At 41.7% G+C, this 71943-nt stretch overlaps 2 protein-coding genes across 4 annotated transcripts; one reads left to right on the top strand and one right to left on the bottom strand.

The window, feature by feature from the left end:
* The first annotated feature begins 25547 nt into the window (after window positions 1–25547).
* Window positions 25548–53165, top strand: rimbp2b (RIMS binding protein 2b). The gene is made up of 21 exons (XM_041042283.1): window positions 25548–25665; window positions 27097–27201; window positions 29195–29245; window positions 32116–32320; window positions 33240–33388; window positions 34124–34203; window positions 34981–35090; window positions 35172–36038; window positions 39279–39430; window positions 39997–40138; window positions 40337–40662; window positions 40947–41096; window positions 41521–41682; window positions 45263–45371; window positions 45916–46041; window positions 47429–47610; window positions 47697–47865; window positions 48444–48547; window positions 49913–49984; window positions 50422–50556; window positions 52968–53165. Exons 2-21 carry the CDS (start codon window positions 27100–27102, stop codon window positions 53163–53165), a joined length of 3591 nt encoding a protein of 1196 aa, XP_040898217.1. The 5' UTR covers window positions 25548–25665; window positions 27097–27099.
* A 2861-nt stretch (window positions 53166–56026) lies between these two features.
* On the bottom strand, window positions 56027–63591 carry piwil1 (piwi-like RNA-mediated gene silencing 1). 3 transcript variants are annotated; one of them, XM_041042358.1, is made up of 20 exons: window positions 63510–63591; window positions 62682–62783; window positions 62240–62368; window positions 61923–62137; window positions 61694–61815; window positions 61395–61475; window positions 60593–60790; window positions 60310–60418; window positions 59911–60037; window positions 59712–59829; window positions 59334–59448; window positions 59040–59227; window positions 58729–58801; window positions 58319–58519; window positions 57580–57683; window positions 57295–57365; window positions 57036–57189; window positions 56648–56773; window positions 56419–56566; window positions 56027–56143 (listed from the first exon to the last, which is right to left on the bottom strand). In XM_041042358.1, the coding sequence occupies exons 1-20, from the start codon at window positions 63589–63591 to the stop codon at window positions 56027–56029; spliced, it is 2580 nt and encodes an 859-aa protein (XP_040898292.1). The 3 variants fall into 3 exon arrangements, with proteins under 3 accessions (XP_040898292.1, XP_040898291.1, XP_040898293.1); XM_041042357.1 differs by having other exon boundaries at window positions 62682–62790; window positions 63523–63591; XM_041042359.1 differs by having other exon boundaries at window positions 59040–59221; window positions 62682–62790; window positions 63523–63591.
* Window positions 63592–71943: the final 8352 nt, after the last annotated feature.

Genomic DNA, 71943 nt, shown 5'->3' with positions numbered 1-71943 from the left:
ATGATGACTCACACTCCAACACACCCTGCAGAAATCTCCTCTCATGCACCCGAGAGAGAGAGAGGGAGGGAGAGGGAGGGAGAGAGAGAGAGAGAGAGAAGGAGAAAGAGAGATGTGCTCTTTTGCGTGACTCTAATACACACAATACCTGTTCATGTGTCCTGCTCTACCTGCTCTGTCTGTCTGTTTACAGAAATACCTGTACTCATCAGCATTCCCTATGGGTCCCAGCAGGGTGGAAATGCAGCTGGTGCTTCTGTGCTGCTAAACCCTTGAGTACATTTTGCATTTATTCGGGCAACCACTTCTCTTATCTACAACCAGGGGGGGTGGGCTTCAGGAGTGCGTTTACATTCATCAGATGAAGTTAATACCCCTAAAAAGGTGACATCAAGCCATGAATCACAAAAAAAGCAAGAATCTGAGGCATTATTTTTAGTGAAGGAGTAGAGGGCTGGGTGGAAAGGTGCCATTTATAGGTTGTCCTCGTGATCCCCTCACCGTAGGCTGCCCTCCAGTAACCAAGCTAACATTGTGTGACATTTGCAGTGATGCTGAAGTCCTGCCTGCACGTGCTGCAGTGCTGTAGGTCCACTGCCCTCAGGACTCTGCTTCTCTGGAAATAGAAAAAGAGCAAAGAGACCGAGCGTGATTAATGGCCATATATGTGCAGCAGAAAACACAACAGGCCTGTCTGCCGCCATTTCCTAACACACGGCCCCACAGGCTGAGAATTACATAACAGATCTGCAAAGATTCTCATGCTGATTCTTAATTGCTTCGGTTTGTTTATTGTTTGTGATTGCGGCTGTGTGGCCTTGTGCGATGCGCGTGTGTCAGGTGGGATCACAGTCACAGTGAGTTGTGAGCGGTTTCAGATTCAGAGTGGTTTGCCCTGCAACGGGTCTCTCTCCTCTTATTTACCATACCCCCTAGTTCAACTCTCAGGACTGTCTTTGTAAGAAATGTTTTATCTATCTCCCCCCTCACGCCAGTCTGGATTTGACTGGCACTCTGTTTTTTTTTTGTTTTTTTTTCTATTAAGAATGTGCTATTTTTAGCATGCTGTGTCAAAACACGGCTGTCTCATCCTGTGTATGTATGTGCTCACTGAAATAACTTCCCTTCCCCAGAAGGCTTGAGTGGTCTCTTCAGCTACATGTGCTGGAGCCCTGTTTGCTGTGCTTCACACTGCATGCAGACCCATTACGCAACCCTGTGCATCAGCCGCGGGGCCACCGGGCCAGAATGGCAGCCAGCTACCAATCACTCTCCCTCTCATCTTCCCTTTCTTTCCTGTTTTCATCTCTCTCTTTGTCTCTCTGTTTTAGCCAGACCCCCTCTCTGTTCCTTTCTTAGTTTTTTAAGGTAACGGAGAATGCATGGTGCACTGATTTGTTTGTATACCAAATTACAGCAGTCTGTGTTTTAGGGAGTTGGTAAAAGCTGCGGATTGCCGCTGGCATGCAGAGTTGTTCTCTCTCTGTGTACTGGAGTGTGAAGGCAGGTCAGTGGGGGCCAGCGGAAGAAGAGAGGATGATCTGTCCTTTGTTGTCAGTGGGCTTCCTGTGTGCTCTGCCTCATCTTAATGCAAAGTAGAGGCTTGTGTTTTGAGAGGGAGTCGGACCTCTGAATGGACATAGTCGGCAATACTACACTAATTGTTTGATCTGGCATATTGCACAGTGCTCTTGGCAGGTTTAACAGAGCCTTGAATGTGCTTTGAATTCATAATGTGCCATCTACTGATGAAGATAGTGTAACATACAGATCTTTGTTATATTGGCATGAAAATTTTATTCTACTGTATCTTGAAATTCACTGTTACCAAGGGAGATTTCATTGTATGTCTGCATGTGGTAGGTTATACAAATACTACAAATGCAAATGAAGTAGTGAAAGAAGTATTTAGTGTTTAAAAGAACAATAACAATTTAAATATACTCCACTATAAATAATAGTCCAGCTTTCAAAAGTGAAAGTACAAATGAATTAGCAGTAAGATGTTGTGTCAAAAGTGGCCTTTATGAAGAGTTGTCACTTTCAGGATGTTAAATTATTGATCCATTATCTGAAAATTCTGGAAACTGATTGTCTGGAATGTGTGGATTAACTTTCAGTACCTGGATAGTTTAACCAGACCCCAGTGTTTGTTTGCACTTCTTAATTAATGAGGCTGTGTTAAACTGTTGGTAAAGACAGCAACAGAGGAGCCTCAGCTAAAGATCTTGGAGCTGGGACTTATTTTTATAACTATCAACAACAACTGAGAAAAAAAAAGATAAATGCCTTTTCAGTGAGAACCACGCACATGTAATGTTAACTGGCTGATGGCTCTAGTTTTATATTTAGTGCAGACTACAGGCTAGGCTACAACCTCTCACACTCTCTCTCACACACATAGTCTATTTTTTTTCTGTTGCTTTATTTTCAACTCATGAAAAATGCCTGTTTGATAAAACCATGTACAACAGTGCAGTCTGCCATTGAAGACTCCACAGAAACTCTTTGGATATGGCTTTACATTCTGCATCGACTTGTATGTAGATGTAAAACCGTTTCTCTTTCGCATCTTTTGCAAAATAGCATCTCTTCAGTTTTGAATAAAAAAAAAAAAACTTTTGCCTTGCCAGCACAAATGCCATGGTAACTGCTGAGAGCAGGACAACATTTGTTCTCAGTGGAAAGATAATCAGTGTGGTCCTGTGTTACACAAAGGGTAGAATACGGCTTTTTTGAAACGTGTATTCATTGATTGAAGCAGCATCAGACACTATATTTTGTATTATTTGTTGCTGTTTGCAAGCATGTATGCGAAAGGATGATGCAGTGTCTGTAGATTTGGACATGCTCGTTGTGTACAGACCTTTAAAACATACGAGCAGTGCTACTGTATGTGGGCTTATGAAAGGTTTTTGTAATGCGTTCCACTGAGTCTAAACTGCTTGGATCAGTACACTGAGGTTGGCTCTGCTCCCTCCCAACCAGCATCACCCAGCCCCTGCTGACTGGAGGCAGCAGAAATTGATGGCGCTACAGTGGAGTCCTTTCTGAGAACCACGCATACACATGCACACACATTTTGTACACCGCTCTAAGTCATGTCTGCTCTGTCTGGCGGTCTTCAGGTGTATATTGTCGCCTTTTGTTGGGGTGGGGGGGTGGGGGGCATGAAATTGTTGTGGCCACACGGCTCCAAATTGGCCAGAGATGAGATTTTTTTTCTGTCTGCTGTTTGTTAAATACAGAAAGGAATAACAACTTTTGTAATTAACCTCACTGTTTATTAAAATTCAGTGCAGTGGAGTGAATTTGGCTTGGGAAAAACAGAAAAGCCCATTATGACTATTATTATGGCAGTAAGACATTAGTCTAGCCTCTGTTTGTCTCCCACTCGTTTGTCTGTTTTGGACCCTTCTGAGTCAGTTTTTCCAAAAGCAAAAAGCAAAATTGGAGTTTGTTTTTGTCCTGCTGAATGCTCAAATTGGAGTTTATAGTGTTAGAAATGGAGAGTCCAATGATTGACAGGTTGGAGTGTTGTTTTTCTGCTGTTTATCCTGTCCCCTGTGTGCAGGAATCAAAGTCCTGACAGCCCCTCTCTGATCCCTGGATGAGGACCAGCGAGCATATTGACAATCGAGCCTTGTGCAGCAGCAGCCATCTACTCCAGGCTGTTGTTTATATGCTAATGCCGGACTCTGTCACTCCCGCTCTGCAGACTCTTTCCGTTACGCTGTCAGTTGTGCACAGTAGGCTTCATATTAATTTTAACCCCTATTCAGTTTGACAAAAATGCCACCTGTGATGATCTTCAGAGCATCTGTGAGTTCATGATACCTGCTAAATTTAGTTTGCCACCAAAGGTCCATTGATTACAAAATTTACTTCACTGTGGCTTCTGAGGATCCATAGGCCAAAACAAAATTAGTTTCACATTTGCAGTCCTCATTTACCCTGGAGTTACAAGGCTCTCTGCTGTAAAATAAGTAATTTGTTTTCAATTTTGCCTCAGCAGGAGCGCCTCCTTGTTTGTTCCAAGCTACTATGTCTGTGACCACAGTGTCTGTGAGTGTACATGAAAATGTGGATGTACTATTCTGATATTCCACCATGTATGTTTACTCCATTAGGTAAATTCCCAGAACATTGTTGCTGTAAAATATAAAATAACTTGAAATACCATATTTTTCATATTAAAATTATTTTTTTGCCATGCTAAGGGGATGGTTCTATGGGAGGCAATGTTGTTCTGTTGGTCAGTTGGTCCACCACTTTGGTTCAGACTGAAATATTTCAACAACTATTCGATGGATTGCCATAAAATTTTGTCCTGACATTCATGGTTCTCAGAAGATGAACCCTGATGACTTGATCTTCTGACATTTCCTATAGCAGCACTATAAGGTTGACTTTTATGATTCTGAGTGAAATGTCCTGATAACTATTAAATGATGACTATTAAAATTAAATTTGGGTCAGATATTCATGCCCCCCTCAGGATGAACTGCGATAACTGTGGTCATACCGTAACCTTTTCTCTGGCAGAAATCCTTCATCCCTTTGTGTCCAGCCTCAGCTGTGCTAATAAGAAAATGTTAGCAAGCTAACACCAAGCATGATGAAAACATCAGCATGTTAGCATTGTTATTGTTAGCATGTTGCCGTGCTAACATTTAGTATTTAGCAGAGCCACTACCATGGCTGTAGACTCTAGTTTAGACAATATAAGAACACTATAATGTATGACCATATAATGCTGTTCAGTTAATGAGTTCATTCTTAAATATCCTTCACATCACAATGAAGTAACTTTGTGTTGCAATGTGTTGCAATACACAACCACCCCCACACACACACACATACATGCAAGCAAGCCCTGGCACTGTTACTTTGTGCATCCGATCTACTTGTTGTCTCTCGTCTGTTTATTTACCTTCTTGCCTGTTCTGTTTTGCTGTGCCGCCTGTACAGATTGCATTTCAAACACGAAGATAATAATAGAGCGGAATCGAATTAGTGTGTATCCATTGCTGGCATTATTTAGTTTCTCAATCTGACCACTTGTATGATCTGGCAGTTGGATGCTGCAGGCAGCGGGGTCCTCTGTTCACTGCTCAGGTAATGACCAGTAATTGAGTGTCCTGTAAATTGGCAGTGATGGTTAGAGAGTGTCCCCCAGATGGGAGGCAAAGGCGTCTGTTTCTGCTGTGATTGTGCCAGACTCCTGTGGGGTGAGAGCCTCACTCTTTATTTCCTCCTGGGCACCACCTGTCTCCTATTACTGGACACAGGATCTCCTCACCCGCACCCTAATGTGAAAACTCCTCATATCAGAGTCTGTCATGTTTTGTTGGGGCCAAAAGCCAAGTTTGACGCCTCATAATAATCAATTCACAGAGAGGCAGCTTTTCTTACTCACACGTTTACAAGCGGATGATCCTCCACACCAGCCCATGTACGACCTTCCTCTCCATTTTCCTCTTTCTCTGGCATTAAAGAACCATTAATGGACACCTCTGCGGGGCCAGGCTGACAGCAGTTCTTGGCAAGCATTAAAGACTGGGCTGAGCGAAGGACATCAAAGACTGGTGCGGAGGTTCATGTGAGAAAAATCAAGGTTCTGCTTAATCTTCACTTAAATTAAACAGGAACAACCCAAAGTGTTAAAGCGTTCTTGCCTGCTCTTGACTGTTAAACAGCTGCATTGTACAAACTATATTTTTGCCAACATCAAGTTTGTGCCCCTTTGACCAAGGATATAAAAGTTAAGGTGTGCTCATTATATTGGTTTTGCAACCCGGAGAGCAAACTTATTGGTCACCAGCTGTTGAGATGTAGTTAATGAATGGAAAGGCAAAGGAGAGCTGTTCCCCGCATCCAGTACAGCTCCTCCCTGCAGAATGGAGCAGCATATGTCTGTGTCTCTGGCACACGATCAAAGCGGGAGATGAGCCACCTCAGCTGGTGACAGCCCCTTTGCCTACAAATGCCTGAGCTCCCACTGTGTGGGGCAGGAGGATGGTTAAATTAGAGACAGCCAGTGTAGAATTAGCCTTAAAGAGTTTATCATTACATTCAGTTGAATTGAGCATTAAAATGTGGCAAAGAAAGGCGATGTAGCATCAGAGCTTGTGCTGGTTAGTGCAAACTATAGATCAGTGTCTGCTGCTCTCATGCTATAGTTCACAATATCAGGTGTTATTGCTGTCTGATACAGTTGTGCATAATAAGTGATGCAGTGAGTGGATGAGGGAGTAACCGTGCTCCTTTGACTCCTCAGTCATTTCATAAATTACAGGTGTAGATGAAATTATTGGACATAATTGTCACAGCTAATTTGTGCCAAAGGTTGCATCGGTTTGGATCTGAAAGATCACTGTATACACCTCATAATTATCCATCTTAGTCTACCTTGACCTTTCATAGGTCAGTGATTTTGCGTTACCAGGGACATCGGGATAACACTGGATCAGAACAAATAGGACAACATGTAATATTTTGTGTTATAATCAGCTTATCTGGTTGGGGCCCAAGCGTGCAGACAAACAGGCAGCCTGGTTCGATGTGAATTAATTTGATCATGGCAGGTTTGCGAGATTCTCTTTTTCCCTTGGCTTCTGACGGAGAGGGGCGCAGATGTGAGAACACAACTCCCCGCAGAAAGGGAGTGAGTGATTCTGGCAAAGTCGTGACAGTATGAAGGGAAAGATGGCTGCTCTTTTTTACTTATGTGGCTGTTTTCTGATATGTCTGGTTGAGCTTATCTCGTCCGTCTAGTAATTCATATTGAATGGTGTGTTTTGGTTTTTTTTGTTTTTTTTTTAAACAATGAAATGCTGTTTAATTTATACTGCATATTTAATTAGACGGAAATTTGACGTTAAATGCCGACAGAGCAACATTACAAAATCATTTAATCATACAATCCAGATCCAGGCACATGTTGCCAGATCAGCTTTGTGGTTTCTTTGTCTGACCTAATCAAATTTTATTTATATTTCATTTTTGTGTGCCACAGGTCATTAATCTTTTGGATAATGACTGCAAAATATATCTTGTGCAGCAATGTACTTTGGATCCATATTATTTTTTTTTACTGATCTAATTTTTTTATATAGTATGCAGACAGCGTTACCTCTAATGATAGTGGAGCGCACATTTTACAGACATTTTAACCAACAGCAAATCAAATCATTTATTAGGATTACAGACAATGAGAAGCAAGAACAGCTTAATGGCTGCAGGTGAGTCATAGGTTCACATTTACAGAAGTGCCCTGATGGCCAAGATCAAATTTAAAGTCATTTTATATTTTGAATAACCTAGTTACAGTCTGTTCAGGCCAAATCGTGCTCTTTGTGACTGTATCTGTGGCCAACAGGCTGCTAAAAAAGAATAAACAGAGGCCTCTACTGTGGCCAATGTGTTAGCTGTGCCCCACAAGCACCTTGATTTCCTGTGTGTGCAATTGCATCGTATTAGTGGGTCTTGGTTCATGGTTCATTTGTTCTCCTGCATTTACTCCCCTGCTCAGTTTCCAATGTTGACACTGCCTCCCGAGGGTTGAACACTCTGTCCAGACTGTTCAGAGAACAGTCCATCATCTCAGCAGCTCATCTACCTGCACGGCTACTGGCCGCTCTAATGAGACTGAGCCAGCCATGATAGTCTGGTGTTGAGATTTCAGTGTTGTGTATCTACACACAGGCCATCTGGGTGCTTCAGCTTCTCCAACAAAATCATGCTACCGCTCTGGTGTAGTGCTTTTCAGTCATTTATTCAGGTAATTCAGGCTGTGATCTTTTGACAGTTAATATTTTGACCTAGAGAATTGAGGTTGAATGCAGCAGGAGCAACACTGAAAATCTAATGAATGCAATCTGAGTCTAGTTCTGCACTCATCCAAAAGTGCTACCTACATCTTTTTTTTGTGAAATAGGGCCCTGGATATTTTTTTGGCTGTCACATAGCATTTGAAATTAGTATTAGTCTCAACAGGATGTCACGGTGCTTATTGTGAATCGGAACAAACAAGACTGATTTTGCAGGGATTGTTCAGAAAAATTGGAATTCAATTTGTAGCTTTTTTTTTTTTTTTGTCGGAAAGAAATTTCAAGGAAAAAGGTGATACACAGCCTGGGAGTAAGCCCTGTCTGAGAGACACTTTGGGGGAAGGTAACACATAGGCAGCACCTGCAACTGACCTTTTTCGTTTTTTTTTTTTTTGTTTTTTTTTTTAGAGCATTTAGCTTGTGTATATCTGAGCGACTAAGCCAGCTGTGATCCTGCAGTTCCATGGATCTTTGCAATCTCTAATAAAACTGACTGACACAGGAATAACAACACACACCTTATCTTTGTTCCTGAAGTTTACGTCCATCTAAAGAAAATAACTTCCTGTCTTCACATGTATCACCTTGTACTTTGTGTATTTTTTTTTTTTTTTTGGTCAAATGAGTTTTCTGTAAACAGTCACAATAAAAGCTGCTGGGGTGATACGTGTTTATGAGAACCATCTTTTGTTACAAGGTGTTTACTGCTTTGCTATGAGAGGTGAAGGCTACTATGTGAACTGAATGACAGTCTGTGGAAGCATGGCCAGCAAATCCAGCTGGGGATGAGTAAGCCTCTGTGTCTGAGTGGGCAACAGCAGTGGGCTTTCAGCATTTGCTTGGTTGCAGCAGTAATCATCAGATGTTCTCTGTGGACCTTTAGTCAGCAAAATGGTTTCAGTTGCCAAAACACAAAAATAAAACCCATTTATTCTCTGTTCATACAGTCATTTTTCCATATAACGGTGCATGATTGAATCCAGCATTGTCATCTACCGCACGGACAAATGAATAAATCTCACAGCCGTACACATACCCTCCTTTATCTCTGTGTGTGAGTCTGTTATGGCTGGATGTGTCATTGTTTAGTTTCCATTAAGGTAAAAGTCTCATCTGACATCTTGGTGTTCATGCAGTGGGATTATCAGATTTACAGTCCTCTCTCTGGAGCCTCTCACACACACTGAGCCTGCTCTTTCAAATTAGCCCCCTGTTCCAGCAGCCTTACATTTTATTATATATCTTATTTTATCCTTTTTACTCTGCTCCTTTCATTAATCCTTTTATCATAGAGGCCTGTGATAGTAGCAGGGTAGTAGTTCTTTGTTTTTCTGTCTGTTGTTTTTCCCTTTTTTTCCCTTAATTATCATTCGTTCCCTTCTCCTCTGCCTTGGTGACAGCGTTCCCCCCCTTCTTCTCTCCCTCTTTCCCTCCCTTTTGCTCTTCATTAGTAGTGTGTGTTACCCTCATAAGACATCAGCAGGCAGGTAGTGTAGCGTTTGGTGGCTCTGAGAGGTCAGACCCTGGTGATAGTGGCAGCTTCATTTCTGATTCTGCAGCATGCCAAGGAGGCTTGTGGCTCTTGGTGGGGAGATAGAGGGAACGTGAAAGGAAAAAGAGAGAGAGAAAGAAGGAGAGCAAGTGGAATCCGGACTAGGTTACTCCTTTTGCTGCTGCTGCTGCATGATGTTTAATATGCCTGATAGAGGACTCTCTGACTCGCTGAGGTCTTATACCCGGGACAAAATGCTGCAGAGCTGAGGAGCTTAGACGGTAAATCCTGCCTCCATCCCATTTTTCATTTCGCCCATTCTCCCTTCTTTTTCATTTGCATTCAAATCTAGGCCTCGCTGCTTTTACATATCTGTCATGATCGTACGTTCATTCACTGGCACTCTGGTTTCTCTTACCTCACTTTTTACCCTTTCCTCTCTCTGCTCTGTGTGTGTGTGTATTGAGGGATGTACTTGTTGACCTCTGGGAGTTATACTTGTTTTTCCTGTAAATCTGTGATTCAGCGGCCTGTCTGCATGTTCCTGTGCATACACACGCATGCACACACGCATGCACACACACACACACACGCACACACATGCACACAGATATACTCTTGCAGGCGGCAGACGAGTACAGTATTAGTGGAGTGCAAGCATCTGTGCCTGCGCACACAGACTTAAGCTGTAGAGGTTATGTAACTTACTCTGCCATTTCAAATGATTTGGAATCACAAGTGCTCGCTGTGTGCTGGACTAGATTACTGTGTGTGGGGCCAGCAGTATGTGCAGTATAGCCATATACTACATGATATACTACATGCTAACTGGAACCTGCATGAGCGTTGGGTAACAGAAGGGAATCCTCTGACAGCACAGCGACCTTCCTTTGGCTGCAGCTGGGCCTCAAGAAACAAACACATAAAAACATAATATATATATATATATATATATATATATATATATATATATATGTGTATGTGTATGTGTATGTGTATGTGTATGTGTATGTGTATGTGTATGTGTATGTGTATCTCTCTCAGGGGGCACCACTGACATTTTGAGAGGCAACAAATTAGCTGTACAGCTACAGCATGTGCCACAGTTAGAGGTGATGTAGTGTTTGTTTCTGAGTGTAACGACTCCCAGTAAAAAGGCAAGTGCTTTTTCTCTTGTGTGGCCATCAGTTTTATTATAATGTGACTCTGTCACTGAGTTGTAGCACACTGTGTGCCTTCATATTTCCTTTTAGAGGACTTGCATTCAGTGTCATAATTAGATGTGAACCTAAAAGGTTCTTTGCAAGAACAGAGGCTGCTTTAAAATCCATCCCGGAGGAAGACTTCCTCCTGTGCATGTCTATCTGTATTTTGATATCTCTATCAGATATGTGATGTTTGCATAGAATCGCCCCCCGCCCCGGTAGAAAACGTTATTTTTCTGGCTTAGCCATTGGCAGGATTATTACCCGTCATTACGCATCATGCATATTCAACACAACAAGGGATGAGAGAGAGAACGAGAGAGAGAGAGAGAGAGAGAGAGAGTAATGAGGTTACCCCTGCTTGCCAGAGATTATACACAGAGCTTTCCTAACTACAAAAGATCAGAAGACTGAACGCTGAGAATAGGATGGGGAAAGCCTCCTGTGTTAATTAGTCATTGCAGATTTAATACTGTAGAATGTGAACCTCATTTCATCAAGATGTTCCTGTGCATTGAATTCACAGAGGAGAGTCAGCAGCAGCAAAAATAGTGGAAGTAAACCGTATATGCACCATATGCTGCTGCTGTGATCCCAGGGGAACTCTCCATGGTGCTGAACACGGCGACGGCCGTGTTCATGGGCTCACAGCTGAGGCTGCTTTCGCTTCTTGTCTTTCTTTGTTAACCTCTTTAGCTTGCTTCAGTTCTAGTGTTGTAAATGATAATTAGTTGTCAAGACAGGATTTTTTTGTATTATAGATGTTGTTTTAAAGATTCTTTGTTAAATTAAAAGGAAAATTGGGAAAGAGCTCTTGCAGCGAATAGCCCCCAGGGCAGGTAAACACTGATAGTGTATCTCTTATATGTTGCTGTTGTCTTTAGTCTGGGCTAGTCTAACAGTATTTAGTGGATGACAGAGAAATGCTAAAAACTGTATTTAATAAATAATACGAAAAGTAAATTAAGGATTAAAATGGTTTAAGTCAAATGAGTGAGACATCTGGGGATACAAGTAATGATTATCAATTTGTCAATGATTTGAAATGTGCAACAAGTTCCCAGAGCCCAAGGTGAAACCCAAACCTACATTTACTTAATATGAATAATATGAAAAACAGCAGCTGCAACCTGATTATGTTTGGCATTTTTATTTAATTAAATTTAACTAATCAAATAATCGATCCTTTCGGCACTGCTGAAACAGCAGCATCCACAACTCCCAACGGATTCACATCACATTAGAACAACTTGTGCTGTTCCTCATTCAGGATCTCCCCACAACATGAAGTCAAATCATTTTGAGACCTTTAATCGCGTGAAAAAATAAATCTGTTGGGATGGTTTTCAAAGATACACTGCCATCTGAAACAGAAGCACACAGTGTTCACCATGAGAACTGCCCTGATCTCACAGACCTGCAGGAACCATGGAGGTAGTATATATCACTGTGGCTGCACCTCTCTCGTGCATGCATTTGCATTAGTGCCACTGAGGCACGAATTCTAGATCCAGCCTAAGGGGATGGTCTTTCTCATCTGTCTTCATCTGCTGTGCAGTAAACGCCTCTTCACTTAAACAGGAGCTCATTACTCACAATGGCAGCCATTTGAATCTTTTATCAGAGGGATTTTTAATTGAACATTGGCAAATGTGCTTCAAACAAATGGGCCCGAGAACAAGCCTAAGAGCTGGGTATTTGCGCGCGTGTGTATGTGTGTGTAGGCAAATGTGTGAGTGAAATACTCATCGTGCATGTCAGTGCCGTGTCGTACCCGTCTGGTTCTGAAAACTGCACACATTAGATACCAACCCACTTGGGAGATGGCAAGCTGTCTGTGGAGGCTTTGTGTGATTCACTCAAAGGAAATCATTCAGAGTCAACATGGTAGTGTGTATTGTGCATATGTATACTTTTTTCTATACATGTCAAATCTTTTTTTTTTTTTTTTTTTTTTTTACACTTTTCATAATTTTACATTTATTTCATCTTTGCATGTACTTGTTTGACAGTATGGTGAATAAAAACAGTGGAGTTTTAGGAGTTTTAAGCCTGAAAAAGCGAAGGAATCATCTCTCAAACTTTTATGTGACAGTATAGTTCCTGTTTATCTGAAACATTAGGAGAATTTTCCCACTTTTCAGCAGAGATACTGAGAACAAGCATCTCTTAATTTTGTGGCTTTTGGTTGTTTTTAATTTAGTGATTTGTGAACAGTCAGTGAAGTCTAAACTCATTATTATCCATTTTTTTTCTCAACCATAATTCTTGTCCTAAATTTAAACAAAAGCATTTACATAATTCTTAAATGTAATTTTAATTCTAACTAATTACCCCTAACCTTACCTTTATCTCAACTGATTACCCTAAAAGGGTATTTAGTCATGAAATCCTCACTTCAGAGGACGTTTTTTTTCCCCACATCTTTCTGTCTCTGTGAGGGTTTTAGTCCTTGAAAGGACAGAAATACTAGAGCACATGCACACAGTTGAGCAGGATCATTGGTAAAACCAGCTCCGACAGATAAGGGGTCAAAGATTTAATCATGCCAACTGTCACTTGCCTGAGGTGAAATGCCACAAGGTCACAAATCATGAAAGGGTCGAAGCTTGTTTCTCCTCCTTCCGCTCTTCCTGTTCTCTGACCTTATTGCTCACAGTTTTATTAAATGTTGTTGACACTCGCAGGTCAAGAGGTGATCCAGCAGATGCAGCAAAGTAAAATATCTTCCATTTGAATGGATTCCAATATGTATGTATATTCAAAGTCAAACCAAGCTGTGAGCGCTGCTGTGATGAACTGCACATTCATGCTTTCTCACATGCAGATGTATTGTGTGCTGTGGGCTGCTGGCGGCTCCGCTGGTGCTTATTTTAGTTTTGTTCAGGGACACATGGTGCCAGGCTACCAAAGTGTGTGTGGTGTGTGTGTGTATGTATGTGTGTGTGTGCGTGTGTGCGTGTGTGCATTGGGAGCACACACTGACACCGATAAAATCCTGTCTAATTCTATACGCTAATCTTGGAACATCCAGCTGCACTTTCACTCCCGTCCATAGCAAGGATGTTCTTCACACACTGATAGAAAACTCAGTGTGCTGATAAACAGAGGATCTGGATCTGGTTGGTGATGTAACACTTTCATATATGTTTTTACTTTAAGAGCGGTGCAGTGGTTGACTGTGCATTAAATGAATGCCCATAAAGAAGAGGTATATTCTCTAATGGGTATACCCTTCACTACTGAATGCATCCAAGCTTGGCAGGAAGTGTTATCTCCCGATTAGAGTGAAGTCACAAAGAGATGTGGCATCTCCGTGGCAGGACTGAACACACAGGCTGCTTTGATGGGGGTATCCCATTTCTAGCTGTCTGCCCCTACTGAGAAGCCGGCGCTGAAGAGTTCTCTGAACAACACTGATATACTAAACAAGTCATCCTCCGTGGAAACTGCGGCAGACTTTAGTCATGTTTACGCTCTAATCGCACATTGTGACGGAAGCTGAACTTCTTTTCATTGTAATTCCAGCGAACGCAGCATTCAGCTGTCAGCTCAGTTAAATGGCTGCTTGATGGAAACATAACAGGCATTCAGAAACCTCAGGAGGGAATATTAGGTGTCAGCTAAGCGCTGGGGGAAACTTTATATTATTACAAACAGACAGAGAATGTAATCCACAGTACATGTGCAAACATATTTACATCTACAAGTTTGATCAGTTTATATGTACATATTCATTTAGACATTTTGAGACACAACAGCAGAGCACAGGTGTAATTAATAACATTACTTAAAGCTGAATTCCACTCTGAACTAATAATGCCAGGATTTTGCTGTTGTGCATACTGGCTTACTGGGACCCTTAAATGGAACAGAGCCATTGTTAAGGATATAACTTACACCTGTGCTTTTCCTGCTATGACAAGTGGAAATGTCAGTCACTCAACAACTAACAGTATGTGAAAATGGGGGAAAAGACAGATTCCAGCCAAGACTACTTAAAGCTGTAATCACAACAGAACATTCAGGTGTGTTCAGGTGCAGCTGAGCGGCTGCTTGATGGACACAGAACAGGCATTAAAAAACTTCAGGAGAACACCAGGTGTCAGCTAGGTACTGATGGAGCCTGACATTATGACTAAAGATACAGTAGCATCCTGTGCATGTCCAAACATACTGAGTTTATATCTAATTAACATGGGAGACAGAATAGACCTTTTAAAAGTAGGCCTGGTGACATGTTAGAGCAGAAAAAGCACAGCTGTAGTCAAAGGTGGAGTTTCTGGAGTTTTCTTGTAAACAAACAAAAGTTACATTTCCACTGAGTGTTACTGTCCAGAAGACATATGAATCCCCGTGTATCCCTGAGGTTCAACAAAACTGCTGAATGTATTTCCTTCTTCATGAAACATTTGCAAAGCCTTTTTTTATTTTAAATCCCAAATTGTTTACATCCATGTTTACGAGTTTACAGTCTTCTTCCTACCTGCTTTTGCATTTCTTGACATGCATGACACAAACATAACAGGAACCCGCTTGTTAATAAGCTGCTCCAGCTCTACTAGAGGTCAGAAACTCCATAGGGAACCTTTAATAACATTAATAATGTCTGCGCTCCAATTAGGAGTTTCAGTTTCAGAGCTCTGCTATTTTACATGCAGCCCAACTACCATGGCTTTACAGAGACCCTTATGTGGAACAGAGCTGTTGCTAATGTCATTATTATTATTTAATGTTATAATGTTATTATTAACACCTGTGCTGTCCAATATTTTGGGTTGTACACTAATGATATTCCCTTCAGCCTTAGCTAGGTTAGCATGCTTAACTAAAATTGTGAACATTATACTTGCTAAATGTTAGAATGATAGCATTGCCATTGTGAGCATGTTAGCATGCTGATGTTGGTATTGAAGTTGAAACATCTGTGTGCCTAAGCTATAAAGTCTCAGTCTTGTTAATTTACAGCTATGACTGGCCAAACTGAGTGAAGGCTTTTAAACTGATTTTTATATGATCTTTTTCATCATATTATTCCTGGAGGACCACACCCTACATCCTCAACATTTGAACCTTAGTATCATTTCAGCCTCTGTGTCTGTTTTCCGACAACAAAAACATTTTGTAATATCTATTAGATAATCTCTGGAAATCTCTGTCTGTCTCTCTGTTGCACACACACATGCATATACACATGAACGCACACACGTACTCACACACCTAAATAGTGCTGAATAATGAAATGCTCCAGCTCCCTCTCTCTCTTCCTCTGTGCCTAGCCTCACTGTGTTCTCTCATGAAGCTTCTGTTCCTGACAAACCGTAGCAGCCGTCCTCTGCTTTTTTTTTTTCCCCTCTCCCCAGGAGATTGAGATCAGCACCAGAAGGAAGGAGTGTGAAGCACTTGAGGCAGAGGTGAAGAAAAAGAATCAAACATGTCAGACTTTGGTAAGTGCTCCGAAAATATACCTTGGCCTCTGAGTGAAAGGACGGAGGCTAAAATTGATTTGTACCTGAGAGCCTCGCCTGCTATCATCACACACAAATGTCCCCGGAGAGAATGAGTGGCAGTCTACTGTAATGATAGCTTGGTTCTCAGGCATTGATGACTGAAACTGAAAAAAATGGAAGCAGTTAGCTGCAAGTCTGTGTGTCTGCGACACACATTGGGAATAAATTTGAGAATGAGAGATACACGTTGCTGCAGTAATTATATTCTCTGTATGATCATGCACAAACACAGATGATTTACAGGTGCTATGATGTGTATAAATACCTGTGTACTTTGCAAGTGATATCCTCAGCTGCAGTTATATTAGTTTCTTTTGTATACACACTAGTTCATAGAGCTCAGTGCCTCAATGGTGTGAAGTATAAATCAGTACACAGTACTGTGTGTGTTTTGCAGGTCTTGGCCAGAGATACATTACACAAGTCTTGTATTTTCATATGATGTTTGGTGCCACTTGAAGAACATTTTCTCACAATGCCCCAGAAATATCATTCAGCCTGCTGGGGTGGCCTTGACTCAGGCCAAAAGGCAAAGAAAAGGAAGAAAAAAAGATGAGGTTCAGAGAACCTGCCTCATCTTGACTCTGAAGCAGTGGATTATTTAAAGGGTTTGTGTCAGCCCCAGTCTTTTTTTGCTCATGATTGTTCAGGGTATGACAACAATCTATGCTTAGTTGAAGTAGTATACTCAGTGGTGTGTTTCTGTTGAAGGTGGGAACGGCTCAGTGTTTAGCAGTATCAAACCCACGTGTTGATGTGGTGTTGTTAATTATCAGAACTGTAGACTGTCCAACAAGCAGCTCCTAGTTAAAGTTATCCTCTGGAGTTTTTGACCACTAATGCTGAGCAGTGTTTTGATGAGTGGGTTCCCTATTTGTAGTTACCCATAAAAGATAGTGATACACCTCAGCAATTAATCAAAGAAGAAAAGAAGACTGAACACTGATCCAAATGATGCATAGCTGATGTATGAATAGCTTGAGCAAGATCTTTTGCCCAGTTCAGGGTAGACTAAAGTGCAGTCCTTAAGACCAAATTTCTACTGATGTTGGTTTGGGTAGTTAAACAAATGTCCCACTTGGGCCACTGTGGCTGTGCTGGCATTTGTTTTAAAAAGAGTGTGTAGGATTTGCCTGGATTTCAGTTTTTAGGTGGTGCTGTTGTTAGGTGGTGTTGGGATGAGGAGAAGTTGCAGCTGGAGCCAGGCTAAATGCTGAGTCCACTGAAGTAACCACTGACCAGCAGTGGAAATTACCCTGTGATGCTGTATTATTTAAGCTGGGAACCATACTGTAGCGGGTCATCAGTCTCTGTCTCTCTCACAGCAGGAGGGCGCAATAGTTGTAAATCACAGCATAAATAAAGCTTAAGTGAGTGGTTCTGGTCAGAGGGGTTTTACTGTTACAGTTACGGGAGCCTCGCTAAGCAGAATGACTAATCGCTTTATATTGCAGTAGATGAAGAGCTCTGCTCAGCTTCTGTTAAAGTTTACTCTGAGAGAATGACATTTTACTGCTGTGATTTTTTTTTCAGTCATTCTCAAAGTGGGGTTCCCAGGGCTTCTGCAGCGCAGAGTTTAATTTTAGTTGAATTCACTGGAATTTTAGAGAATGTGTAGACATTTGTAGACCTATGGTGTGTGGTATGAGATCTGGAAAAACAACAATACAGGTGTATGTCAGTTGAAGTGAAAGTTGAAGCTCAGCACTACATAAAAATGATGCATGTTTGTAACCTGTAGAAGAAGAAGTAAGCACACAGTAGTGTAGATAGCCTGGAGTGAGATTTCCCTATGAAAGGCAGGAGCAGTAGGGATTCAGCGGTAATTTAAATGGCACTGTTTGGTCATAGACCATTTGAATTCATTCCCTTATGCCCGTAAGCCATCTTCTTTAGATGAGCTGCCCGAAATAAACACTCCATCAGGACAGTTTTCTTTGGTGCCCTCCTCTCATGTTCCCTGCCCACAGCAGCACTTCCCTTCTCGCCCATTGTCAGCCTGCTGAGTCCGAGGGAAGCTACCCAAAGGACAAACTGTCCCCAAATGGCGAGCAGAAATGGCAGGCTGGTCTCCACAGACTGCAGCACAGCTCTTATCTCCTCCCGCGCTGAGCTCTGAGAACAGAGACGCAAACACAGACAAGACCAATGAACACTATTGTGAGGGGACAGCGAGTTGACAGTAATGTCACTCCCTGTTTGGTCCAAACTGGCCTACCTCTCTCTCACTCTGTCTCCCCTCTGTTTTTCTCCTTCTCAGTGCTCTCCTTCTCAGGTTAAAGTAAAGAGTGCACGTACAGAATTAGGTGCAACTGTTAGCAACTCATTGCAACTGCTCTGCTTGTTTTTAACAGTGTATTTACCAAACACTAACAGTCTACACAGGGATATACATTGATTTTTTTTTCCCTTACTTCTTAAGTGTTGAAATTCCAGCTGGTATTAATGCCATGTCCCCTCACAGTGAGTTCAGCTGTCGTGTATATAAACACATAGTCTGACTGAGTGCGTGAGTGACAGTAAACACTGGCCGAGCCATCTGGCACCTCCACCTTCCTGAGTATCGGGTGTATAACTACAGACCATCAGCAGAGTGTGCCTCCGCTTGCATTTAAGGCCGGTCACCATGGCGACAAGCATTAGCTGCGCCAGCGTCTCTCAAATATGTAACAGTGCTAATCGAACATCAATACTGAGGCAGACGGCAGGCAGACTCAACAAGTCCGAGGACTGGGAGCTGTGAACTGTGGAGCTGTGCTCTCAAATTCAGCTCAATAGCCAGTGTGAAATGCCGTCTTTGTGGTCAGCTTAGTTTTCATTATGAGCTGTTTGTAAACACAAACACCCTCTGTCAAAAGCGTGATTGGCAGCTCTCATTGCTTGGACACATGGCATGCATTTTATGTGCAAAAGCAAAAACTGTCAGAAATCATTTTGAAGATAGACTCTCATTTCTCTGTATTTTATTTTTTTAATTTGTGTCTATTTATTTTTTTTGGCATTTTACACAGTGCAGTGAATTCCTACATTCATTGGTGCTGTAAATGTTTTGCACCCTGGCTTCGTGCCTGTAATTTGTTTATTCATGTACAGCACAGTGTGTATTGCTGAACAGGGATTCTGGTATGTGGTGTTAAAGTGGTGAGCTGGACCGCAGGTCACTGTGTAAGGGAAACACATTATGTATTTATACACTGTACAGTGCAGCTGAAGTCAGTACAATTCAGCTGCACAGTTTTGTACAATTTATTCATTTTGTTGGGCCGGTTTTAAGGGGAAGTATATGTTTACCTCTTTCATGGTAAAGAAATAAGAACCAGACTGAAAAGGTTTAGCTAATCATTAGTTAATCGTTAGTGCTTACACTAACTGACTTTACAGAACAGGGAGTAAGTGGGTGAAATGTTTGCTTTGCTCATGCGGTAAATGGCAGCGTTGATTCATCTGTCAGGCCTGTCGAAATTGAACACAGAGCTCTGGTACACCCGGCTGAGTCAGACCATGTCTGGACAAAGTACACGACTGCCTCTGCACTGCTTTCAGACACAGGGGCAACCCAGGTACTGTGCCCCAGGCTTAATTATATTGTTTCATAGTGTATTATTCATGAAACTATCCTGGTTTGTCAAGAATGAATAGAACACTCTCCTGTTTATGACTACACAATCATGTGTTTTTATTTTTTTGTCTCTTTCCTAGATAGATAGCACATAGTAGTTTTATATTTATGTTGGCCATTCAGTTCTTTACATGAGTTAAACCTACTGTTTATGTCATTGAGACTTTAACAGGTTATATTCTTTACTGCTATTCAGTCTCTAAAGCACTACAAGTCATTAATCAATGAATTTATGCTGTGTACATTTCAAGTGTTCATCGGTGTTAGTACTCAAAGCAAATCCCAAATAGCTCAAATCTCACCTGAGCAGAAAATCTCAGGTTTCCAGCTGAATACATGTTGGAGGCAGCTCAGTGTAGGTCACAATGCATCCTGCCTGGGATTCTCTCCATCTCTGGGCTCACAGGCTCTCCATAAAAATGTGTCTTGCCAAGGGATTATGACGTACACTGATCTGTTTAAAGCATTAACACGTTGACAATACAGGACAAAGAAACAGCTGATTCTCTGTGTTCAGTACAATTTGGTTTGCACCACTACATGTGTGCTGTCACGTCCAAATTCCGAAAAGGATTCTGAATGAGGATGGCAGTCGTGTTAAAACGCTTAAATCAACAACAATCTCGAAATTTCAGAAGTGTTTCTGTCCATTGTTTTCATCAGTGTATACAGTAAAATGTGAGCTCTCTGTTGTTTTTTTTTTCCACTTGCTGTTTGTCCTTCAGAATGAACACCTGGAGGCTTCGCCAGCCCACATTAGCTCTGAATTGAAGGATCAATGGATATGAATAGGAATGCCAATGCAATCTAGTGCTTGTACGGGAAGCATTAAAATTGACTGGACACAATTGATGCAGGTTGAAATGCCAATAATTTTTTTGGATGTGAGGGAAATGAAATTAATGGAAAAATAGCAGATCTCAGATGTGACTTTGGTTACTGTCTTCAGGCTGTTGTTTACTTATTGCTGTTTGTCCTTCACAGTATTTCTCCTACGTGGTGTGTGTGTGTTCACTTTGTTTATACACTTCAAGTCCATGTCAAAATTTATTATCATCATTAATTTAGTGAATAGTAGCAGTAGGATAAGGGTAAAGTAGTAGTAGTAGTAGTAGTGATAGTAGTAGTAGTATTTGAGCAATTAAGGATATATTATGTTCATTAGAGCTAGATAACGATACAGGAAACGATCAGGATCTTCCAAAATAATTTACTCTCTTTGTTTATACATATAATTTGAGTACAGGCTAGTACAGTATATAATACCAGTAGCTGTCCCATCAGTGTTGAATAGTATATGCTTTAGTAAATGATATATTTAGGTTTCTCTAATTTGCAGTACTATTTATTGTCTTAAATTGTCATTGAATAAGATACAGTGCAACAAACAGCAATGACAGAACATATTCATAACAATAAATGATGCACTATCCAGTTATCGTTTACTTACTGTCACACACACCACGCATTTTTTCTAGTCATAGCAGGAAAAGCTACTCATAATGATAGTAATGATTCCTCTTTTCTATTCAAGGTTCCCAGTAAGCCATGACAGTGAACCAGAATTCAAAATACCTTTAAACCGCAGCGGCTAAATGAATTTAGCAATCATTCATTTTATTATTTACACCTGTGATTTTCCTACTGTGACACCTCAAAATGTCTACGAAGAAAAAAGCCTATTGCCGTGACCAGCGCCTGTTTTTTTTTTTTTTAAATGTTCATTTACCGGAGAACTCATGCTGATTTTATAAAGCTTTGTGAGCTTCTCTGCAGCAAACAAAACTGCTTAACAATTTCTAGTCTGTCAACATGTATACTCTCGCATGCATGTTACCTTTTTTTATGTTTACTCCTGTCTCCATTTGCCCTCTGAAGCAGCTGTCATAAGTAATATATAAGGGAACAGGAACAAGCACACCATCACTAGCCATTAAGAAGCTCTGTATTTACTGTAAATGCATCATGGATGAGCCAGTAGGTTTCTTAGCTCCCTACAAGAACAACACTTGGCCTACATGATGCTCTTGCTGCAGTGAACTGCACATCTCAGAGAATTCTCTAGTTGACACTGCAAATTGCATCCACGCCACGCCTCACGACTGTTGATTGAATGTAATTAAGTTTTCCTCCTCTGCAATGAAAGGATTGTTTTTTACTCCCATCTGTACACACTTGGTAGGACAGAGTGGAGAACAGAGGCTTGTGTGTGTGTGTGTGTGTATGTGTGTTAGGAGGTTATCGGAATGCATGTTCGGTTAACATCCACTCACACAAAGCAGTGAAGAATAAAATGTTCATGTTTTTTTTTTTTTATTACATCTATTCCAGTATGTTAAAGACGTTCATATGAAAGCAAATATTATGACATTGTTGTTCCGCTGTAGTGGCTAAAATGGCAGCTTCTTTTAGTCATGCTCTCTAGAACATACTAGAGAGCCCTCGAGCAGTCTCCTCGGATGAATAATGCATGGGCTATCGCTAACAGAACATTGGGTTTGAGTGCTGTGCTCTACTATAATCATGGTGACTTATTGAGTTTTAAACACTGTTTTCTCTTTGTGTCTTTTGCCTAGGAGAATGAGCTTCAAGATTTCCTCCAGGAGAACAAGCACTTGAACAGTGCGGTGCAGTTGTTCAATAATAGCCACAAGGCATCTGAATATGAGAAGGTAAGAGGCCAAAAGGCCTTAGTTTTGACTTGTTAACTGTACATTGTGCACGTCTGAGTGCTACTACTTCCACACTTGTAATAATTTTAAGTTCATATCTGTCCTATCAGAACATCTAAAACTTATTTTAACCATTCTAGTGGTGTGGCTCTATGGGTGACAGTGTTGGTCTTTTGGTGTGCTAGTCTGGCTGTCCATCTGTCTGTCTGTCTGTCTGTCTGTTGATCAGTCAGCCACTCTGGTCCAGACTGAAATACCTTACTAAACAGATTGCTGTGATATGTTGTACATAATGTCGGCAGAGGATGAATCCCATTGACTGCAGTGATCCTGTGACTTTTCCTCATGTGCCAAAAAGGGGTTTTAAGTGACATGTCTCAGCAGTTATTGGATGGACTGTGGTGAAGTCTCTTAAATTCCCCTCAGGGCGAATTGTTGTAACTGCCTTAACTTTTCATTTAGCACCACCCATCAGGTCAAAGTTTCAGTTTGTTCAGTGATACCTACAATATCACTAATGAGATTTCCACTCATCTCAGTTCTAGTTTTTGTTTGGTGCTAGTTAACGCTAGCTAACGCTCTAAAGTAAGAGAGTGAACTTTATACCTTCACAGAGCTGCTGATGTGGCTGTAAACTCTCAGTGTGGTTCCTTCATGGACCTCCCTGATCTAACATTAACACTCCATTAGATGACTTTCTGGGTCATACTATAATTTAGCCAAAACTGCCCTAGGATGCTGGATAAATGGAGCTGTTTTCCACTGTCCAGCATATCAATGCAAGCAATGAGCTTCCAATTCTATTAAAACATCCTCACCTTCCTTTCGGGCCCAAGACCTCAAAGACCTTCAGAGCTGATAACACAAAGTCAAAGTAGATCAACAAACAAAGCGCACAAGGCCTCTCTCCATGGACAGGGAGGCAATTTCCTGAAGGAGTTGATTGGCAGGTAGTTGCTGTTGGGGTTGAAGAAGGGCAGAATGCTGGTTATTGATGTCTTATCAGGAGTCGGGTGCCTCCTGGAGCAGCTATCCTCAACTGTTATCACAGTGGCGGATATGAGAGCAGCACTCTGCAGGGCAATGCGGATATTAGCCCTCGCTTACACCCCCGTGTTCTGATCCCTATCGTTTCTGAATGAACTAGGAGGGGCTACAAATGGCCCCTCCCTCTATCCATAATGAACTGTTGGCCTACTTGTGCTGAATCCAATATAGTTTTGTTTGATCTGTCTACATTAGGTCTGACAGTCGCTGATAGCTTTTTATTTATTTATTTTTTTTAACTGTAGGGAGACGGGCTGTTCAGAGGCAGACTCACTAGTTTCTGTTTGTGTTTTGCTTTGCTGGTGTTTGCTGAAACGCCCTCCTCGAGGAGTCATTATTCATTCATGGCTGCTCCGAGGAAGGGGCTTTACCACATTACAACTGCAGGAACCAGTTGTCTCACTGCCGATTAGGGGCCTTTAAAAAGCTGATTGAAAAATACTGCCTCTTAAGAAACAGTACAACTGGTCTGTGGGAGACAGATTATGAAGGAAATGTAGCAATAGAAACAGTCACATTTTTCAGACACTGTTCATAATGGAAGTATAGACCTCATTGGTGTTGAATTGATGTACAGTATTAATAAAATGTGCAACTGCTTCATTCCATTGACTGCTTAGTGTGTGGTTAACAATGAGGCATGAATAATTTATTAATGTTTTGGTCTACATCCATTGGAGTCAGTGAATTATGTTGCTCTTGCATTATAATAACATTTAAATGCTTTTATCACCGAAACCAGCCAGCTCCAGTGTCTGGCCTGTAACAATTTCTGCCTGTTTTAAATACTTGGATTGCTTTGGGTGGCATTAAAGGAAATCTTTAAGGATTTTTTTTTTTTTTTTTTTTTTTTTTTTTTTAAATACTATGGTGCTTAAAATCAACACTGAATACCAGAAAAATAGGAACAGCTTTACAACTGAAGTCAAACCAAAGCAAAAACTCTACCTTTATGAAGCATATTATGTTCAGTGGTTGTTGATATTGTATCAGAGAGGCACTGATTGAACTCTGTAGTCAACTGGAGGACTTTGTGGTGGTATTGGACTGGATGATACAGAATGGTGGTCCTGACATTTTCTCCACTTTAGAAAAAAGGAAGCTAGTGGCAAACTGTTAAATGGGGCCACTGCTGCAAGTGTCACAAGTTAATCAGGCTGTGTTTGATTTAGAATACCACCATTTAGTAATATAACACAGCTGGCTATATGAACATAAGTTTTTAGTTTTGCAAACGCTGACTCCGTAACACTTTCTCCTCCATCTTTAATTCTTCGGTGAGAATCAAGGGACATTTTTGCGGTACTGTTCAGCATATGTGTCGTTTTGCTGCATTAACTTTTGCCTGCCACCACCCTGAAGTGATTACACTTTTATTATAGTCTGCAGTTATGCATTTAATTTAAAGCTCTTGAAATAGGTTTTATTATTGGTAACATGGCCTGATTAAATAATGGTGATGGCACAGATTTTTAGCCACCCTTAAAGGCACCTTGTGGTATTTTTGACCACTAGTAGCAATGTTTTGATGAGCTTGTGGCCATTTTGTTTGCATCTCATGCACGTGCACAACACACAGGTGATGCGAGGCTCATTCCTGTTATAGTTTCACAACATTATGCATAATGCAAGAAAAAAGTAGCAAGGAGGATACACAAAGGGTGTTTTGAAGAGAAACATCAAATGTAAACACACTTTATTTACAAGAAAACTGCACAGGGAACCTTTTTTTTCTCTCTATTTAGTAAAAAAAAAAAGGCACCTGCACTTAAATAGTTACAAAACAAAAAACAACAGCTTGTTATCAAGAAAAAGAGAGCTGTAAATGTGCACAGTATCTATCCATTTATCCATTTTCTATGTCTACATTCTCATCTGTGTCATAGGGTGAACATTATATCCGGGTTTTGTCTCATTAAACTTTAGGGTAGAAGGAGAATAGGGGCAGGCCAGGAAATCTGAAAGGGTAGCCTCTTTCACGAGGGAGATAGAGAATGAACTCTCTCATACCTGCAAAGAAAGACACTGGGGCAGTGTGAAAACCAAATATTGAAAATGCAACTGATTAAAACTAACAACCTGGTTTAACCCAAGGAAAACAAACTGCAGTGCAGATGCACTCTCAAACTCAGTCACTTTGCTCCTTGCTTGTCCTGTCTGCACAGGTGAAGTCTGAGTATGCCCAGCTCAAAGAGACCCTTGGTGCTGTGACGCAGGAGAGAGATTTAGCCCTGTGGGAGAGGAACCAGCTCCAAGGCAAACTGGAGAACCTAGAGCAGGTGCTCAAGGTGAGGAAGCTGGCTCCAAGGGCAGACACTGTCTGTCAGTACTGTGTGCGTTTCTAGTTCTAGTAGTCCTTCTATCCTGGGATCCTAATTCAGGTGTTTTTTTTTTTGTTTTTTTTTACGGAGCCTAACCCTTTGCCAGTACCCCTTCTCCTACCTGTGCTACACTGCCTCCATCTGGTTATCTTCCACTATATTGTCTAATGTCCCTGACATGTCTGTTGCCTTCCAGTGTCGTGTTGGGAGTTCTGACCAGGAGCTGTGAAAGAGTAGAAGCTTGGAGCAGTCTGCCCCCCTTTCCTTTCCTATTCCACCCTTTCATGTTGTCCCGCCCTCCCTAACCTTTCCCTTCCTGCCTTCCCCATGTCCCCTCTCCCCCAGCTAGATTTATAAGGTATCACTGCTATGTCCATCTGTCAGGGAGCAGTCCTATTCAATCCCATTCTGAATGCTTTCTGTCCACCTCAGTGGCTGTGCTTATATTTCCCTTTATCCGTGGGCTGCTTACGAGACATACGAATGGTCACCTGGCTATATGACCACAGCACTGTGGAATGTAACTTTTGCATGAGGCAGGACAAAGAGTTTGGCTTTGCGACGACGGGAGGGGGAGGAAGACGAGATAAAGAGACTGGGTCACCCTTCATGATGATAATGTCACCTACAAGTTTGATGACATTACCTATCTTAGACCTTAATTTTTACTGGCATGAAAATGTCATTTGCTTCTTTCACCTTACAGTGTCGCAAGTATTCACATATAGTGGGAGCAGTGATGTGACTGGATGACACGGGCATACTGTATTATGAAGAGCCTAGCATTCAGTCCCTTGTATTGTATGGCTTCTTTTGTTGTTATGGATGACCACAGACAAGTGAGCACGCCATGGAGTTTGCTCACCCTTTTCATGTAACGTAAAACCCTGTAACGATCATGCAAAGACAACATCGCTGAGGACAGCTTTTCAAAGAGTCCCAGTAACCAGACTTCTGACAGGTATTGTGTTACCTAAAGGGGGCAGCAAACCTGACTGTGGATTGATGTTAGTTTTCTTTTTTTTTTTGTGTTCACACAGCAAAGCATCTCTAGTCCTCATCCATAGGCACCTTTGTGCAAATTTGATCTGACCTCTCCCGCGGATCATTTGACATAAACTGTCCTCACATGGCATTCACTGTGGCATAGTTTATGTCTTTCTCGTTGTTAAGGATTTAAAGATCAGTACACTGTTAACCAGCCTCTGTATGTGTGGTGTGTGTGCACATGTAACACCTGTGTTGTCTCTGAGTGTGGAGTAGAAGACTGGAGATGCATTTTGTGTTGGCTCAGTGCCGTTGGATTTTAGTTCCACTAACAGCAGCCCTCTCTATGCTCCCCCCCCTCCCCCACAATCCTCCCCCCTGGCTCTCCACCCCTGCACCCCCTGCGGACAGCATATGCGTGAGGCTGCGGAGCGGAGGCAGCAGCTAGAGTTGGAGCATGAGCAGGCCTTGGCTGTACTCAATGCAAAGCAGCAGGAGATTGACCTTCTTCAGAAGGTAAGGGAACTCGGGGAACATAACACTCACAGCACCAGAGGGTTGGGCTTTCTTGTTTGCCCAGCCTGTGCCTGTGTCATGGGTTAAAGAGCTTTTTGTTGAGCAGCGGTGCGATACATACAGTCCAACAAAGGTGAAAGTCAACTCAAAGACTATGTTACAGAGAGCAGAGCAAAGAATAGTGCACTCTACAGGCTACAGCACTCACTCCTCTCAACATTTTCATCACTGGAACTGCAATACATCCTCTTAGCCCCATCCTTCAGCTGTCTGTCACTCTCCAAACCCTGAGTGCTCAACATTTCTGGAGCACTGCTCTTGTTTGTTACAAGCGAGCAAATCAAACTTTGAAAAGCCAGAGTAGATATGACACTTTTTAGGGGCTTGCTTAAACAAAAAAATGCTGGCCCAGGCCATTTGATGGTTGGTCTTCCTCCTCTGTGCACTGGAGCTGACTGTAATGTCAAAGCAAGCCTAGCAAAGGCTGAGATTGCTGATAGTGTGAACGTGATAAGAATTGTCACCAAGGCCTTCTCTAGAAACAGCGTGTGTACCCCAGTGTTGCTGTTGCTGCAGCGTTGCTCTAACTTCACAGTCAGCCTTTCACAGGCAGAGTTCTCTCATTTCCTCTCTCTTTTTTTCTCTCATTAACAGAAGCTCATTACCGCCTTATCTTCCTTCAAACACTGGCTGCTCTCTGCATTCTCCTAAATTAATTGCCTGCAAAGTAGATTTATGAAATTGTAAAGTCCACAGATGCTCACATATTCATATGGAACACTTGTTTTTCTCAACAGATGTTTCTAGTTCTCGTAAGAAAAATGTCATGTATTATGCTACATTTCTATACAGTTCAGTGCTGCTGTAACACCCAAACCTTATTGCTCTTGAATGCACTGGCCTCTGTAATTCATTATTGATGGAACATAAATTTAAATTTCTTCAAAATTATGTTTGCTTGCACAGAGCCTCGGTTTAGGACACTTTTCTCAGATATAGCTTAAACAACCATTGAAACATTGTTTTAATGACAGTAGGTAACCAGTATATAATGAGAAATAATTGCCCGGGTCAGGGACCTGTATTACAATATACTCTCAGCTGGCAGTTTATTATTCATCTAGCCAAAAGTAATGCGGTCTAATACAACAGCCCTGCAATAAAACCCCCTTCTTCAAAGTTATAATGTTCAGTTTGTGTTGAAACTGTTTTAGAGAGATGTTCATCAGCTTAATGGTCAGTTTGGAGGCTGCAGTTTTTTTCAATGTTGAATTATGCTGTGTTACATGGACAGGTGTTTCTATTATTTTGTCCAGCCCATTTATATCAATGAGAGTAGGCTAAGTGACACTTCTCTAAAACGATTTTGATATAAACTGAACATTATAACCATATAAATCTGGTTTTAGTCGAGTGTGACAAACAGTACCTCGGATTACATCTATAGCTGGTGTTACAGCTGGGGGAGGAACCTTGCTGGAAAATTACATAATGTCTGTATATGGGTCAGTAGTTTTAGACCCCATGGCAAGTTGTATTCACAGGTAAGTGTAGTAAACTCACATGTGAATGCTTCCTTTAATATATTAACATTCTTGCATGCGCATAATTGTTTCATGTTGCATAACTTACTGTTGGACAATTAAATAGGCTTAAAAAACATAAACTATGAAAGGTGAAAATGCTGTAAAAAAAGCCACACTTTCTGTAGCTGCTTGTGGTTAATTGATCTCTGCTAAAATCAGGGCATTGTTAGCGAATGTTAAATGTGAGGAAAAGAAATCAACTGCCAATAGGTTTCATCCTTCATCGCTGCTTCACATAGTGTGGACAGAGATGGCGGCTTTCTTTTCAACCATTTTCACCCTGAGCACCAATGAATGAAAAGGTGTTTCCATTTTGTTTGTAAAGACCTTTCATTGGTGTTTTAAACTGAAACTAAACTTCAGTATAAATGAAAATGAACTGAAACGCCTCACCCTGTGTTTCCTAGGCTCAGGTTGAGGCTAAAAAGGAACATGAAGGCGCTGTCCATCTGTTAGAGGTGAGCGTCTGGACTCTGGGGGGAGGGCGGGGGGATTGACTGTGTGTGTTTCTGTGGTTGCTCCTGGAGGATAAGGGACTAGTCAGCCCTGGGGCAGACCTGTGTATACCTAGAGCCATTTCCTGCGTTTCTTGATTTCATTACTTGAATCTTTGCTTCTTTTTTTTTCTTTTTTTTTTTCTTTTTTTTTTTTTTTTTTCAAATATGAATCCCGGGCTGAGTGTATAGATTTATTTTCACAATGTTGTTAAATTGACTTGTGAGGTACACATTCAACATTTTTTGTGAAGTGAATAAAGTAAGAAAATGTCGCAGTCTTTAATTATCTATCTTTCATTTCATTTTTCTATTAGCCTTGTAATAGGGTGATACGTATGTGTGAGTGTCAAAGCAGCCTGTAATTTCAAGTCTTGTGCTTTCAAGATGTGTATGAGTGATCACATGTGTAATTGTGCTTTATTTCTTTCCAACATCTCTGTTCACTGTACGGGTGTGTGTTTATGCTTATACAGAACCACTTGGACAGCATGCAGGTATTTCAGAGCTGCTTTTATTTATTTACTTGATATTTTTGTAAAACCTTCCTAGTATAGTCAGTGTGGTATACAGTGCCCACATGTTTACTTTGGCCCAGAGTGTATGGTGATGTAACATCACATTGCAAAAGTAATTTTTCGTCATGATCTCAGTCTTGAATTAATGTAAAGCGTAATAAATATGCGAGTGGTAGTCAAAAGTAAAAGGTAACATGAAGCTTACATCAGTTATGAGCTGATTTAATGTGTGGTTATTGCTTTTTGGTTTTCAGAGCAATTCAGAGCTGCTTCAGAGCATCAGATCTTTCTTTGGCTTTAACCACCAATATTTCACATTTCCCATCAAAGCAAACTCATAAGTGGAGGGCTTTCTGACAGCCTGGAACATGACTGACAGCACAAACTGGAGGTCTTTCTGACTTGATCATAAAGAAAAATTCAGCTGCACTCGCTTATCAATTGATGAAAAGATTCAGAAAAATTCAGAATACGGATCGACTTCAATTAAAGATAAATGCCTGGGGCCTCACTGACTGACCTCAATTCCACATCATCAAAGCCCATCAACTCGTTGAGGAATGAAAATTTTAATTTATGGGAAGAGATATGTTTTTAAAGTGTGTATTTAGATGACTGACAAAAAATGACTACAATAAACATATGCAGAAAAGACATTTAAGTAGTAAAATACATTGCAATTAAAAAGTCTTTGGAAGTCAGTTTTCTTAGTGCAGATATTTTAGAATTAAATATTAATCATTATATCTGTACTGTACTGATGCAAACAGTAGGTATTAGCTGTTTGAGCGTATAAGACTGTATTGTTATCAAAGGATCACATTGCCAAATAGCGATGAATGTGATCCGTTTGCCGTTGTAGCATTGCATGTGTGTTATCCAGCATGTTTTAAGAACTGTCTACTTGCCATACAGCTGAGAACTGTATGATGCCATTCAAACAGATACCTCTTAATTTACCAATTCTATTACACAAATGCAGGAATTCCTTTGTCGTCTGTTTGCTAACAGCATGTTATATCCAGCAACAAGCGGTCTGCATGAAATGGACTCAGTGTTTGAACAGAACAGAACAGTTGCAGCAGGTGTTGCTGTGCGTTGGGCAGTGCTAAAAAAAATTCCACGGTAGCTTCAGCGTCCTCCGGAGCATCTCTGGTCCAGATTGCTGTCAGTTTCAGATTGACAAGTGATGAGTGCTGACACACTGCATCGTTCAACTTGAGAAATCATGCTGCAGCACCTGGAATTTCCATTATTCCTGCCCAAACAAAAATGTTCCGTTTGTCAGTGTGAGTCTGTACACTGAAGTTTCCTGCTCTTAAAGTATGGCCGATGATATTTTTTGTTTTTGTTATGGTTTACAAATCCCATGAAAAGACCATTACCAACAATATTTACCAACTTCCCTCACAGCCCGAAGTGCCTTGATTCCAAGTGAAGATGTAGATCTTTAAAAACATGAATTCTGTATAGTCACAAATATATATTTTCATTTTTAAAATTGGCAAAATTTCAACATTTAAACAGCTGTGAAGTGTAGTTTTTAGCATTTGGTGCTCTAGTGAGTATGTAGCAGCAGCACAGCAGGACACTGCACAATATTTGGGATTGACTTAACCTACAGGACCCATAGTCATCATAATTAAGTCACATGTGAGCCAGTGCCACAGTGTGGCTCACTGATGTGTTTTTGATAGTTTTCGGACAGCAGTGGATCCCTAGGCACAGAGTGAAGAGCTGTAACAGGCTTTGGCTACAGAGAGAATACTTGCTCGTATTGTTGATTTCGGTCTTTTCAAGGTATTACCTGACAATAAGTAAAAATATAGAATATCATCAGGCTCATGCTCTAAGACATTGTGCAGTTTGGGTTACACGAACTGCCTTGAAGCAAGAGCCTTTTATTTTCAGTATTGTTAGCATTAATGGTACTGTAGTTGTGCATGTTATTTGTACACTGTACTGTCAGTGGTACTTAAAAAGTCATTTCTTGAAGTTTTTCACTGTAATGACCCACGTTTTAAGTCCTACAGTAAAATTTCATCCCATATTCTATTTGTGTGTAGACAGTAGATGTATAAATATGTATATGCACCTACTGTACATATGTGTGTACTCTAGTATTTTTGTGTGTAAAATGTTCAGTCCTGCATCCTGTGGTTTCCTTCTTTTTCTTTTTCTTTTGCTTCTCCCCTTGTCTGACTGTCTGTCTGTGTGTCTGTCTCTCTGTCTTCCTTTCTCTCTCTGTCTTTCTGTCTTTCCGTCTCTCTGTCTCTCACTCCTCTCTCAATGACTCTCCTCCTTCACCATCATCAGGCCAAAGTCCGCGAGCTGGAGGAAAAATGTCGGACTCAGAGTGAGCAGTTCAACCTCCTGTCAAAAGAGCTGGAGAAGTTCCGGCTCCAGGCTGGGAAGTTTGATATCCTCAGCACTGAACCATTAACTGTATGTGAATCTCCTGGGTCGCCCAACAAATCCCTGTCCCAGCTCCTTAATGGACTGGCTGCCCCCCTAGGGAAAGGTATGTGTAAATTCTTAGTGATCCTTGGTGCTTCAAAAGGAAAAACTTTTTTTTTTAATTTACTCTATTATGTCTTATAGGTCATATATTAGTAGTTAAGTATTTTTACAAATTGATTGTATTGATACATCCCAGGTTCTCCATGGCGTAGGGGTTACATTTATACATTACAAAGGTGCTGTGCAACTGAACAAATGCATCCTGTCATGTGAGATGCAGACAGTAACTCCATACTGTACATATTAGAGTCAGAGTCATAGTGAAGTCAGTTCCCTCACATGAGGTGAAATAAAACTGTAGCTGAAATTAGAAATCTGAATATCCAGGCTTCTGACTTAATCTGCATAAAACAAAACCTGCTAATGAATTAATCAATCATAGTGAGAAATGGCCTCTAGCTGGCAAAACCTGTTCTGTGTTTGTTTTTGACTTGAAAACACGCTAATTACAGTCATATTTATCGCTCAACTCTTGCTATGAAACTGTAATTAATTATGTGTGGTAACAAATGATTGGAACCTGAAGAAAACGGTACAGTGAGAAATCTACCTAAATGATACCTGCTTAACAAAAACATTAGTAAAATTACATCTGTTCAAGTGGAAGAACCTTTAAGTGACTCTAAGCAGGTAAACTGATACCATACTTTGAGCACTCTACTGGGTGCAATCAGATGTCAGAGAATTGCAGAGGGTATTAGTATAATGTAGGTTATTGAATATTTCAATGCTACTATTTCTGTGTTCTGTTCTTCATCTCTTCTTTATCTGTCTCTGTCGCTGAAATGGACAGACAGTAGTTTTGTTCATGGACTCTTTTGTAATATGATTTTTTTTTTTTTTTTTGTCTCAAGTTTGATATTAGTTCACTTATGATGTGATGTGAGGATCTGATGGGAGAAGTTCTGTTTGTTCCGCAGGCAATGAGGCTCCAACAAGCAGATCTTTGATATCTGAGTTCATTCGACCACTCCAGATCAGTGGAGACAAGCCCGAGCTCCTCTCTGTCAAGCCAACATTCCTCACTCGCAGTCGAGCCGGCAGCCCGGCACGGGCTTTCCTCTCTGAGGTATCCGATAATGTCTGTTTGTATCCCATATGACTGCTGTTATATTGCAACTGTCTTCAAGTTACACAAGACAAGATTATGTAAATATCCTAAAAGACAACGTGGGCCTACAATAGTGTAGAAGTCCCAATAATCTAGATTGCTTTATGCTGCTCTGTTTACCCAAATGAAATCCTGTTGTCAGGTATGTGAATTTCCACCAACACCAAGGGACAAAACTAAACTTGTCTCCTTAACAGTATTAAGTGAGCTTAACTCAACAACGTTAGATCCATTACCGCTCTCATACCTTTGTTATCCTTCAGTACGGACAGCACTGTCTAACAGTTTTGGGCAAAAAATGCTGCTTCATTTTAATCTAAGTAATGTGTTTGGTCTGAAGAGAAAATCCACACAGCAGGGTTGCAGGAGGCTTCCTGGTTTTACTCAGGCAGGCAGACTATGTGGGACTGATCATAATATTTTTACTGCACAGGGGTTGGAAACAAAAAAATATCATGTTTATTATGTGCTTTTGAAAAATAAATTAGTTGGGACTGAAAGACTTTCATATTTTGAACATCTTGGCATTTTTATGCTAAATGTTAAAATGAGTTAATTAGCTTCATCTGCTGTAAGATGCTGAATGATCTCATCCACACTTGTGTTCTGATTATGTGGTGAAAGGGGAAACCACAAAGAAGAAATATTTGATGTCGAAAATATGGTTATTTGTACCTTTTTTGCCTTCTCTAGATGGACAAAGAGCTCAGCTCAACAACCAGGTCCAAACCGAGATTCACAGGGAAGGTTCGTCTGTGTATTGCTCGGTACAGGTATGTAGACACAATGCAAAATTACTTCTTCACTTACTACACAGTGTATCTTGTTTCATTTGAAACAGCGAACACAGAGAAAAATGTAACATGTTGCTATTGTTTTAAAGCCTTATATAATTGATTAAGCAGATTAGAATTTAAAGAATTTTCAAGCCTTTTTAATGCTTTGGAAATGTTTTGGGCACATTTTCAAAGTAATATGTCATTAGGCATTTTGTGCTAACATTACAAGACCTCCCAAACCAAAGTGATGCAGTGTAAATGTCCTAAGAGAGCAGGATTGTTAAGAGAGGTGGCCAGAAATCCTTTACTTACCTCTTTACAATAAAATGAACGAGCTGCTCAGTGTAGGTGTAGTAAGTCCTGGACAAATCTCGCTGAGATTATTTGCTTTTTCTCACAGAGCTTTAGGCTGTGGTCTTAAAGATGATTCAGTGTTTCTATCTCTAAAGAAAATTACCTGTCAGCACAAAAATAATTGGAATCCTCATAGCACAGAAATGTGAAATAGGGCCAGAGCTTTCAACCCACACGGTCTTCAGCTCTGTCAAATTTGTAGAAAAACAAAATAAATACATAAAAAAGAAAAACAAACTTCATACTTTTCAAAGCAGCTCTCAGCAAATCATTTTTCCTTGACATACATATTAGAGAATTGCAGAGTTGAACAAAAGCCTGGGGTGGAGAAATTGTAAAAAATAAATGTTATTAGATATTACGCTTTGGTAGCTGAATTGTTCATTTATGGTTTTATTTTTTATTTTTTTGCTGTAGTTACAATCCTTATGATGGGCCTAATGAGCATCCTGAGGCAGAGCTCCCCCTGGTGGCAGGGAAGTACCTCTACATTTACGGGACAATGGATGAGGATGGCTTTTATGAAGGTCTGACCTGCCTTGCTTATTGTTTATTGTTTTGTCCTTAATGTCCCCACAAAAAACAACTGTGTCTTCTTTGTTTCTCAGGAGAGCTGCTGGACGGACAGCGGGGACTCGTCCCATCCAATTTTGTGGATTTTGTCCAAGATGAGGAGACACCCTCTGTCCAGCACAGGGACACAGTGGCTAAAGAACCTGGCTACCTCAACCACAGTAGCCTGGGGCCTCAGAGACTGGGGGTCGGCACAGGAACAGGCATAAGCAGCCTGCTGTCTGACAGTAAACTAGACTGTCTAAGCACCAGCAGCTTGGGCATGGACCTCCTGGGCTCTTCCACCAATGGAACAGGAACCCTGGATGTCAGCATTGACGAGGTCGGTGAAGACATTGTGCCTTATCCCCGCCGCATCAACCTGATTAAACAACTGGCCAAGAGTGTGATTATTGGCTGGGATCCTCCTGTGGTCCCACCAGGCTGGGGCTCCATCAGTGGCTACAATGTCTTGGTGGATAAGGAGGTGCGCATGAGTGTCCCCTACGGGGGCAGGACAAAGTCTCTTATTGAAAAGCTCAATCTTGCCACCAACACCTACCGTATCTCAGTGCAGAGCATCACAGATCGGGGCCCATCGGACGAGCTCCGGTGCACTCTGCTCGTGGGAAAGGATGTGGTGGTGGCACCTTACTACCTGCGGGTGGACAGCATCACACAGGTCTCCGCTGAGCTCTCTTGGATGCCCAGCAACAGCAACTACAGCCACACCATCTTCCTCAATGGTGCAGAGTACGACATGGTCAAGGCGGGAGGCTACAAGTACAAGTTCTTCAACCTGAAGCCCATGACAGTTTACAAGGTGAAGGTTGTGGCGCAGCCGCATCAGGTGCCTTGGCAGCTTCCGATGGATCAGAGGGAGAAGAGGGAAATCTCTGTGGAGTTCTGCACTCAGCCTGCAGGTCAGCCTTCAAAACATTACTCACATTCACACTTTTACTCTTCAGTAAATTCAGGGTACTTATTTCTGTGTTTTGAATGGTTGTACAGCCATAGCAAGACCTACAGGGATCATTTTAGACACTAGCATGGCTTTAGGGATGGCAATGTTGGACCTTTGGTTGGTTGGGCTGACTGAAATATTACCCTGTAAAATGAAGATCCTTGAAGATCCCCTGACTCTTCCTCTAGCACCAGTGTGAGGCTGATATTTGTGATTTTGAGTGTATTATCTCAACAGTTGTTGGATGGATTGCCATCAAATTTGTTGTTCCCCTCAGGGTGAATGCTAAAGACCTTGGTGATCCCCTGACTTCTCAGTTGGTCTGAATATTAATTGGCCCAAAACTTTGGTTTAAGACCAAATCCTCAAAGACTAATGACATTCCCATTATCCCAAGCTATACTTTTGGTTGAGTTCTAATTAGCAAATGTTTGCAAGTTATCACAGTAAACTAAAATAGTGAACATGGTAAACATTATACCTGCTTTCACTTAAACTTGCATTATCAGATTATTCTTTATTGACCACTTGGGGGCAGTATAAAGATTCTGAAATGAACTTATTAGCAAATAATTTCTCATGTACTCATCCAGCAAACTCAAAGCAACATAAGCATACATTTGAAGATGTGTTTTTAGCCACCTAACAAACGTTAGTCCAACATTCACTCCCTTTTTATCTCCTTTTAGCTTTCTTTAATGCCTAACGAAAATGTCTGTCTCTTTAGCAGTAAAATGCTCCACTATGTTTACTAGCCAGTTGCTAATGTTGTGTCTGTGTCTGCTGTTTGGTGCTGAGCAGGTAGTATACTGTCTGCCTACTGTGGCTGGAAACAAGATTGATGAGAGCACTTAGGCTGAGCCAAAGCCTGAGTTTTGCTGGTGTCTGTAAATGCAGTCAGTATGTGAGTTTTGTGTGAGATGTATTTCTGATAAAGGTTTACTACTGTTCTCCTGTTGCCCTCCGATCTGATTGCCATTCTTGCAGTCTAATATTCTGTTCTGTTTCAAAGTCGTCTGATATTTTACAATGAAAGCCATCTGATAATTTACATCCAACACAGCAATCCACTTATTTACTCAGCCACACGCTTCAAGGCCATTACATTTACAAACCTGACAAACATCTCAGCCATTTCCATTTTTCCCCAGCCACTTTTAGATTGCCCTCAAGGATTTGTGTGTGTACTACTGTGATAAGACTGGATAAGACACATGCATGGTGGAAAAACAACAACAAAAAAGAAAAACGCAATAAGAAAACACCGAAGAAGCATTTGCTGAATAGAGCTACATAACACTGAAAACAAGAGTCTCTCAAAGCCAAATTAGTGTAAATAGTGAGCGTAGATCTCTGGGATTTCTTCTCCCATGAGGCTCGTTGATGCTTTGCTGTTGCCAGCATTAGCTTGGGTCTCACAGCCTGGCTGTCTTGCCACAGGAAATTTTTTACAGTGAAAATGTGATAAGAGAGGGTCTCTCCACAGCCGGCTACTTATATGGAACTGTTTTGCGTGTGTACATCATAGTATAGGATCAGCATATTTAGCCAATAGTGGGTGCCGATAAAATATGGTTCAGACATGTCATATTGTTTTTCTATGAGTAAGAGCTCAGGGGGATGGGATTGTGATTATTTAACCGTTGTTGTTCAACCGCCATTGCTGAGGTGCTGAGATAAGATGAAAGCAGTTTAGAAAATTAGAAACAAACAGGACATAACAGAGAGATTATGAAGTCATGTAATGAGTAGGAAAAAAGGTGAAAGGGAGGGAATAAAGGAAGGACACCGAGGTGCTGAGAGAGAAAGAGAGGGGAGGATGGAGAGAGGGTGATGCTGAAGTTTGAATTGACGTTTTCTGTTGGCAGCTGACGAGCTAACATGCTGAGAGTTCATTAAATGATCTATCTATTGAACATGTTAATCAGAGGCGTCTGAAACAGTCTCAGTATCGGTGGCGGACGACTCAATAAGGAGGAGAGGACAGTGTCTGGAGGCACTATATTAGGTTTTCACACTCAGCATGTGCTCTTCAAACAAGTGACTTCATTAGATCTTAGAGATCCAAGATTTTTTATTAATATTAGTCACAGGGAGCAGCCTCTAATTCCCTGCCTGGAAATCAGTGTCTGCTGTTTGTGTCCAGTATCAATGAAAACAGGCTCCACTGAAATATTCATTTAAACACTAAAATCAGTTCTCAGAGGAGCCTGTTGTTTATGACTGCTGTAGTTTAAATATGAGAAGAGGAAACAGCCACTGCTGCTGTTTCAGGACTGTGTGTGTGTGTTGTCTGCTGACAGACAGTGTAGAAATGTGATTAAGATTGCATTTATGTCGATTCTCTGACACACACACACACACGCGCGCGCACACACACACACAGCTGCACATTGCAGCTTGGAGATACTGCTGACTGCATCTGCTCACTCTTTCTCACTGTGTGACTGCAGGGGAGCAGCAGCATTGCACAGATGGGTATGTTGTTTAGTATGCAGGCAGAGCTGACAGATTGTGGAAACAGCAAACTGTGTTTTTTTTTTTTTTGTTTGTTTTTTTTTGATGTCCTATAGAATATTGTGAGTGAGAATCTGGCAACAGGATATTGCTGTACATACACTGATGGACGAATGTTGGCAAACTTGTTTTTCTATCAATGTAACGCCTTCCTCCGATATGCGTATGAATGAATCTCAGGATACACACCATGAACCTGCACAGAAATGAGAATGAATATAAAAAAGATCAGCCTACAAATTACAGTATTTAATATATAATAATAATAAATGTTCCATTTAACTGTCACTGACTCATTGTATCACAGCAAATACCCACTGTTCATTTCAATGGGATTGAGAAGGCTTTTAGAATAATTTTGAATTTAGTTTACATTGTGTTTAGTTTACACAGTTCTTGGTAACAACACAGGGTCAGGATATATTCACTAATTTACACTGGGACACGTAACATGATTTCTCTAGAATGAGCATATCCTCATTTCATACCTCTGTGAAACGGTTACTGAATGTGAGAAGTCCATAGTACTGAAGTCAGCACATTCATTTTTGATCAGGTTGGCAGAAATGGTTCAGCCACTGTTGAGCTGCCTTTTTTCTCTCCTTATCCAATGTGTGTGTGTGTGTGTGTGTGTGTGTGTGTGTGTGTGTGTGTGTGTGTGTGTGTGTGTTGTTCTCCCCAGGGCCCCCTCTCCCTCCCCAGGAGGTGCAGGTCCAGTGTGGTCAGACTCCCGGGGTCCTGCAGGTCAGATGGAAGCCGCCACCGCTGACGCCTTCAGGAACCTCCAACGGGGCCAGTGTGATTGGCTACGCTGTGTGCACAAAGGGGCAAAAGGTACCAAATGTCAGAACAACTCATGTTTTTTTTTTTTAGTCCTACAATATATTTTTTAAAAAAGGTAGCCTTTACCTTCCTCAGTGGTGACTTCTATGTGTAGCGCTCTATTGCCATCTCCTGGAGAAGTGACATAATGCTGATGTCCAGCCCCCAGCGACAAGCATTACTTAAGAAATAAATTCAAAGCAGAGAGCTGTGACAGACGGCATGGTGCTGTGTCACTGTGACATCCCTTTTCCAGAGGGAGCTATTGTTTGTGTCCACTTTAATTTTAAACCAAAATTAAGAAGATGGATAGAGATGACAACAAGCTTGAGGTGGGTGCTATAGTTACAATTTAAACATGGGTGGTCAGTTTATTGTGCTGGACCTCCAACATCTACAAATCTGTGTGCTATGATAATATGGAATAATCTGGCATTTCTCCTCAGCCAACAATAAGAGAACTACAACTGCTTGTAGTTGTGTTTTTATGATGGTGTTTTTACAGAGTAAGTACTTCTGCATGCTGACATTCTGAATTGCCCTTTGGTAAGGACTCTCTGGTTCCTCTGTGAATGCAGATAGCAGAGGTCTTGTACCCCACAGCAGACTATGTGACCGTGGAGTTGAACAGGATTCAGTGTCTGGAGGCCAGGGAAGTCATTGTAAGGACGTTATCAACACAAGGGGACTCCCAGGACTCGCCCGTGGCCATCATCCCGCACAATCTCTTGGGCTCTCCACGCCTCTCTCACCGAACCACTGCACCTCCCCATCCAATGTCTCACCCGCAGTCCCATCCAGTGCACTCACAAACTCATCCTCCCTACCCATCAACATATCCCCCGAATCACCCTCAGCCTCAGATGCAGCCTCTGCCTCGAGCCCAGCCCCACACGCTACCCCATGCACAGCCGCACACGCAGCCCCTCCGTCACCCTCCTCCTCATCCCCAGTCTCATTTCCAGCGACACCCCATGCCCAAGTCCAAGCCGTTAGTAAGTGCCAGAGAGCCAGAAACCAAAGAGCATGAGATGGGCCTGCGGCCAGCCCAGCCCTGGGAGCGCTCCCCCTCTCCGCTGCCTCCCATGCGCGGACCCAACCTAGAGCCGCCGCACTTCCAGCCACGGCGATCGCCCTCTCCTCAGAGGATCCTGCCGCAGCCTCAGGGAGTCCCCATCCCCAACACTATCGCCAAGGCCATGGCCAGGGAAGCTGCCCAGAGAGTGTTTGCCGAGGGTAACCGGGTACGTGGGGGTTTCATTAGACAACAGAATTCATCTCACCATGTGGTAGTATCTAGCACTGAGCCTGGAAATCACATTTTTCAGTTTGCTAGTGGGAATATCTGGTTTCAAGATAGAACTGTTTGTCTCTTGAAAATTTCTATGAAAGTATATTTGCAAAAAGTAGAAAATTAAAATTCACCAATTTTTCACTTCGTTCAATAAAAAAAATATGATTTTAAGTATATTACACTAAATTATTTGGGCATTTCTTTTATCTGAAAGTCTAACATTTCTCTTGTCAGGCTGAGAAAAGGAACATCTTTAGTGAACGAGGGAACGCCTTGCATCCGCTCAACTCTGATGAGGAGGAGGATGGCTACGACTCTCCTCATGCCAGGAGGAGAGGAGCCTCCGTGGATGAATTCCTCAGAGGCTCAGAGCTGGGCAGACAGGTACTTTACAGAAAACAGAAACTGTGCTCAGCCAATCAGTGATTGCGCATCACTTGTTTCTAGGAGGAGCATGGAATCAGTCACCTACATGTAGGCAAAATCAAACCAGTTGGAGCCCTTCTTAATGTATATGTCAGTATCTGTATTGTTTGTTCTTGTAAACAAATATTTACGGGATGTAGAAAAAGTGTTCAACACTATTGTCAGCGTATTGCTATAAATACGTTTTCACCAACACACACAACAATCAGTGCTGTGGTTTTCAGAATCTCTGTAGAGTGCAGACACTTTTCCTCATCTATTTTTTGTAATGATGATTATTGCCACATAATCCAGCATAAAAATGTAAGAATAAATATAAAGTTATGAACTTGTTGGTCTCTACCTAATACTCTTCATCTTTCTCTCTCCCGTTCTCCCTTAGCACCACCATCACCACTACAGCCACAGTGAGGAGTACCACACAGAGAGCAGCCGGGGCTCTGACCTGTCCGACATAATGGAGGAGGACGAGGAAGATCTTTACTCTGAGATGCAACTGGAGGAGGGCCGCAGGCGCAGTATCAACTCTCACAACACTCTTAAGGTACTTACTTCACACCTTCAGTCCGTAGTGGCCCCGGGGGAGGACAGGGGAGGGTGGGGGGGCTACAGGGATTTAGGAGGGGAGGAGGGCGGGGGGGGTCTTGTCACTTGCAGATGTACCTGCTCTCTCACACAGGCTCTACAACCAGGCCCATCGTGGCTTTGCCTGGCTGAGGCCCCCCCCCCCCCCCCCCCGCCTTGCGTTAGCTGAGTCAGTCTCCCCACCCCAGCCTGCTCCTCCACCTCGACCCTCCAGCACTGCTTTATTCATTCAAGGCTGAGCTCATGGGAATGGCTGTGTATACATAACTGTACAGCATGAGAGAGGGGAAGGTTGTAAACTAAAGGCATAATGTTGTTTTTTGATGCTCTTTATACTGTATGAAGGAGTATGACAAGTGTTAAAGTCAAACGTTAGAATGTTAAGTTGAAGTGCAAATATTAATATACTGTACTGTATCAAAGGGTCATGGCATATCAAGTGCATATGGGAATCTCATTTAAGTGAGTACTTAAATGGAAATATTCACTTTTGTTTATGTCTGTCATGTCCTAATGTTTATTTTTTTCTATTGTCAATGTAGATGTTAACATTGTTGGTACATGATCCTGTCTTCATTTGGTCTTTCAGTAGGCATGTGTGGATATAAAGCCAGCCTGCCGTGTTATGAGAGTGAGAGGTACTGTAGTGGCTGATTGGTCCTCTGTATTATAGTAGACTTGCTATCAGTATCAGTTAGCACAGTATCACTGCTAATTTGGTTAAGTTGTCCCTGTTTTTGTCCAGTTTAACTTGTACAGTAATGTGGTGTTCATGAAGAGTATTCACTGGTGTATTAACCCTTTTAAATACACCAATACAGCGTCTCCTTTTTGTCATTGCCGTCTATTTGTAAATCACTGTTGTACATTTTCCATCCGCTTATATGTCCAGTAATGATAAATTTAAATTAGATATTGCTAAGGGAATAATCGTAGATGTATTGTCAAATTTGCTTCTGCCGTTCTTTTCTGTGAGCACATAGCAGGAAGTTCTGTATGTTTCACTATATTTGAAATTGTTGCTAAAGAAGTGTCCTCATGCAGTATGTCCTCACTAGCTGAATGTTCTCCTCACTTAGTTTCATGTTGTTCATTTTTGGCTTTTTTTTTTAAGGTTTATTCATTCATTTCATCCACATTGATGTCTTCATTTATCCCTCAGCAGTGGCACAAACTAAGTGTGTTGCATACCTTTTGTTTTGTTTTATATTTCTAATTTCCCACAAAACAAAATCCCCTTCTCTACATTTTAACCTCTGTGCCCACATTCAGTTCATTAGTTATCACTCCATATTTGAGCCTTCACAGATTCCTGTTCAGAGCATGCCATTTTCTCCTCACGGAATGAGACTGCATGTCTTACTACATTGCCACAAATAACTAATTCTGTCTTTATTTTGTCTTCCCCCCCCATTTGTTCTATTCACATTCTGTGTTGTTTCCTGCCTGTTCTAAAACCTTCGAAAAACTTTTCGACCCCCCCCCCCCCCCCACTCAAAAATCTAAACTGAACCTTTTTGAATTGAACTAACTGAACTGTGAAATTGTGGAACTTTACCTCTCGGTCACGACTGAAGGCATATTACAAGCGTCAGGACTTGGCTGAGGAAAGAGACTGCTGGGACCTCCAGAGGGAGGTGGTGAAGCAGAAGTCGCTCCGCAGCAAGCGTCTCCACAGCATCCCCGAGGTGGCCGAGGAGGAGTCGGACAGCGTGGACAGCATGGGCCAACGCCTGTGCTTCGAAGATGGAGGGCGGCCAGGAACGCCGCACACTCAGAGGAGGATGTACCCCCAAGACACCCACACGCACAACCACGCCCCCCCCAGCAAGTCCTCCCGCCACCTGCAGCGCCAGCGCTCCTCCCCTCGCTTCACTGACAGCCGCTACTGCTACAGTGCAGACGACCGCAGCCTGGGACGCCCCAACCGCCAGAACACCAAGAGTCCTGACAGTGGTTTAGACTGTGGCAGTGAGGAAGAAGGCTCTCTAGGCCGAGGCCATCGAGGGTACTATGCTCATGGGAGCCCATTGCGGGGACCTGTGCGCATCATTCACTGTGAAGGCCCGGTAGAAAGGCGGGCTCTGGCTATGGGCCGTAAAAGAACTCTGACTCGCCAGTGCAGCGTAGAGGAAGAGTTCTCTGACGCTCCAGTGACTGCAGCCAAGTCGGTACACACGGGTGACTTTAGGAACAGGGAGCACTTTGGGCCTGGTCGGGAGGCCGGGTCGCGAAACTACTCCAGGGAAGGGGCCCTGAGCGAGGGCAGGCTGAACGAGCTGGACAGGGTCTATTACAGCCCCCACAGGGAGGCTAGGGCCCAGTCTTTGTCCAGGCTCAACCGGGACCAGCCGCTGGTGTGTGATTCAGACTTTCTGCTGTACTTTCCATCCGCAAGCTGCAGCCATTCTGTTTTCTGAATGTTGTTTGTTTTTCTTTATAATTACCCCCCCCTTCCATTTGGCGTTTTTTCATTTTATGACAAGTTATCACACGGTCATGGTTGGTCTGGTTTGATGTTTTATTTTGTATGAATTACTTTGCTTGTACTCAGAATGTCAGGTGGATTTTAAAGTTTTAAAGTTTTTAATTACCTAAAGGCCATTTAACTAAGTTTTGACTTCTCATGTCTTTGAGGGGAAAGGTTCCATTTAGAGGAAAGTCTCTGTGCAGTGCATGGGAACGAGCTGCTCCTGTCTTTTCTGCCCTTGTCCCCCTGCCCTCTCTGTGCCAGCTTTGGGCTTCATATGTTGCTCTTCATGTCTCGCCTGGCAGAGCTGCAGCCGTAGCGCTCCACCCTGTGCTTGGAGCTTTTGTTTCAGCATCTCCTGCCTCTCATTGCTTCACATACAAAATAAGGCCAGATCAAGACTGTGGCAGCCCGTTGTGATTCATTTAGCCTTCAACCGATACACATCATCTCTTGCTTGTCTCTTTCACTTGTTTCAGCAGAAGATTCTCGTCATGTTCATCATCACTTTCATATATTAAATGTGTGTTGATCGTTGTGATACAAAGCCCCCGGCTGAAAATATAATGGCTTTGCTCATCTAACCACGTCTTTATCCATTTTCAATCACACTCACCCTCTACTTTAGCTCATTTTTCTTCTCATCCACGCTTTCTCTCTCTTCTTTACTCATCATTTCTGTCTTTTTTGCCGTCATTTGCTTCCTTTTCTCATCAAGGAGCTGACATGCACAGAACAAAACAAACCAAACAAATGGTCTTTAGCTAAACATCTGACCCTTTCTAACCCCCAGTCCATGTTGTTGTGTTGGGGGTTGATTTGATTTACTTGTTTTGATGGTTTGTTGGATTTCTTTATTGTTTTATGGATTTTTTTTGTTTTGTTTTTTTACTATTATTTTGCCTCCCTAAGGACAAATGGAAGCCACATCATTTGCTCTTATGGTTTTCAGTTGTTTAAACAGGATTGTGGGATTCTTTTAAATTATTTCAAGTGTTTACTTGTCTTCACCTCGCAGGCAGTTTCTTGTTCTAACATCTCACCTATTGTTTTTTTTTTTACTCTAAAGATCATTGGGAACTCACCATCACACGGAAGCGCTGATCGTCTGGACCACTCAGGGAGGAGGCCGGTTCACATCGGCACCCCCCCTCAGCGACGACCCATCCCATCCATTGGTTAGTGAGGTCACCACATGAGGAGACGCCTCATCTCCACCTGCAGGGCCACTGATGTTTGTGCTGTTTATACCATGTGTCTCCCTTACCCATGTGAGCCGAGCTGTACATCTCTCCCATAGAGCTTAAACAACCACGTAGACCCTTTTTTTGTGGGGTGTCTGCGCACCCTGTAGCTGTCCATCCTCATGAGCTGGATTCGCCAAATGTTCACATGCAGTTTTGCAGGAAAGTTATCCCAGATACACTCCCCATGCCTGTGTGTTTACTGTGGGTTAACATGTTTACATGATCCCCACCCCCACCCCCCAATCTGACCTCCCCGCAACAGTGAAAGCATTGCTGTTTTACACCCAGTGACTCCAGAGTGAAACCTGTTGCCTTGTATACCCCCTCTCCTCCTCCTCCTCCTCCTCCTTCTCCCCCACCTCAGGGCAACCTCATCATCCTACTGTCTCAGCATGAGTGAATGGGCCATGGGGTAGAGCAGAGTGTGTGTGTGGGGGATCTCTGACCGTAACGTTGTGATTGGTGTCTTCTGTAGAGATCACCATGGACAGTAACAGTGAGGGGAGTGAGGGGAACCTCTCACCCGTCAAGGAGGATGTTTACTATGGCAGTGTAGCTCGGCGCAGGATATGGCGATCTATGTCCTCAGAGGATCAATATGGTATGTGATGCAGCTTCTCTCCAAGATGACAATTCACCCTAACAATGCCAGAAAAGGCCAAGAGTCACTCTTGAACACATGCAGTGATATCATGGTTGGTCTTTGTTCTGTGCTGGACAGGCAGCTGCTTCTGTTTAGTTTAGCTTAGCTTAGCTGAATAAAGCTGATGGGGGAAGACCAAGACCGGCCACTTTTTTCCGTTGCTGGAGAATGAAAATCCTTTCCCTGTATGTACTCCTATACCTTCAATCCCAGGAAACCCCAAACCACCCACTCTTCCCATTCACCCTCCATATCCTGGTCACTCTCCCACCACACCACAACTTAGCCTGCCTTCCTCTTCCTTACCTTTTCTGCCACCTCTTCTTTTCCTTCTCCTCCTGCCTTAATGAGCCAGCAGCCCGTCTCCTTTGTTAATTTTGCATGACCTGTTTACAATACAGTGAGAAGGAAAGACAAAATACTGGAAGAGTTAGTGCATTCTTGCCTTGTTGGTATCACTCGGTTGCACCTTCATTTGCTCTGCTGCCATCCAACTCAAACATGTTTTACACGGTTGAAGCACATTTTACATCTTCCAAAAAAGCATATCTCAGTTGCTTAGTTGGTATTGGTTGCTGTATCTCTGAGCCATTATCCAGACTTACAATCTGCCATCGAAACATTTAACATGGTGATCCATGAGAAGCATGGGGAACTGATATCAGGTTCATCCCTTCCCCCTCACTGTCCCTGATATCTGTGTTGCCAGGAACTGCTGGGGCATTTGATGTGTTATCTCCCTTGGGAACGTGCCTCCTTTTCCCCCTTTTTTTTGGCTGCACATTGTTTCCAGACGTGGCCTAAAAGCATGACACGACACCTGCATCTGGTGTAGGAATGTCCCAGCGAAGCATGCATGTCGATCAGCCTCTGTGAGATAAGGCAGTGAAACAGCAATGAACAATAGTGCAGTGTTACTTGTGTCCTCCTGGTGTGCACAGTCCCTCAGTTTCCCTTGCACCCCAGAAACTGCCTGACGTGCGTTTCCTGTCTGTGCTGTGTTGTACTGTGTTCTATGATGTTTGGTGAGTGTCACGCCAGCAAGCAGAGATGTGTGAACGAAGAACCCTGCTGTGCTACCATTGTACCCAGGCCTTTATTGTGAAAACACCCATTTGCTTTTAAGTGCGTGGACGCAACAGAAGTATCGTTCTCAAAGTGAGAGAGATTAAAACGAAAAGTGGAATTATCGCTTTCGATCTCTGGCTCTTTTTTCACACATGAATCTCATCACCTTCTCCCCTGTCAGCTCTAACAAAGAGACATCTTCTGCTCTCATTGCCTCTACAGCCAGCGTGGCTGTATAAGGCTGGTAGTAGCAGCAGAGGCCTCCTCTATGTTTCAGACGGCTATGGCGGTCGCAGGCACGGGAGGGGACGGCGTTCCCCGGATTACTATGAGGAATCAGAGCCTGAGGAGCTGACCCGTGTGTTTGTGGCTCTGTTTGACTATGACCCCCTGTCCATGTCTCCCAACCCTGACGCTGCTGATGAGGAGCTGCCATTCAAGGAGGGCCAGATCATCAAGGTTAGATTCCCAGTTGCAGGTTTGATGGTCTCTGTCCTTTGTTTTCGGGCTGGGCATCTTCCCCTGACACTTTGTTGTTCCTGTAGGTATTTGGGAATAAAGATACGGATGGCTTCTACAGGGCGGAGGTTCGTGATCGAGTGGGTCTGATCCCCTGTAACATGGTCTCTGAGATCCAAACAGAGGATGACGAGATGATGGACCAGCTCCTCAAACAGGGCTTCCTGCCTCTTAACACTCCTGTGGAGAAGTTAGGTGAGGCATTATTTTCCTACAATACCCTCACAACCTCTTTTTTTTTTAAGTTTGTTTCACTTTGGCCTCATACCCTTTGTCTTTCTGGGAAACGTAATGTTCTACTAAATTGTCTTTTTCTGACACATTTCTCCTTTCCTCTACTCTTCCCACTTAATTATGTTTTTCTGCTTTCCTGTGAAGTGAACTGCGACCGTTTCAAAGATGGCCGCTCAATAAATCGCAGGTCCAGAAAGTCCAAGAGAGGTCTGTGTCCAGTGAAATGCTCTTCTGCTCTTTGCTTCATCTTTACTGCTTTTATTTTTTTTTGCATTCCTCACCATCCTTGTCCATCTGTGAACATTTGACTTATTTCTCCTATATTTGCTGTCACTAAGCAATCCCCAGCTACTAACATGGACATAGTGTGAATACCCTGAAAATCCGATGATCACATATTTCAAAGATTGTTGGACTTAAGAGGGTGTTATGTATCGTCTCTGGTCATCGCATCCTTCAACTAAATTTTTCTTTATATTATTACGACTGATTACTCTTTGTATCTTTGTGTCTGTCTTTATTACTTTACCTCTTCACAGAGAGGAACAGGCGGAGCGGGCGTCAACACCCGATGTCAACACGGAGAATGGTAGCTCTGTACGACTACGACCCCAGAGAGAGCTCCCCTAACGTTGATGTAGAGGTACCGTCCTCCCGTAGCTCTTGCTGTCTCTTAACATTGTCTTGACCGTTCTCTATCACCATCATCATGTTAACAAATGTATAAAAGCGGTCAAAGCACAAAACATTTTTCAGGTGCACAGGCAGTGAGATAAGGATACTTTTATTTGTCATTTTGAGATTAATTCAGAATTTAAATAAATAGTTTGACATTTTTAGGAAAATGCTTGTGCATTCTCTTGCCCAGAGTTTATTGAGAAGATTCATATTACCTTCATGTCGGTCTGTTAAATATAATGCTACAGCAGCTGCTTAGCTTAGCATAAACACTGGAAACGGGGGGAAACAGCTAGCCTAGCTCTGTCCACAGTTTAAAAAAAACATCTGCCCTCCAGCACCTCTAAAGTTAATTTACCTGTTATATTTTGTTTAAGTGTAAAAGAGACAAGTTGTGCTTTTATATCAACCCATTCTCCATTCACACAATGTGACCCCCACTGGCTGTGTAGTTACATTATGTAAATAGCCTGAATGAGCTACTTTTGCCGTGCTATGTAGTTGGAGTGGTTCGTTAACAGGTGAGAGCTGTATGAGAGTGGTATCTGTCTTCTTATCTAACTCTTGACATGACAGTTTCAAACTACTGATTTAAGCTTGACTGAGGGCAGTACTGTATGTACGCAGGTGAGGTTGAATGAGGAGTTACTGTTAGCTCTGTGTTAGCCAGAGGATTGAAAGTACTTTCCCGTGCTGTTTTTTTTTTTTGTTTTGGCCCCCCCCCCCCCCCCCCCCCCCGGTTTCACTTACTCTCACCTTTCTATTGGCACTGCCACCGACACAGTATGAGGGCAACAGACTGAATGAGGAGGTGAGTGAGGGTGAGGAGGGTACGGTACTGTCTGCTCTGTGTGTGTTTCCTCCCCCCATTTGTTGGAGTGCAAATAAGGAGGCGGGCTTTGGATGACGGGCCACGGCCCTCTGTCCCTGGTGGTCATGAACACAGCCCCTCATGCCTTGCCTGAGCCAGCATCTCCCCCCCTCGGTTTGGTCTTTTGTGTCGACCTGTCTCCTACATAATGCACATATGCTGTGTTTGGTTTGTGTCTTCTCGAGAATCCCATAGGAGAGATGTGCCCACTGTGTTGCAATCCTGTCTTCACAGTTCCAACATTTGATGCATTTACAGTTGCAACAGTCTGAGACTGAATTGACACTCGTGTTTAAGATGCATCACATTGATTTGGAGAAGGAAGCACAGCATTTCAAACTCATCAAACCCCAGTAGATTTGATGTTTTGGAAAGTCTTTGGCAAACTTTAAGCTGCTGTAAACAAAAACAAAAGCACAACAGGCCAAATGTATCTCAAGGCTCTTTGTTCTTTGACAGGCTGAACTGACTTTCTGTGCCGGTGACGTCATCACAGTTTTTGGTGAAATAGATGAAGATGGCTTTTACTATGTAAGTTCCAAACATCTCCAATCTCCACGTCTGATGATCATCTGTTTCTGTTTTTTATTTTTCTTGAGCACAGTGCAGTCCTTAGAGGTGTGCTACTGTAGGCACGGCTTTACATAATAACACATCTGTGCAAACTTAATCATAGAGCTGTGAAGTGGGAGTAATCATTGTGGGCATCCAAGGTCCTGGAAATAAAAGTGTTGTTCGTTTTCTGCAGAGACAAAATTTTAGTTTGAACGCATCCAGTACAGACGAGAATTCTCAAAACTGTCTGTGTTGAATCATCAGTATAAAAGATGAACAAATGCTTAAGAAAGATTATGGTTCTTTGAAAAAAAAAAACAACATAAGCCTGCATAGATAAAATTTTAAGGATGAAAGTAAAATACAATTCCTAAGGAGCAGAGTGACCCTCAGTGTTGTTGTGTGCTCCACAGGGCGAGCTCAATGGACACAAAGGACTGGTTCCTTCCAACTTTCTAGAAGAAGTGCCTGATGATGTAGAGGTTTTTCTCACTGACTCACCATCTCGATACCCCCAGGACAATCCAGCACGGATAAAGACCAAAAGGGTACATGCTCCTTCGCAGTACTAGCCCTCTGTCATCCATTTACTCTTTTCAGTTCCCTCTATCTCCTTTAGTTTTGTGTCTGTGAGTGTGTGTCTCATTGATCAAAGTACAATGGGATTTCTGACTTTGGAGCATTACACTGTAAATAAATAGATGTCTAAAGATCTATGAAAAAAAAAGAAAAAGAAAACTTATAAAACTTTAAGACTAACACAGAGGTACTTTTATTTTTCATGTTTACTGCTGTTAAAGGGGGGGGGGGGGGGGGGGGGGGGTTCTGCATTGTATAATACATGGATATACTGTATTCATAAAGCATTCTCAATGAGAGTAAAATGGAGGGGGAGAAGCTCCTGTGACTTTTTACTTGTTCTGTCATGTCTTGAAAACAGCAGTTAACACTTTTTGCACATGCGTACTTCTGCATTCTGACAGATGCTTTATGAATATATTCTGTGTTTGATCTCCAATAATTTCTAATAGAGTAAATAGTTTTGTTGTACTGAAAGATGAACTATGTAGTCTGTAGCTCAGCATGTTCTATAGTCCAGATGCATGAATTCTTGACCATTTTATATAAAGATAAGTCTAGTGTAGTACAACTTTTGTATCTGCTCCTGAACGCCTTGTTTTGTAAATTGCTTTCTTGTAAAGTAGCACGCAAAGGTCACTTAGCCTATGTTGCCATCGAGAGAATAATTTCAGAAGTAATTATTTACTAAATGTAAATATGTGATGTTATTTTTGTGTTTAACAAATAATGCAATTGTTGAAAAAAAAAATTTAATAGGTGTCATCAGATATTTCTTTCCTTGTGTTCTAATTTGCCATTGTCATAGTGCAAACTATATTGAAATGCCATCACCATATATATTTTTTTTATTTCTTTTCCTCACCCGCTTGGCAAAACAGAAGAAGAGTGTTCATTTCACACCTTAAAGGCTCTGTTTCCGTCACGTAAGTGAGCAACTGAGGATACCAAGATTACGCTCCCCTCGTCTAATGCAGCTGACATGGGTACCCTTAGTTTCTGGTATGCAACATGTATACTTTGTATGATATTCCTTTAGCGCTGCTATGCCTTTAGGTAGTGTTTAGGAATCTTTGTTCCTCTGTAACACTCAGTACTGTTGGTTGGTAGGAGACAGTAACCCTAGCCAATGCATTAGACAAGATGTATGGTATCTTCAGTTGTTTCTCTGAGTGTTGTACATGACAATGTCCGTCTCCTGCAATAAGTCTCCTGCTGTAACTCATGGGAAGCTAAAAGGCCATTGTTGCACAGTTACCTTCAATTACCGAAAATCTGAGTTGGAATGAACAGCACTTCTAACATTTAGACTTCTCTCAGTGCAGTATGACCTGCTGCTGCTTCCTAGAAAAGATATTACAGAAAACCTACCAATTCTATGCAAAAACCCAAAGAATAGCATCAGATGTTCTTTTGGTTTCACAGTTGTAGTGTTAAGCCGCTCGCCAAATGGGCAAACCATGTTCTTGTATGTGAAAGAGTAATGTGAAATGGTACAAAGAAATACACCTCTGAAATCTGAAACATCATTTTGGTGAAATCAGTTCGCATTTTGGTTTTCAAATCAGTTCCAATTCTGTGAATCAAGGTGAATTATTGATTAGACTGCAAAACAATACTTACTGACTTAGAGGGAGACTACGCATCAGTCTCGCTTTAAATTCAGCACAATTAAACACTAAATTCAACAGAATGATTTTGATATGTTATATGTTCTGGTGTGTAAATTGTATTCACACATACTGTATAGAGAAATATAATAATACTAATAATATCAGTGTAATCTTTAACCATCTGTCTTCCCAAAGTGCAATTTAAAGGAGCCTTTTAGCTCATGATTACAGAAAAGGAATAGTGACTAGTAGTTTCTCTGTAACCCAGTTGTATCAGTAAATATCTCTATATATTGAAGAGGAAGGAAAGTGAATGTGATATAAATATGTCCCACTTGTCCCAAAATGCAAAATGTATCTGTTTATGTGAGAGGAACTGCCCTGCCTCTGATAGTCATTGCTGGGAAATGTTGTCACCTTGCATTGATGTGGAAGTTAGTCGATGTCATGCTTAAATTCTGTGTTGTCGTAGCTTATTCATAGCAGCTTCATAAAAAAACAAACAAACAAAAAAAAACTGTTTCTACCTGACAGAGGGGGAGGGACAGGTGGGGAGGGGGGGTTGTGGGAGGGGGGAGTGAGTGTGTATGTGTGTGTTTGTCTATACCTGAGTGCACAAGACTACATCCAGAGAGGTAGACTTCAGAGCTATGGTGGCCCTGATGAGACAGAAAGGACTTAAGGGAAGGAGAGGAGTAAGTGACTGAGGTGTGAGAGACAGCTGGCTTTTTAACACCCTCAACTGTCCCTTACGGGTCTCCCATTAGGTTCCATTGGAAAAATCGGGTCCGCCCAGAAGAGCAGCCTCTCCCACAGTGCGTCCACACATCCCTGGCTCTGGCCCTGCCACCGTGGGGCCCGGCAGTCCCATCAGGGCCCCAGTGGACATGTACTCCTCCAAAAAGAAAAAGGGACTGCTCTCCAAAGGGAAGAAACTATTGCAAAGACTTGGCGCTGTAAAATAATTTCTCGACATACTTGGAGAGTCTCATCCACTTCCTTGTAGTGTTTAAAAAAGGAAAAAAAAAAAGAAAAAAAAATCTAAATATCATACAGTGGAAAGGTGGCATTTGTGAGCTTAGCAAATGCTTTATTCTTGTACATCTGTTGTATACTAGAATATTTGTATTTTGTTAATGGTATCAACTACATATTTTCAACAACAACACATTTCATATTATGGTCCCGAGGCCTCGTGGTGTCGGCCGATGTAGTTTTTGAGTATCTTACCTCCAAGTCTCTGGCTGATGACGTTTTGCTGTAGACAGAGACAGACCCCGGGGCATTGTCCAATTTGCACTCGTTCAAGTCTGATGACACTTATATAATGAGTCTGACCAGTGTCTCTGTGTACAGAAACCTGAGTATCATTCAGACACTGAGGTCTCAGTTAAACCTTTGAGTCCATTTTGAATCTGAGGAAAAACATGGACTTGGAAGGACCTCGACTTGAGCCTGCTCCAAAGAGCCAGTGTGGAAAATTGTATGGGAGGTTTTGCATGCGTTACTTCAGCACATTCCCTCCTGACCCCGTGAGAGCGCATGCGATGTGATGGGCTCAGTATGGAACCTGGGGCACGCAGTACTTTAATAACACAGCGTGGCAGACTGGCTGTGCAGTTTACTGTGACAAATCAGCAGAATTGACTCCTACTCTTCTGCCCTATTTCAAAAACTTTTAATAATGCCCCCCCCCCAACACACACACACCCACACAACCCCAACCTCATCCCACCTCAGCCCCACCCTCACAAACAATGTCAGACACCTACAAAACAAGCACACACTGTTCCTGCTACAGGGTCTCTGCAGTAAAATGAGCCTGAATGGAAATGCCTGGTAGATTCAACCTTCATGTATTTGCCTTATAATCGCACAATGGTTAGTACTTTGTCCGGTAGAGCGTGCAGTTCCATGCCTACTATTCATTTATGTTGTTACTTCATGACACAAGATCTGTTTGCAGATATTAATCCTGACTTGTGATGTGCAGGGTATTGTGTGACTGTCATGATTTCCATAGGACCAGAGATTACACGCAACTGTCCGAGACTCCTGTGACTGCGATGTCCAGCACCCGTAGATACCCCCCCCCCCCAACAAAGAAGTTATTATTTTTCATCTTAGAAATAGTCCTAAGAAAATAAATGATTCAAGAGAAAAAATTCTCCCTGCACAACCAAATTTTGGGGCGACTGAGAAAATGAAGGGACTTAAATGCATATATATATTTTTTTTTTATTAGAGTTTTGGTGCAACACTGATGCACGCCTGATTTAAAACAAGCTCTCTACAAAGGAAACAATATTTAAGAACAAGTAGAAGTAGTTAAAATCTCTGTGATGTAGCGTCAGCAGATGATGTCCTTTCGTTGTACTGCATTTGATTCATAACATGCAAACACTTTTGGGCTTCACTAGACGACTAAACGTTAGACTCCTTTCACAGTAGTTAACAGTGAGACACAAGGCTACCTCTACGCTGCCCCCTCTACCCCTTCTAACCCCAAATCTATTAGATCTGAAATATCTTTATTCAAGCCAATCTGTCATTGATGCCTGTTCAGTGTGTCCCGAGTTACGTTGGTGCAAGATACAAGTACTGTATATCAATATATATATATATATATATATCTACACCTTAATGTAGAGTAGTGAATGTATGATGAATTGAAAGCCAATGTATTTTCAAAGCTGCCCAAAAGGATTGTGCAGATGTCCGTCTTTGTGCGTGAAATGAAACAGTCCACCTTTATCTTCTCACGCCATTCTGTTTTCCATCTCACCCTCTCATGTATTTTAAAATCTAGCCTATTTTTTCTACACACAAGAGTTGAACTGAAACTGCCAAAAAAGAATGTATGCAAAACATTCTGTAATACTTTCTGTACAATTCTCGGCCGAACAGCCATGTTAACCTAAGGTAACCTGATGTACATCTTTTCCTATTTATGGACCATGTCCTCAGACATTGCTTCTATTCATTTTGAGTGACTGTTGCTCTTTTTGTACTTTGTCCATTTGTAAAATTGTTTTTAAATGTTTATACTTGATTTTCAAACTGCCTTTTTTGTACATTTAACTTTATAATCAAACAGTGCAAGCTTTCCCCATGGTGTCTTGAAGACCATATTGTTTAAAAGTCTGCAGTTTGTGTGCTAGCTTTATGATAAGAATTATCAGCCTATATTGATGGTTACAAATTATTGTGTGGGTGTGCATGTGCAATCTTTTCTAAAAAAAAAAAATCTAAATAAATTTGATATTTTGTAATGTTTGTATGTCTGACTTAACTCAAAACTGACATACCACTCAAAGAAAGGTTTATTAGAACCATATTCAACACAGTAGTAACAGTTCCTATGACCTAGAAGCTGAGTCACAAACATCTACATACATCTGAGGCTCGCTTCCATAGCAAACAGTTAAAGAAATATTCTAGGTTCCACTATAACAAAAACAAAAAAACTTTTGCTTAGATATTTTTCCTTACTCAAAAGGCAAAACCCTGCATCAGCTTACACTGGTAATGAACTTTCAACTTACAACTTTTTACTTAACATCAACTTACACTGGTAATGAAGTTTTAAGTGACAATACAATCATGTCATGTATTCTTTGAAATATTTCAGGATGCCTGTTTATCTTTTAGGCTTTTGAGCTCTTAAATGTGGCTTTGAATAGACTTAAACACAAACCTCTTAAACTGTGTAACCACACAGAACTATCTGACTCAATCTTAAGACAGAAATGAAAAACACAAACTTATGTCAGTTTAAACTAAAGACAACCCAACTGTTCATCTTCTTTTTTTTTTTTTTAAATCCTTAAAGGTAGAAGAGAAGGTTGTCCAGCTGCACACTGGGCTCCCTGTGGATGCTCTGACCCACCAGGAAAGCCAACTTGTGGGCGTACTGGCAGGGAGCAGGCACTCGGATGATCCCCTACAGCCCAAATACAAAAGAAAAAAAAAAAAAGCATATAGCATATTTTCCCATGATCACTCTTTGACCTTTACTTGTGCTTTTTTTGAGGGGGTTAAATGATGTTGACTCCGATCAGTTAAATCAAAATCAGGAAGAATATTTTTCAGCACAACTGCACATCAAAAACTTCAAAGCAGGAATTAAAAATTTTCTCTTGATCTTTGTGGAAACCACGAGTTTTCCATCCAGGATGAAACAAACATATTAACACAGTGATTGCGAAGCCAGCCTACCTGCCAGTTGTAGTACATGTGGCACAGCTTGTAGGTCAGCCGCTGCATATGATCAGGCTTCAGTCCGCTGGTGTCGTACACAACGTTGTAGTGTGTTGGGGAGACGCTGCCATTGTGGACAGCCTGGCTCACGATGTAGAAGTCATACCTGATGGACAAAGGTTGCCACAGTTAACCAGTACTTCTGAATACGTGAATGAAAAGATGCAGGAGCAGCAAAGAAACACACCACTCAGGACGGGTGACCGCTGAGTCAACGATGGTGCCCGGGGGAGGGTTGGACACCTTGCCACCGACGTGGGCGAAGAACCTGCTGCTGATGCGCTTCTTCACCACCACCACACTCAGCTTGGGCCTACGACGAGCAGATGGACCAGCTCCGTCAAAAAAACTGGCAATTTACTGGATAATCTGAGCTTTGTTCAAGTTACTTAGGTGTGTGAACTCTCACACTCCGACACATTCAGACCAGAGCCAATATCAGTTACTGACATTCCTTGTGTTTCAGCAGCTGCTGTTCTCGTGTCGTTCACTAATCGTTCACATTGGAGATTTAGCAAACGGCTTCTAAGTGCAGCAGCTGTTCAAGAGGAAAACTCTGGACACGAGAGACTCACATGTAGTCTTCCCCCATGGACTTGATGGCGTCCATGATCTGCAAAACCTCATAGTTCACCACGCTGTGCAGCTGGCCGTCTCCAACTCCATCTCGGTACACGATGATTCGTGAAGGCAGGCAGTTGTTGAACTTCAGATAGTCCTTGAGCGCACCTGGAAAACAAATCAAAAGTTATTCCTAAACTGTTGACAGAAAATTCATTCATTTATTAAAAAAAAAAAAAAAAAAAAAAGTAAAAATTAAGTAAAGAGACTTGCCACTTAAAGCCATCTTCAGTCCGTCCATGATTTCCTGACCTTTGTGCTGCAGCACACACTTTGAGAACCACCTTGACAAAGACATCGAAAATATCACACAACTTATTGTGTGTACTACTGCCCTACATTAAAAACCAGGAGGGCACCAAAGTAACTCATGTAATGCAGACCTGTAGACCTGCACATGCTGAGCACAACCTGACTGTAGATCAAAGCGCACTGTGTCAGCACTCAGCCCTTCATGACACACAGCTGACCCTGTTGTCTCTGTTGTAGATTACCAACCTGCTCATGGTCTGGTTGAGGCTGGCCACTAGAGCTCCAATGGACCTTTTGCCAGCAGTAGTGTCATGGTAGCAGTCAATGCCCACAATCATCAGCTGCTTGAGCTGCACAAAGAGCAGAGACAAGTTAAAATGACTCAAAAGCTGGAAACTTAAATGCACAATCTGCTTCTTCAGGTTCGGACACAAACGCATTTAATTTCAAGAAGTTATCAACCTAGACCTGTGGAGAAACGTGATGAGTTATTGTGTGCCTTTATAAGCAAGGGCTGACAAACTCTGATTAATATCCACAATACATACCTGAATCAGAAGGACAAAGTAAGCAAATGTCACAATTATTTGTATCAAATGTGTGACAGTACAAAATATGAGGCCTACCAAAAAAAAGATAAAGTGAAGATAGCAAACAAGCACAAAAAGAATTTCTCGCCACTGCGGGGACAGATGGAGCTTTGACTGTTTACTACAGCCTAAGCCTTTGTACAACCATCCCCGTATCTGCCAATAAACAAAATTGATTCAGACCCCCAAACTCACTCCGCTCCTTGTGACATCCTGTTTAATGTCTTGTTTAAATGTGAAAGTAGTGGGACGCGGCGTTACCAGTTTCATTCTCTCTCTGCTCTAAACCAACTTCTGACAGATTAATCCGCTCAAGAACTACTTAATTCTTGTTTTCCCTTGACACTCCTCAACTTCTCTTTAAAGTACAAATTAGGGATGACTTAATGACTTACAGGGATTTCCACGCTCCAGAGCTCTCCTCCCATCTTGCAAGCCATCTGCAGTGCAATCTTGGTAGCCACACTCATGAGATTCCGAGGCCGGCTGAGGTTACCCGACACCACACACTGGCTGGGAGTGGGACAGTCCACGCAGAGGTACTTCTTGACGGTGTCGTACTTGTCCTTCCTGTTGCTGGGGAGGACGACCACCACCTAACAAATGGAAAACAGTGAAAGGTCTAATTTCTGTTGTTGTCTATGCCTGAGCGCACACACACACAAGCTGACATGACTACAATATAAACATGAATTTCATCCATGATTCCCGAGCAGCGTCACATCACTGACTGAATAAGACGCAAAAGTTAAAACTAAAGAAAGTGATCTCTTCGTCTGTATCTATTACGTATTTACTCACTGACCATGTGTGTTTGGGGTCCAACATTGTGCTGCAGAGCTCTGAGGAGAGACTCCTGATGATCCTGGTACTCAATCCTATACAAAACGGACAGCTCAGATGATTAAATGACAACCACAAACACTGAAACTGAAATATATCCATAGGCTACGTAAATGATAACTGTCATGCTCACAAATTACTTTCTTCCTGAAAAGAGGAAAAGAAACCCCTCAAAATGAAAGGCTTTCAGCTGTGTGATCACCATAAATAACTCTTTTACACTGTGTGTATCATAGAGTCAACCTGAGACAAGTCACTTGTGCTGGAACTCACAAGACGGCTTGCTGCAAGCGGATATTGAGCGGACCTGCCACTTGGCCGAGGGCCTTCAGGAGAGACTGGGCCTCGTTGCCATTGCGACGGGTGTAGAACATGAGCCAGTTGTTCAGCGGAGGAGAGCTGATCAGAGGTAAGCTACGCATCTCTTTGGACCAATCGGGTCTCAAGGGGCTGTACTCATACTAGGTGACACAAACATTAATGTTAATCTCTCAATTAAGATCATATTAATAAATCCATTTAATTAATTCAACAGAATAAATGTATGTAACCACAAGCACATTATACCGATCTTGATCCCTGGAAAATCCTCTCCGCTGGGAGGACTCTGCCAGTCAGATTTAGGAGTTGCTTATCAAAGCTGAGCCCCCACTTATCCAACTCTGCCTGTGCGTCAGCATTCCTATGAAATAATTTTCAGGATTTAAATCAAAGCCTGGGATTATACTGCCTGAAGATGTTGACAGGAAAAACTGCTATTCCAACTTCTGTGCATATGAAAAGACTCATTACACAAGCTGCTGAGACGAACACAACTTTTACAGAAAATGGTTAAGAGTCTTCAGAATCACAACTGAAAGATACATATAAATATTTGGATAGATTACAGTATTTAAATGGGCAGAAAAAAGTAATGAATTAACTGACACATTGATTATCACCTACTTCTGTATATTGTTGATAAATCTGTTGAGGCGTCCCTCTCTCTGATCTGGGGTCAGCCTGGTGTGGTCCATCAAGTCCTTTGTGATGGTGAAGTCAGCTCGCATCTTATCAGTCAGCCCTGATAAAAGCGCCAGATGTCTAAAATGTTAACATGTTAAATCTGAATTAAGAGCCAAACACTACTGAGCGATGGGGTAACCTGTAAGGTAGCACAGCTCTGGAATGAGCATGGCTGGGCCGGGAGGAGGAGCTCCAGCAGGCACAATCCTCTTCACGTAGCTGACTAACAGCACCTGGTTCCCATCAGTGATGTCCAGGCCATATTGCTTAGAACAAAAAGTATAAATATGTGAGTGGAACAGGAGTAGTCTATGGGTCACGATATTTAACACTCTGGCGTTAAATACTTGGCTTTTCTTAATGTAAATTTGTGATGTTTCATACTTTTTGCCCAATCCCAATCTGAGTCCTTTAAAGACAGCCTCTGCTTTATTTCTGTGTGTGTGTGTGTGTGTGTGTGTGTGTGAGAGTGTGTGTCATCTGTATGAATCTGGTGAGAAAGTATTTTTCCCAGTTGTGCTGAGTGTGTGACACCTACAGTCTTGAAGTAATTCTTGAAGGAAATGTCTTGGTCTCCCCTCTTGAAAGTGTTGTTGGGTGTGTGATCCCATGCAATGTCATCAATCCTGTAAGTTTTGTTGTTGTACCTAAAAATTAAAACAGTTAAATCCAGCACAGGTATTAAATTTCACTGGTTTTGGTTCCACTGAAAAACTGATGCATTTGTTGGGATGATAAAACATCACTTGAAAGTCCAGTATTATGTAGATGTAGGACACTGATATGAATACAAACATGTGTGTGTGAAATGTGGATCCTACTTAGTGAGAACTATGAGTCCAACAAGCTCCTTAGTGCAGATCTCAGGGAAGCGCTGACTTCCACACCGCTGCCTCAGGTTGACCATAAAGTCAAGGACCGTCTCACTGCGCAGCACTTTGTGGCTCACGTCAGTGCACAGCATGATCGATGACTCGTACTGCAGGATGGTGGTGGTGTAGCCCGGCCAGATGGTCAGCCTGAGAGAAGGGACACGAACATTGTTGTTGTTGTTGTTGTTGTTGTTTTTTTATTGTTTTTTTTTGGTAAATCTCTAATCTAAAAAAAGTTGTTTTCCATCATTGAAGACTACCCAATGTAAATACAACTATTTTAGTAATTTGACACCAGAGTAACCTTTTTCAAAATCAAAATAACCCCGGTTGGGAGCAGTCATTCACATTTCATTTTCTACAAGAGTAGCAAACCATCAGGTTTCATAGACTGCATTTCTTATACAGTATAAGGCAGGAGGAGTATAAAGCACAACCCCTCACCCCCCTCTTTTTTTTTTTTTTTTTTTTTTTGGTGAAGGCAAAGTTGTTGATGACAACCTTTTACTGAGGCCCAGGCTGAAAAAGAGTGAACCTGCTGTGACCATTCTTGTTTGTGCAATTACTGTAACGCAGTGTGTGTATTTAGAAGAACGGTGTCGTGCAGTGAAAAAATGACAAGCCACTTAAAACGCTCTATTTGATTGTGTTAAAATTACCACTGCCATTTGTTTTCTTGAAAGAAAAAAAAATCTTAATACACTGATAGTGACAGTGCTTGATAAAAGAGTAGAGAAGAAATGGAAATTACCTGTGCCGTGGGATGTTCAGTGGGTCATTGGGGTTGTAGTAGTTGCGTCCAATCTGTTGCATGTTGAGAATTCTCAAAATCCTGTAGAACCACAACGAGACCATTAATTGTGAGGTTTGGAAGTTTCAAAATGCTGCTGCAAATTTTTTGGCTATCTATGCACTTGAGCATGCAACAACTACAAGTACAGTGGTTATAGGTAAATCCAGTGATTGGAGAATGCTTCTTCTCCAATTACTCATTTCAGTGCATACTGTGCATTACGTATTTGAAGCGGAGCTGAAAACTGGAAAACTTGCCTTCTGAATATGATGTTGTAAAACTGAATGCACACGGGTGATGTGGGTGGCAGTTCATTTGTCAGAGTGACAGTTATCTGAACCTTCTCCCCATTCCTGGTTTCGCTAAGGAAAACAGTTTCCTAAACACAAGGTTAGACATTTCTGTTACACCACTTTGTTACTATTATGACTGTTGTGTGTGTGTGTGTGTGTGTGTGCGTACCGTAAGCTCCAAGTATTACAATACCTTGTTGTGCAACCTGAGAGGCAGAAAGAGCAGAGCTCCATCAAAGCTCCTTGCTGAGCCCAGCATTTCCTCATGCTGGAAGAGGAGGGCAGATCTCAGACGACGGGACTCCATCGGTGGTTTGAAGTCCACATGGTACTGATACAGCACCCACTGAGGGCGGGACAGGATGCGAAAGAAGTTGGCTGTCAACTGAATGGCAGATCCGGTTGTTCCTGAGGAGGTACACACACAATTCTAATCTATCATCTTCTCCAATTACAAAATGCACCTTTGCTGAATGTGTTCCTGAACGTTTATTTTAAATGATGACAGACCAGACTTTGATTCCTTAACGTGCTCCATGGCCTGCCTGGTGTTAATCCCCACATCGTAAAAATCCCGACGGCGTCCGCCTCTCTCTCCCAGCTTCACCTGCTGAAATCCAGCTGAAATCTGTGTAACAGCTAATAAAAACAAATTAAGACCAAGTCAAATCAAGCCCAGACATTACGGTGCAAAAATTAAACTTGAAATATGAAATACACCGCTTAAGAGCAGAAGTAGTTTGCACACATTTTACGATTCTCAGAACATACAATAGGCAATTCTTTATTTTTTATTTATTTTTTATTTTATATTATATTATATTTGCACTGCTCAAGACCTTTATGAATCCACGTGTTTTAATACATTAACAAAAAGGGTCTCCCAAGACCATTTCATTTAGTTTAAAAAAAAAAAAAAAAAGGCTAAAAAAGACTAAGTGTTTGACTGCACCTTCTGCAGAGAATGGTCCAGGAGTGCCTTTCTGCCTCCCTCTGCTGACGGGCTCTGACGGCCCTTCTGCAGGAAGGACAGCTGCTGGTGCCGACTCTCGAGCTTGGCTCTTCAACAAAGAAAATAGGCGGAGATGTGGGATTACAGTGTTTGGGAAATGGTCCATTCTTTTCAAAAGTAACAAAGTCTGTTCTGTTGTCCTACTTTGAGGATCTTGCCTATTATGCGTGGTGAGATTAAGCTAAATATGCCAGCAGACTTCCATTTCAAGCCCCCTCAAGCAGAATAAAAGCTATGAAAAGACATTATCATTTAAGTAAAGGTTGCTCACCCAACACAAAACTGTTTTCACTCTCTCCTTGGTTTGATTCTGTACTTTGCAGCATGCTACGTATTTGCATTAACATCTCTTTCCCTAGCCCTGCCAGCTTGTCCCATACATTTTTACACTGAAGCTACATGATGCACAAAAAATAGCATCTCCAGACCCTGACAATGTTTAAAGTCAAACTCTTGATGAGAGATAATAATTGCCATTTGAAATATGGACAACAAGGCTGTGTTTTCATGCAAACACTCCCCAGTCAAAAGTTATTTATGGAAACTATTTCCTCTGTAAAAAGTACCTCTGTGAGATTTATGGATCATCCTTTGTACAGGTGCATTTATTTAGATGACACTTTTTGAGCATAATTCAAATTGCTGTCACCTCAATGTAATGTATTTCTCTTAACAGCAGTCCTAAATATTTGAAAATGACACAGAGATCAAAGAACTAGCATAATAAAAAGGTTGGAGCCATGTACACATACCCAGACATTTCAGTACAGGCTGCTCTTACCGCTCCAGGTGCTGAAGCCTCCTGACCTCGTGCTCTGCCCCTTGATCTTGCTCGTGCCCTACCGGTCATTTTCAGACAGTCTCAAATGGCACAACTGTTCTGAAAGAATTTTATATTATTAATGTAAACTTAGGAGCAATGAACTAAAAAACTCAGAAAAAAAGCCTTCAAGGTAACTTAAACCAAGACCTGAACGCGTTGATAAAACTGCTATTTACTCAGTCTACAAAGACTTATATATAAATTTTAGGTTTCTAATACATGAATTACATGAGAACTCCAAAATTTAAAACCCATAAAGTTTTCCTCCTTAAATTTCAATGGCGCCCCCTCATTGAAATTAACCCAGCCCTCAACCTGCCCTGAGCTAAGGCTAGCTAACGGCCGAATGCTAAGAAAAGCTAAAACCAAGTAAAGACTGATTTTTACTTTTACAGGGTAAGAGGCACTCACATATTATCACTATTATGATTTATTCATGTGTGTTGGCGTGTTAGTTAATTCCATTAACCTCCATGTCTAGCATCAAATTACAATTTTCTCAGGTTAACTTAGTTAACTGATTTACAAGCTAATTAGCATTAACTGACAAGAGGTGTGTAACCTCACTGGCTGCCTGAGGGTAATATAATTTCGATTAAATCTCAACCTGGTAAAGAAATCAGATTCACTTGAAAAGTTCAGTGTCACTGGGAACACATTTTGCAGAAAATTTACCTGAAATACTCACTTTTGAAAGAATTTTGTGTACCTCCCACTAAAAAGCTGACCGCACGTTAATCCCCGATGAAGAAATGGGATAAAAGCGCGGCATCTGTTAGCCTCTTCACTAAGGAAATTAATACGCTTGTAAATTTTTTTTGTTTTTAACTTTCATTAAACACCTACTCAGTTTACATACTGTATAACTGTGTATTACAGGTGCATTTATTCGGAATGAATGAATCTAATAATGACGTTTTAGAAAGCCTGTTGAAATAATTAATCAGAAATCCCCAGGAACTACTTTTTAAGCGCAGTGATCTGTTTAACCTGGTGCTGTGCTCTTTTTTTTTTTTTTTTTTTAACTGTGGTCTCAACTGTGACCACTAGATGGCAGCAAAGCTCGCACAGTAAATAAAACTGATCGGATTACCAATGCCACACTTCACTCTCTGATGAAACGCAGACCTCCGACACACGTATTGTTGGTGTTTTATAAATAAACAGCTGTCAAATATCCAGTCGATCTTTTCAGCCCACTGTTCACTATGAACCACAATAACAGAAAGAATATTTCCCTAAATGTCACGTTGACCTATTGATATTGATCATGATCAGTAATGTGGGCAAGGATTAAAATGAAAGAGTGAAATTCAAGTTTGCTAACACTGTAAGACAAACTCTGTGATAACCCATCTTTTCAAAAAGCCATTTATTCATGCTTATTTACATGATAAATTGTGTCATTGTGTGTTGACTGTGTGCTCATGATCCTTTTATAATTCATTAGGACATGTGGGCTCACTCCAAGACTAACAAGGCCGTGTGTGTGGAGCTGATCATTCCCTTCCTTATCAAATTTAACTTATGAGCATTATGAAATCGGTGATGCAGCGATGGATTACAAATGCTTTGACAAAGTCAAAAAAAATCCTCTCCTCCTTTTGAGAGGTACCTCATCATGTGCTGTTATTTCTTCACCAAACTTTTCCTGTCTTCTCTGCATCCTACTATTTGAAACAGAACTTGGCACCTCAGAGGGCATTTTTAGGAAGATGTACGCAAGTCTTTCATGTCTGAGATCTAAGAGTGATTACAGATTCAGACCTGAGGGACCAGTCTGGGAGGACCTGCTTCAGTCGCTGTTTACCTGCTGGAAGGAGACCGTGGGGAGATGAAGAAAAAGCCAGGGACATCAGTGTGATCAAGCCTGATTGTGGGGTAAAAAGGGAAAGTCACACTGAGAGCCCTAAGACACGAAAATCCACTAGGGTGTATTTGTGTATGAGCATGTGAACAGTTACAAATATAACTCAACATTACACACATACAGTAATATTATGTTGTCAAAATGTTGAACAATATTCATCTGACACAGTCCAGAAAAAAAATTAAGAAAAGTTTTCTTCAAAAACCATGCTATCTCTCCCAAAATAAAACAACAAAGGCCATTGAAAAAGAGTAGAAGTGAAAGAAAAAAGAAGAAAACATGGCTAGTGAGAGGGCTGCAAGCTGAGCGGTGTGAGGCTGAGAAAGGTGCACCCTGCCAGGCACGTTGATGAATGCGCTTCAGGCTTCAAGCTCGCCCTGCAGCCCCCAGCGGTGTGGATTCCACGCTTACGCTAATCATGCTCTGCGAGATACTACGGCCCAAAGCTGATGAAAGGAAACATGCGACACAGTTAGTATATCAAACTGGCTGCACTTTCACAAAATACACACCCTTGAGTCTTACATTATCATCAGCACAGCAAAGGATGCCATCAACATCATCACCATCACTGTCAGGTACGTGTATCTATGTTGATGAATAGAATTTGGATGATATTCATTGAATTCAACCTCACTTCCTCTTTGAAACATGAAAAACAAAACAGGATCTCAGGTTTCCATTTTACACAAAATCACAGTGACCTCATGAATGTTGAACCCCTGATTGCAAAATCAGAACAGGACAGGATTCTTAATTATAATAATCTACTGTGCCATGATATCAGTGAGTTAGGAAATTCAGATTATTCTATTGCCTGCTGCGCAACCCTCTGCATCAGCATGTCCCCCCTACCAAAAAAAAAAAAAGATACAGGTACACACTCACACAAAATTGCGCCATGCTTCTAAAACCCTTGCAAAATAAGTAGTCAAGCCAAGTATACAGTATATTGAACCTAAAACAAACTGGTGTTCTATCCATGATGAAGACAGAAAACACCATAAACAGGAACAGTTTCTGGCTTTGTTAGCCATGGTGCACAGTTGGTTTTGTCAAAATCACTGAGGCTCACTTCCAGTAGCAGTCCTCCAACAGAGGGAGGAGGTCATTACCAAGCAGATTCTGAATTAAAAATACCACGAAGGGAGGTTTTCTTCCCCAAAACATTAATGATTCTCCTACATTTATAGATGACAAAGTTTGTTGCCTTAAATGATTAATAAGCCATAAATTGTTCTCAATCTACATGGAATCAAAAGTTAGAAAAAAAGACAAGGAAAATATTTGAATGACAGCACACTGTTGGAAATAAATGAATTAAGAGGCAGATTTTTTTTCAGCTTGGTGACTCATGAACGTGACTAAATAATACTGTGTGTTTGAAATATGGGATATTATTAAAAGTGACATAGTAGTACGTGAATACATCTGACGCTGCCAATAGTTTTGACATCATATGACAACTAAGCAAATTCCATCCACCAAGGAAGGAAAAAGCCAGTAAGTGAACTCTGAGTTAAGATTTTAGCCATGCACTCTTTCACCTTTCACCCTCTTTATCTCTGATGTAAACAGGAAATGTTATGTATCATATTTTAATTTATCAATTTGAAGACACTGTGCTATTTTTAAACAAAACGGACAGATTTCAATTTATTTTTTAAAATCTCAATCACCCATCTCTGTCCTTTTATATGATGGAATACAATCATCACCAATGTCAAATATTTCATGTGTTACCATGTATGCACAATGCACACAGTATTTTCCTTGCATTTTGAGGCCCTGGTATATTTATACTTACAGGGAAACTTCATGATATAAATTTTCAAAGTGGTAAAGTAATTTTGGCTCAACCTATGATGTTGATTTGCCCTTTTATCGTGGAAGTTTTCCTTCTAACTCAATTTTTTTCCCCATGTTTTCTTTGTGGACGCTGAAACATATCGAAAAAGTATCTGGGAAAGGAAATGTGTCCAGAGCTTGTGGGTCGAAGTGACCCTAAACAGGGGCTAAGCCCAATTTGACTCATGATCACCGTCACTTATTGTGGGATCTCTACTTTCTCTTCAAGGTCTTTCAGCAACACCGTCTAGTAAACCAGGCAGCTATAAAAACATGATCCTCACACACTAAGGCTGAATTCCTTTACACTGTATATAAAACCAAAATATCAGCTGACTTCACACCAACCCTCATCATGGCTTTCAAAATACAGAACCCTTTTTTCATTGATGATTCAATCCCTTATCCACGCTTCCTGCAAGCGCGATCACCAAGGACACATCCCATTCAAGCTCCATTTTGTTCTGACAGCATTTGGCAAATACAGTTTCCTGTTCCTTTGATAAAAAAAAAAAAAACCTCTGGCTGGTGGCCTTGACTTGTTAGAGATTATTTGTGTGTAAAGAAAAAAGGAAATCTAGGTAGAAAAGGATTTGATTCTGTCCACTGAATATTGTAAAGGTGAAAGCAAACATTGCCAATCGTTTGTCGATTTACTGAGTGGAAGTAATGGCAAGAAAGAATTTGGGTAATTTTTAAGTTGTTGTGTTTGTGAATATGCTTGGTGTGTTCAAACACACCAAATGCAGGAGGTGAAGGCAGCAGGAGAAGGAGGAGGAGGAGGAGGCCTGTGCTGACCATAGCAGAGTCTTGCAGAGGCAGAGCCCCCTCTGAGCCAGCCTCAGTGAGGATGCCATGTGATCTCTGAAAAGTCAACAAGGGTTGGTCCACAGCTGGGCTGCAGGAGAACAGAGAGCAGACACGTAGCAACACCCTCCTGCTGGGAGCAGCCGAGGAGACGGAGGACTCACCGCATGCCTGTGAATCTACTGTAGATTTCTCCCCCATGCAATGTGAGCGGACAGTGGGGAGGAACCTTCCTCAATTCAGATTTATCATCACAGAAGGACTGGCTATTTTTAACACTCATTTTAGTTCACATACATAGTTGTTTGCAAATCCTTGCACTCCTGCATTTGGATTTTTTAACAATAAACATCGCGCCGTCTGCTCCGAGCAAACTCGCAATCCGTCTCCTCTGTGCCAGAGAGCCACCGTACAATGGGAGCGCTGCAGCTTTAATTTCCACAAAAGATTAAGTTGCCTTCTGCATCACTGAAACTTTCTTGGGGTTTGAAGTTGAAATCTCAGTGGTTATTCCTCTCTTTGTCCAAAGAATTGGTTTGAACAAAGGTTCAGTGAAGCATCAGCAGCAAAGAATCTAATAAGCACAATGTGGGAATAAAGCAGAGGGGAGTGAGCATCAAAGGCAGCCAGGCACAGCATGACTGGCATTGGTCTGAACTCCCAACCTAGGACACTCAGCATGCTCTTCAGCAATCGCCCCCTTTAGACCAGTCCTGGGCAGTAATTAAAACCATCATCCCCACTGCCTCGGTATCTCATTAGCCACAGGACCCTCGGCTTTCATCCCTGCTTGTCCAAAAATATCACAACTCCACACCGGCAAAGATGAGTTCCGCGCAACCAAAACACACGTCTGTGACATCTCTGAGATGAACAGAGCATTATCTAACTCTCATCCAACTCCAAAAGAACAGTGGGAGATCACACGAGCCTGTCTATTCATGCCCACTGTAATTATTATTGCGCCTATCAGAGATGACTGGGAGGGAGACTGTCACCCTGCTGTTGGTTGATTAAATCTACCTGCGCAGGAAACAAAGAATAAACACGAATATGAAAGAGAGACCAAAACGTTAACTATGACTCATTTGCTTTGCAGAGAACAAGGCATAAAAGAGTGCTTTTGTATAATTTTGTTTTCAGTTGCAAACATCAACCAGTGTTTGTGACTGAAACCCATTACAAAATGAGGACAAACCGATACATTTGAAGCTCCTACGCTTTCACTATCAAAGGGAGGATTTGAAGTGGGTGAGTATCAGTTGCAGTGGTCAGATTTAGCACTTTGGCTGTAGATAAAAAGAAACTCTTCTTCCCATGTTTAATTCAGTATGAGCCATGACTAACTCATGTAATATACCGGGCCTCTGAAGTCAGTCGAAGGCTTCTTCCCTCACTTTGTGTACCGTAGACAGAAATGAATGTGTCACTGTATTTTGACGGTGATGTACAGCACAGGGATGCAGGTCAGGAAAACATGTTGGGATAGGTTCATTTTATTCCCATAGTAAATCAGTTCTTCCGTATAGCAGCAGTGCAGAGCTACACTAAAACCTTAATCCACTGCATGTTATTAACCTACTTGGCATCACTGCCGAGCTGTTTTAGTGCTTTCAAATGACAGCAAGGGAGCTAATGTAAAAGACAGGATGTCAGCAAGTGCATTATTGTGTTTCTCACAGGTAAACAGTGGCCTATCTGCCGTTCAGCTGCACTTCTAAAGTACATATATGTATTGAATGTGTCATGAGCCACAACAGCTAGTCCGCCAGAAACAGTGCGAGCATCTATCAAATGGTTTAATAAAGAAATTTCAAAATGTTGTGTATGCATTTTCAAAAAGCTGCTAAACAGTTGCCCCACCCAAAGCAAGATCAGTCTGTTCCTAAAGAGTGCTGTTACATCGTCCTCACAAACATGCCAACCACTACTCCTCCCAGTCCTGCTGCACAAGAGTGTGTGCAGTATACGTATTTGAGATGGAGTCTCCCCTGTCTTTGACCATGTGAAGCCTCTGATCTTTCAACGCCACAAAGACTTGTGCAAGATGCGGATGAGCTTTTGACCTTTGCAAGCATTCGACGGGCACTTTTAATAACAGCAATGCATTGTGTGTTTGCTCAAAAAGGCCCTGATGCCACAAAAAACATTATAGACAGAATCCCCATTTCCTCCTCAGTGCCATTATGAGTCAGTCGAAATTAAAACCCAACCACAAGCTGGTTCTCAGCCAAATTCAGCTAACTGACTCTCTCCCGCTCTGTTTCTTTGAGAAGCCTTTGATGTTAGCAGGGGGCTTTTGCACTCGCAGTGATGGTAACGAATGATACTTTAAGCGATTCTTTTTTATCCGGCGAGCTTAATGAAAGATTAATGGGTTTGATATTTTCCCTTGTTTATATTTTATTTAAAAAGTAAGCCGTGGTCCTTGGAACCTGTTAAAAGCTTCTTGGTAATGATTTTATGGAAGTCATATTATAGTCTTTGGCTCTAAATGCAATGAAAAGGGCTGATTGTCTTCTTTGCAACATTATCTTTACATGAAGAGCACTGACCTTGAGTGCCATGCCTGCGTCTTTGTCTGATATGGATGGAGCATACTGCAGCTGCAGCAGAGATGTGTTCATTTCCATATGTCCTAATTCTGCTGGCTGCAGACTACCCGTTTCACTCACTTTCACAGCTGCAAGGATGAAATCATTCAGACTCAGTGGATTTTGTAGTGACAGTCTATAGATTTTCCCTCCAGCAAAAGATATTGCTCGCTGAGCAGAGGAGTAAAGCATGTTTTGATGATACTGAGGAAATGTACAGCCGACTGCCAATCAGGACTGGATCTGGATCACAGTTGATATCATGTCCTTTAATAACAGCTGGCTGTATATTGTTCCGTGCTAACTGTAAATATTCAGAGAGATCTAATGTCAGGTAAATTACCATATTACAATTACCAAACGCAGTGGTTCAGTAATTGTGTGTCTCTGTAACACTTTCACTTTTAGAGCTCGTAAAGAGATCTGTTCTTTTTTCTCAGCTTTTTAAAGATCTTGAAAATTCTTTTCCCCTATGGAAAACATGAAGACATCAGGATCAAAGACCTCCTCTAAACACTATTTTTAATGCATTGTATTTGACTGATCAAGCATTTTTGTTTCTTTTATGGGATGTATTCAGAAGAGGTTCTTTTCCCCATCGCACCCCATACACATGATGATGAAGATAATACTATGTGAACATGTCTTGATTTGAAGTTTCCTTATGTTTTGTTTAAAAGGCCACTCTACTGATTTTACACATGAAGTTCAGTTTACTGGTCTTGAAGCAGACTGTCCTCCCAAGAAAAGCAAGAGCATGTGTGGTTTCTCCAAATGCCCCAGAACAATATGTGCTTATGTTCTTGTGACACATTCCTCCAGGGGCTGTAGAAATTATGACTCTTGTCCACCGAGATCAAAGGAGGAAGCTGTGTCACGTTGCTGTTTGTTTCCAGCTTCCTACTGACAGTCAGCGTGTGTTTCTTTTAACTAGGACTGTGTTCATTTTCAAACTATAACCAAAGTGCTTATTACTGTAACCGGGAAAACAAAGGTCCCCTTAACTTGACAAAGCAGATCAATGTTTGACCATGATTTTGACAATTTTTTGTAACATTTGTCTGTCGCAACTTCCCTAATGAGTGTAGTAGCAAATTGCTGGAACTCCTCCTTTAACTTGACAATAAGTGAAGTAGTAGTATCCTCGACTTTATTTTGACTGGGACGTTCAATCCATGTCACTTCCCCTTCTTTCTTCCTCATTTCCTTTCACATGACCTCAGTACTGTCCAGCTTCAGAATAAAGGTAAATATGCCCCG

This window comes from Toxotes jaculatrix, chromosome 7 (assembly GCF_017976425.1).
Source record: "Toxotes jaculatrix isolate fToxJac2 chromosome 7, fToxJac2.pri, whole genome shotgun sequence".
Classification (NCBI taxonomy): domain Eukaryota; kingdom Metazoa; phylum Chordata; class Actinopteri; family Toxotidae; genus Toxotes; species Toxotes jaculatrix.
This window is presented reverse-complemented; position numbering and strand designations above follow the sequence as displayed.

Bases quoted from the DNA above. Each gene is read 5' to 3' on its own strand.
- rimbp2b (XM_041042283.1), top strand. From the start codon at position 27,100: ATGCGTGAGGCTGCGGAGCGGAGGCAGCAGCTAGAGTTGGAGCATGAG. The intron at 35,091-35,171 runs GTCTGACCTGCC...TTTGTTTCTCAG, and splicing joins TGAGGATGGCTTTTATGAAG to GAGAGCTGCTGGACGGACAG. The intron at 48,548-49,912 runs GTACCGTCCTCC...GTTCTTTGACAG, and splicing joins CCCCTAACGTTGATGTAGAG to GCTGAACTGACTTTCTGTGC.
- piwil1 (XM_041042358.1), bottom strand. From the start codon at position 63,591: ATGACCGGTAGGGCACGAGCAAGATCAAGGGGCAGAGCACGAGGTCAG. The intron at 59,228-59,333 runs GTATAATGTGCT...TGTGTCACCTAG, and splicing joins TTTTCCAGGGATCAAGATCG to TATGAGTACAGCCCCTTGAG. The intron at 57,366-57,579 runs GTTGGTAATCTA...GTCTTTGTCAAG, and splicing joins CTCAACCAGACCATGAGCAG to GTGGTTCTCAAAGTGTGTGC.